The sequence below is a fragment of the Magnolia sinica genome, chromosome 8, assembly GCF_029962835.1.
Source record: "Magnolia sinica isolate HGM2019 chromosome 8, MsV1, whole genome shotgun sequence".
Lineage (NCBI taxonomy): Eukaryota > Viridiplantae > Streptophyta > Magnoliopsida > Magnoliales > Magnoliaceae > Magnolia > Magnolia sinica.
In genome coordinates, this window is record NC_080580.1 from 74923058 (window position 1) to 74995146 (window position 72089).

At 38.5% G+C, this 72089-nt stretch overlaps 1 protein-coding gene across 3 annotated transcripts; it reads left to right on the forward strand.

Annotated features, from left to right (window-relative positions):
* The first annotated feature begins 19899 nt into the window (after positions 1 to 19899).
* Positions 19900 to 50295, forward strand: LOC131253436 (cation/H(+) antiporter 15-like). Of its 3 annotated transcripts, none has more exons than XR_009175169.1 (4): positions 19900 to 20081; positions 21030 to 22685; positions 23339 to 25002; positions 25127 to 25678. XR_009175169.1 is itself a non-coding variant. In XM_058254424.1 (4 exons), exons 3-4 carry the CDS (start codon positions 46051 to 46053, stop codon positions 50177 to 50179), a joined length of 2151 nt encoding a protein of 716 aa, XP_058110407.1. In that variant the 5' UTR covers positions 30611 to 30717; positions 31438 to 31531; positions 46042 to 46050; the 3' UTR covers positions 50180 to 50295. The 3 variants fall into 3 exon arrangements, 2 of the variants coding, with proteins under 2 accessions (XP_058110407.1, XP_058110406.1); XM_058254424.1 differs by lacking the exons at positions 19900 to 20081; positions 21030 to 22685; positions 23339 to 25002; positions 25127 to 25678 and adding exons at positions 30611 to 30717; positions 31438 to 31531; positions 46042 to 47043; positions 49022 to 50295; XM_058254423.1 differs by lacking the exons at positions 19900 to 20081; positions 21030 to 22685; positions 23339 to 25002; positions 25127 to 25678 and adding exons at positions 44620 to 44967; positions 46042 to 47043; positions 49022 to 50295.
* Positions 50296 to 72089: the final 21794 nt, after the last annotated feature.

The window sequence follows — 72089 nt, forward strand, 5'->3', positions numbered from 1 at the left end:
CCGTATGAGAGGCCCATTGTAATGTGTTTTAGGCCCATGGGTTGTGGCCCATTGTGATGTATTCGGGGCCCATGGGACGTGGCCCATTTGATGTATATGAAGCCCATGTATTGTGACCCATTTGATGTATGTGAGGCCCATATGATGAGGCCTGGTGTGATGTATTGTAACACCCCGAGTTTACAAGGGCCGTGTAAGAACTCAGCTCCCGAATTCCCAGGTGCCATAGGTGCCCTAATGAGCTTCATATTTTGATTACATTTGGATGATCTCATAAACAATGGAGGATTTAGCAAGGCATGAAGCATAAGTACGTCATAAAGCAGTATCAATTGCTACTAAATATAAAAATATCCAAACCACGAATCCAAAATCATCTAAATAGGGAACTAGTCTAACCCATACATGACCCAAAGCGACTAGGGCCTTGGTCCATACCCCGCAGTAGCCCGAACTCAAACTAAAAGGATCCACCGAAAGTCTTGAAGCAAGGAAACTCCTCTTCCCTATCCTTGCTCACCTTTCTCGGCTTGTCGAGCTCCGCCTCACCTGCATCTAGTAAAGGATCTGGTTGGTGTTTTAAAACACCGTCCCAGAGTGAGAGTAAGTAGCTAACTCAGTGGTTACTATTAGCCTTAAGTTACAACAAGCATCAATTATATGACAAATTTAATGAAAAACATATCTTCACAGATCCCTAACCAGTCTTGTTAATGCATATGCATGTATTATGATATGATGCATGACTTCGCAACAACACTCCCTCGAGCGACTTCGTCTAACGATCACGCATGACCAACACTCCCTCATTCTGACCTCAACTGCTAAGTCGCCAACCTAATTAGTGCGATGCGATCGTGATCGTATTAGCCGAGTTTTTAATTAATTTCGTTCATCCAGCATATTGGGAAAACTGGTACACCCCACGTATCATTGCCCTCAACTGGTTGTAAGGCCAAGGCCCCTCAACATGCGAGGCCAATACCCTGTGATCCTTGATCCCATCAGGTTCTCCATCCCTGATTTCAAGCACATAGGGAGTGTTGAGAAGAGGGATCGCTCGCGGTCACTACGGGGAGGCTCGTCACCCCAGCATAGGCCGACAACTTAGACATAGTGCCTCATTCCACCATGCCCAGCTCTCGAGTCAGTGGATCGATTTCAAATGGTTATCAATAAGCTTTAGTGGTTGAAGGGTATTCCAGGTTCCATACAGACTTGAGTAGACATGGTTAATAAACATGGTTGGTCAGTAAGTGAACTAGACCGTGCAAGTCCAGGCGAGTACGTGACGGACGACATAGATTACAAACGACTCATGTAGTCCAACTACTGTTGCCTATTCGCATCCGCCCAAACCCACTAGTTTAGCTGCAGGATGGTCCTACCAACGGGACCACCTCCTCCCACCTCAGCTCCTTAACCAACTTAGGGGTTTGATGACATTCAATAATATTTCAACAATTTAGGATTCATCTTCTACACAAGTGAAGTCATGTTCTCATACATTAAACATAAAATCTAGATTTTTCTACAATGCATCTACTAATAAAAATACAAAATTAATGTGCATGTGTGTTGTGATGGGTTACTGAAAAGATCAAGAGTTATACATCATTCATAGCACAAACATACAACAAGGATTAATGCTAGCACAAACATACAACAAGGATTTATGCAAGCACCAATATACACAACTAGGATTCTATGCAATCATACATGCTACAAGGAATGTTATACTAAAATCATATATGGGATGAACATGCCATACGAAAATTAAACCTAATATGTTGAAGAACAAATAAACAACATTTAATCATTTCATGGAATTTAGGGGGATCTATCATGTAGGGTCTTGGCTATGTTCTCTATATAGGTTACTCAAGCACATCATCCTAACACTCATAATCATTAAACTCATAGTAAAATTGGTGCTAGGCCACCTGAGGATAATAGTCCGTACCTTGTGACAAACCGCTCGATCCACGGTGCCCGTAGGGTTAAGGTATTAGGAAATCATTGTTGAAATGCCTAAATAAGTATATAAACTTGTAAGAATTGGAAGGAACTTAACCCAAGATCTAAACCTACAAACATAACTCCATACTTACCTTCAATCGTCGTCGAATCGACACCAATGAAGGACGATGTTGCTATAGGGGAGATGAGAGGGTGAAGGTACACAAACGCTTATGCTTCCAAGCTCTCCCTCTCTCTTTCTCCTCTTTTCTCCTTTTGTTCTCTTTCTCTCTTTCTCCCTTCCTTTCTTCTAGGGCAAATTCGTATGGGAAGAGGGGGTGCCCAAATGAGGCCCTTTTATAATGCCAGATTTGGTGTAAATGACCCCAATGGTTGGGTTTTTACTATACTAGCCCTATGGGAGGATTTTTCTAGCTTCTAGGGTCCACTATGAGGCGTACATACTGATATATTCCGTAGGATAGTTAGTCCTAACGATGATCTACGTATGGATATGATCGGTCCGCCATTTGGATTCACCGATTGATAGATATGATTAGAAGTCTATTCAATGGTCACCGATAGTCGATCGGGGCCGCGGCTATACGGATATGAGCAGAGAAATATCCTTACTCCACATGTGAAGTTTGGTCGTAAACCGACGGTCCGAAATCCTCAACTTTGCATAAGAGTGGACGACCCAATTCACTCAAGTTTTAGCTTATTCCTTTAAGGTATTTGCACTTCTCATGCACTCATACTCTGGCTCAAGTTGAGCGGTTCTGAATAGTACCCAGGTCCGACTCTTGTGATGGACGTCGAGCCCAGTAAGACGGACATTATTCTATAGTTTTGGAATTAGTGGCCCACTAACGAGCAGTCTAAAGCTTGTTCAGAAAATCGGGCCATTTCTGGAATGAATTAAGTATTGAGATTTCTTGTTGGCAATGATTAGGGTTTGGATTTACTATATTCATAGTTTGGCCTATTTATAACTAGTGAAAGTGAAGATTTGGTCATGATTACTCTAAACCGTTGGTTTTAAGCTAAATGAGTAACGGGGTTGATTTGGTCTATTAGTCAAGATCTGGTCCTTATCTGACTCGGCTTCGGTTAGGTCTTTAATTTAGTTATGATTGTCTTGATTAGATAGCGACGGGTCGGTTAGATTTGGGCCCTACATGAGTAAATCATGGGGCTAAACTTGATGTTCAAGTGATCGGACGGATTCGTTGGCTTCCTACGGTTGATTAATCGGACTTGTGTGGTTCTTTACTGGTATCACCCGTATATCAACTAACATTGAGTGCTAATGGTCAGTAAGTGATAATATAAGTTAATTACATTAAAAAAGTTTAAGAATTTTTCGAAATCTAAAACAATGAAAAATTCAGGATGTTACATGTATATGAGGCCCAATGTGATGCATATGTGGCCCATGAGTGAGGCCCATGGTGATATATATTAGGCCCATGAGTGAGGCCCATGGCAATATATATTAGGCCCTTGTGTGAGGCCATGGGCCCACTATACGTTTGGCTCTATGTGGGCCACTCCTTGGGAGCAATGTTGGTTAAATGTTCACATTGATGGGCAATGATAGTTAAATGTTCACATTGTAACCTTCCCTTAGACCTCGTTAGGCCATTCTCATCATTCTCTAAGTGGGTTAATCCAAATCATTGGGCCCCATTGATGTCGCATGGTCCATCATCGCCGTAGATGGATGGTTCCGTGCTATCGGATTTGATATATCCACGGCCAAGGGCTGATCTTTATACTATGGTTTAGATCGGCTGTTCATTTATGGACCCCGCCTTGCATATAGGTCAATTATCGATGCCGATTATCGATACCGATTATGAGTATGTGACAGCATAGCATCACGATACATGCCCATACGCATCATCTGCATGCTTGTAATGAGATGAGGTTGACCATTGCATATGCCTTCTGGCAAGTTGTTTATGGGACTCCCTGATAGGCAGTGTTATCCCTCATGAGCGCACAGTATGCATAGGATTGATACATGAATGGATTATATGACTCATGCATCTTACATTGTGTGATATTGTTATTATACACCCTAGCGACATCAGGGTCATAGCTTCCATGGGCATATCATAGATAGTCGGATTGGATACCGAAAATACTGTTATTAGCATCTGGGCGCCATAGATGTCCCTAGATGAAAATTGCTAAACCCGATGGTACCAGAAGATGACTCCAACATCCAGACTTAGTGGATACATGAGTGCACGAGGGTCGTATACTAGTAGGCCGCGTCTCTCACTGTGTCGTGGTCAGTTGTAAAGGGGGTGTGACCTTACCTGCCTGAGTGAGGGGGCAATATCTAGGCTGAGTTTGACCAGCTTAAGGAATGAGTCCGCTATCGACAAGTCGGGCCCGATATTGGCAGGTGGATAGTGATGTCTCTTCTACTTACCTAGTTGTGTGCTCTGATAAGAGCGGCAAGCTGACGTAAAGTATACTAGACACCGATGATTATCCAGAGTGAGATCTATACTGATATTTGATGATCTAGTGATGAGTTACATTGATATGTGGATTCGGATAAGGATTGGTATACTTGAGTTGTATCTCGTATTGCATGGCCTTGGTGTGGCCGATAGCATTCACGCCCTGCATCGCATGGCGTTGATATGGCTAATAACATTCATGCCTTGCATCGCATTGTCTTGGTACAGCTGATAGTATTCATGGATTCGTTATCATATTCCGCATTACTCTGATATTGGATTCTGAGCACGTTGATATTGCGCACTCTCACCACCCTTTAAGCTTTCTATAAGCTTATGCACGACCGTTGCATACAGGTGACACTGGGACGCCGCAGCAGCATTGAGATTGAAGCATGCAGCGAACTTCTAGAGCTTCCAATTCTGTTATTATATTTCCCTTTATACACATTGTACCTTAAAGTTTTTTATCATAGTGGATTTTGTGATGGTGTATTGGTTATTGTTCGTGGGTAATGCTTATGATTATGCTTATTACGAATCAAATTGATGTAAAAAACTCTCCTTGTAGGATCTCAGGATCGAAACTTGTTATATATGTGCCGAGAGCTGAGAATGGGGTACTATGGAGGCTGTCGGCGCTGGATTTGGTGATCGGGAATTTTGTGAACCCGATTTCCGAGTTTTGGGCGTGACAGACGGTGTGGATAAGACTCATATATCACGGTGGCCCCTCAAAGGCCCTCAAAGCCTTCGCCTGTCCCGAGCTCCGAATAGCGGGGGTAGTACCTAATCCGCGCTCAAGTCTGGTTCCATACGAATGTACACGGATTGGATACTACCCCACCTAGACGGAAGTGGATTGGGTCCTGCCCATAAGGATAATCGGTCCACACAGAGCTCTGTTGGGCCCACCATGATGTATAGTGTTTATCCAAGTTGTTCATACATTTTTCCAAATCATTTTGAGCTATAGACATAAAAATGAGGTAGATCGAAGACTTAAGTGGACAACACGGTGGGGATTGAACAGCCACCATTAAAAACTTCTTGGGAGCCCCAAAAGTTTTGGATGAAGCTGATATTTGTGTTTTCCATTCATCTCTGTCGACCTAACTTTATGAATAGGTTGGATTGCAAAGAAACGTTATAGGGGCCGTTAGGAAGGTTACAGCGGTTGGTGTGGTTATCACCAATGCATCCCCTAACGTGTTCCACTTAAGCTTTAGATCTGCCTATTTTTTTAGCTCACGCCCTAAAATCATCTGGAAGGCAATCCACTTCTCGTTGGGGCCTAGCTAGAGACGACGGTCCTATCAGTGATATGTGAGGCCCACCCTGATATATATGTTTTATCCATGCCGTCCATTTATTTTGATAGCTCCATTTGATGGCATGAACTATAAATGAACCAGATTGGATGCTCAAGGGGACAACACCACAGGAAGTAATCAGGATTGAAAGCTTACCGTTGAAAACTTCTGAGAGGTCACATGAGTTTTGTATCAAGCTAATATTTATGTTTTCCCTTTGAACTTGTCTATGTGACCTTATAAACAGGTTAGATGGCAAATAAACATTACAGCGGGCCTTGGGAAGTTTTCAACCATAGCAATTCAATTCCCATTGCTTCTGGTGGTTTGGTCTACTTGAGCCTTCAATCTGGCTCTTTTTTTGAGATCATGCTATAAAATAATCTTTTGAATTACACTACGTCAAAATCGGGAAATTGCGACGGATTTGGTCCGTCACAAAAATGGCTTGGTTTAACGATGGATTTGATCCGTTGCTAACGGAAAATGTTCGTCGCCCACAACGTGAAAATCCGTAGGCCGTTGCGAAATTTAGCGACGGGTCCGTCGCAAGTTTTGACAGATTTAATCCGTCGTAGATTTTATTTTGTGACGGAGTTTCATCTGTCGCAAATTACCGCCCAATATAATACTTGGCAATGAATTTTTTTTTTTGCTTTTACGACGGTTCATGGACCGTCGTAAAATGACTTTTGCCTTGAACATTTGTTTTTTTTTCTTGTTTTATATATATATATCATAGAATATGGTGGAAAATTATTTTTTATTGTAGTCTAAGAATTATTTTTTAATAGAATTTCAGTGGTTTAATTGTATCAAATCAGTGCAAATAAGTTTTTTTTAATAAAACTTCAATGTTAATTATTATTAATTTTTTTTTAAAAACTAATATTTAAATGATTTGTAATATCACATGAAATAGAATATTGAGAAGTTTAAAAATTTTAACAATGTTTTAGAAAATTTGAGATTTTGAAAAAGAAAAACCTTGATTTAATAAAAAACTATTTTTTAGGAAAAAAAGAATATTGAATAAAGTTGATAATTTTGAAAAAAAGAAATTGATTTCGAGAAAAAAATGATATCCTGAAAAAGAAGATTAAAAAGATTTTTAAAAAATGTGAAAGTTTTGATAACTTTGAAAAATGAAATTATTTTGAAAAGGAAAATGAGAGTTTGTATTTTGAAAAATAAAATAAATTTGAGAAGTTTGATAAAAATTGATAAGTTCGAAAAAAATACTTTTAAAAAAAATGGAGAAGTTCGAAAGAATTGAAAATTTCAAGATAAAATGATATTAAAAAATCGATACTCAAACAAAAAACTAACATTTTGAAAAGTAAAATAAAGAAGTTGAAAAAAATTGTGATATTGAAAATGTCACGCCCCAAACTCGGAAATCAGATTCACAAGAATCTCGATTGCCGAATCTGGTGTCGACAGCCTCCGTAATACCCCATTCTCGACTCCCAGCGCCCATATGCCAAGTTCCGATCCTGGGATCCTATAAGGAGGATTTTCAACATGATTTTGTCCCATAAGAAGCATAACCACAAGTATATCCAAATCACAAAGACAACATCATCATTACGTATCCACTAATATAAATATTTAAATACAATGCTGAAGAGGAAATACATATGTCAAAATCAAAGCTCCAGAAGTCAGCTACATGCTCCAAGCTCCACACTGCTGCAACCTAGCATCACCTGCACGCATCTATCGTGCATAAGCTTATAGAAAGCTTAGAGCGTAGTGTAAGTGTGTGTACCAGGTTAAGTGTCAAGTATTCAACATAATGCCATAATCATACAATATCGAAATTACTGGTACGATCATGAATCATATGATATCAGAATATATGAAAATATTGACCAGTCCATAAGTCGTACAATATCAGAGTACATACATACAGATCAGCTATGCACATGAGGAGTCGTAAAGAACCAAATATTATATGCCGAAGGTACAATGCAATATGTAAATCCTACTAAGTCCATCTAGGTCATATAAGTGCATCAACATAGCACCCCAAAATGCCATATACTTGCGGATGTAATGTAATATGCGATGCGAATGGAATGACCATGCTCGAGTGTAAAATCGAGATAATAGTACGTAGTATCATAGACTATGAGGTCCATCACAAGAGACTTCTATCCAAACCAGTCTCATACCTAAATTTGGATAGTCAGACACAATGTGGTAAACTCCTGATCTCAGGTTAGTCTCGCCCCTAACCGAAATCCTGGCCATGCGAAGGTATATGTAACAAATAATTGTGCACCACCAGCCCGAGTGGATAGTGAATGAATGAATGAATAAGTATGCAACTCATGCTCAATAAATCCATATATCAGTACAGTTCTTCTCTGGGATCATCACCGGGGTCTATTACACTACGCCAGCTTGCCGCCCCTATCTGAGCTCACAACTGGGTAAGTGGAAGAGACCTCACTATCCACCTGCCAATATCAGGCCCGGCTTGTCAATAGCTGACCCATTTCTCAAGCTAGTCAGACTCAACCTAGATATTGCCCCTTCACCCAGGCGGGTAAGGTCACACCCCCTCTCAACCGACCACGACATAATGGGAGACGTGGCCTACTGGTATACGGCCCTCATGCACTCATATACATCCACTCGGTCTCGACGTTAGGGCGTCTCCTGGCCACGGAGGTTTAGAGATTTTCACCCAGGGACATCTATGATGCCCGTATACTAGAATTAAACATTTCTGGTGTCCCATCTAGCCATCCACGATATGCTTGTGGAGGCTACGGCCCTGATATCGATAGGGTGTACAGTAGTGATATCTCAAAATGTGTGATGCATGAGTCATACAATCCAGTCATATATCAATCCTACATATACCATACGCTCATGTGAGATAACCTCCGCCTATCAGGGAGTCTCATATCAACCTGCCCAATGACATATGCAATGGTCAATCACATCTCATAACAAACATGCAGATGATGCGTATGGGCATGTATCATGATGCTATGCTGTCACATACTCATAATCGGTATCAATAACCGGCATTGACAATCGGCCTCGACAATGTGGACGTTTAACCAACGTCGCCCTCAAGGAATAATTCACATAGAGCCTAACATATAGTGAACCCATGGCCTCACATAAGGGCCAAATATACAACACCATGGGCCTCACTCAAGAGCTTAATACACATCACGATGGGCCTTTCATATGGGCCTAACATACATCACAATGGGCTCCATCGCCTGGCCCTCAAATGCATCAAAACGGGCCTCATCACATAGACCTCATATTCATCACATTAGGCCTTAAACACGGGCTGAATACATATCACAATGGGCCTCAAATACGGGCTACATATACATCACATTGGGCCTCAAACATAGGCCGAATGTACATCACAATGGTCCTCAAATATGGGCCACATATACATCACGTTGGGCCTCGACAATCGGGATCGATCGATAATAAGAATCGGCAATCAGTCACGATAATCGGAATCGATCGATAATCAGAACTGGCAAATCGGTTACGTTAGTCGGAATTGACAATCGGTCATGATAATCGGAATCGGTCGATAATCAGAATCGATAAATCGGTCACGTCAATCGGCCATGACAATCGGAATCGTCAATAATCAGAATCAGTAAATCAGTCACATCAATTAAAATCAGCAATCAGCCATGACAATCGGGATCGATCGATAATTAGAATTGACCAAAGGGAAGGTCACAATGTGGACATCCATCATCGTCCATCAATGTGGTCATTTAACCAACATTGCTCCTAAGGGGTGGCCCTCATAGGGTCAAACATATAGTGGGCCCATGGTCTCAAACAAGGCCCTCATACACAACATAGTGGGCTACATACAATCTCAATGGGCCACATGCATGGGCGTCATATACATCACATCGGGCCTCATCCATAGGCCCAAAATATATCACAATGGGCCTCATCACATGGGCTGGAAAATACATCACATCAAGCCTTGCCCACGGTCCTCGAATACATCACAGTGGACCACATCCAAAAAGGGCCATAAATACACAACAGGTGGGCCCTGCGCATGGGCCTCATACATCTCAGGTCGAGCCACGACCCATGGGCATTAGATACAACAAGTGGACCGCTTTAATGAGCCACACCAATGGGGCTCATACACATCAAGTGAGCCTCTCAAGGTAATGAGGTCTACGTCCTAAAAATAAATGAACAGTGTGTGTAATACACATACATCATGGTGGTCCCCCCGTCCCTAGACGGCGTGGATGAAATCATATACCAAAGCGAACCACACGTTCATCAAAATGGACAGTCAGTGTGAATACAACACATCATCAAGGTAGGTCCACCGTCTTGGACAGATGGACGGAGCTGATAAAGTACATAAATCATGGTGGGCCATGATGGACGGCCTGGATGATCAGATGAACGGTGTGGAGAACACATATACTATACATCAGGGTGGATTTGCACCGGCCAGGGATCCTGGACGATGTGAATAAAATACATACACTGGTGGGTCCCATTGTCCTATCCATTTGGACGGGTGGATAGGACCCATACACCACGGTGGCCCCTGCACAACACCGTCCAACAATGGACGGTGCAGATGCAACACATAAAATCAGGTGGGCTCCACCGTTTGGAAGGCATGAGAGCATGGCGTGGTCCACAGCACACCGTCCAAATGGACGGTGTGGATATACAACGAGGTGGGTCCCACACGAATACAATGAGTATATGTATATATAAAACATTATTTAATATTATAATAATATATGTTCAAACGTCTAGCACTGGACGTCCATTCAACGGACGGCTGGGATCTGAGCTCCATGTGGGATCCACTGTCCGAGCTGTTGGATGGTGGAGTCACACGAGGTGATCAAGGTGGGCGCACACAATCTGGACAGTCCGGATTATCAGATATATTACGGTGGCCCACCAACAAATGATGGTGTGGATAACATCACCAAGGATGGTCCCACCTGCTGCACTCAGCACGAACGGCGTGGATATAAATCACATGCGTCATGGTGGTAGGGTCCACGTGACTTGCTGGAGTCCAAGGCAGCAGCAGCTGCCCACTGCATGAGACCCGCTGTTCAGATGGACAGCCTGGATCGAAACACTTCCAAGGTGAGTCCGCAATGGATGAACGGTGTGGATTTTTGCATACATCTCGGTGGTTCCCACCATCAAGAACACTGGATGGTGTGGATGGAAGGCACATGCATCATGGTGGGGTCCACAGATCCGCTGAATGGCGTGATTTACAATACATACGTCAGGGCCCCATAGCACTTGGGACGTCACTATAGCAGCTTAGCTACTGGGGCACCTCATCTGGATGGATGGTGTGGTTTTAAAACACTTACATCAATGTGGGTCCCACCTGCCCACATGTGTCACACGTGTGGGGCAGGCCCACGTCCAAAACAGCTGGACGGTGCGGCTGTAGCACCGATATACATCATGGTGGTCCCTCTCTACATCGTCCAGAGTATCGTTGGTGTGGATGAAATACACACTTCAAGGTGGGTGGATCTCCACCGTCTAGAGACTCTGGACGGTGTGAATATATTACATACAACTGGTGGGTCCCACTGTCCTAACCATCTAGATAGTGGTGGGTGCAACTCTATAGCAGGGTGGGTCCTATGTGCTGGATACGGCACATCATCAAGGTGGACCCCACATTTTAGATCAAGCTACCATTTGTATTTCCCTGTCCAGGCCCACCATTTGGATGGTCAGGGTGAACTCGTCCAGCAGGTGGGGTCCATACAGGTGTACGGCATGGATAAAATACATACATCTAAGTGGGATTTCCACCGTCCACACTGTAGATCTAATCCGTTCTTCTACGTGGGCCATCAACAATGAGAGAGGGAGAGAGAGAGAGAGACAAAGATCAGAGTAGCGGAGGGACCCCGCTGTCACGCCCCAGACTCGGTAACCAGACTCACAAGGAACCCCCTGGCCCCATTCTCGGCTCCTGAGGTAGGTTCCGATCCTGGGATCCTACAAGGAGGATTTTCATAACAATATAATCACTTCCAATGCGAGCATACCCAAGATCACAGCAAGTACATCTGAGAATAACAAAGGCACACATCACAAAATCCACTAAAAATTTGAACTTTTACAATCATCCAAAAGGTCTAAAAGGACATACATGAGAATAAAAAGGAAAAGAGAGAGAAATCAGCAACACTGGAGTCCTTACTGCTCAACTCTACTCCATGCTCTGTACTACGACGCCTGCCCAGAGTCTCCTGCACGTATCAATCGTGCATAAGCTTATAGAAGCTTAGAGGGTGGTGTAAGTGTGTGACAATGGTGCACAAGAATAGTAGGAGGTATAAGGAGAGAAGCATAATCAATGAACATATCACTAGTCTTACCAAGGCTTACCATGAATGCGATGCAATAAGTAATGAGTGCCATACCAAGGCAATGTATGAAAGGGGGGGGCTTGTACAGCCAATGCTAATGCGATGTAAGTAATGTCAGTGCTCATATCCAAACCATAAGTCAAGTACATTTTCAATCATAAGGAAATCACTGAGGTTCATTACACTGCTGAATGACTGCCGCTCTACAGACCCCGCACAGTCAAACGAGCGTAAGAGACCTCACTACCCGCTTGTGGACAGCCAATCACCAACAAGGCCTGAAGGTAGCGGACCCATTTACGAGCTGGTCAGACTCAGCCTAGCAATGCCTCCTCACACCAGGCAGGTAAGGCCACACCCCTATCCAACCGACTACACGACAGTGGGAGTCGCGGCCTAACGGTATAAGGCCCTCGTGCGCTCATGTATTCCACCCGGTCAATGCGTTGGAGCAGATCCTTGGTACCATGGAAGTTTTGGGAATCTCACCCATGGGCATCCTACGCACCCAGTATGCTCAAGTAATATTTCCGGTGTCCACACATGCAGCCATCCACAAATGTCCCTGTGGAGGCAAGGCCCTGATGAAGCAAGGGCGGTATCCTCATGAAATGCGATGCCAATGCATGAGTCGCACACACAAATCATGATCAAGTTTCTGGAACTCAATGTGCATAAGAGAAGATACTCCTTCCCTGAATGTCCACTATACAATGCAATCAATTCATACAGATGATGCATATGGGTTGCAACGATGTAAGTGTGCTACCCGAGGAATATGAAATCGTCTATCCCAAGGAGGGTCAAGATCTAGGCACATCGACAGTATTCTAAGAAGAAGAGAAGTCCTCTAGTGGGAGCCCAGACTTTGGGATGACCCACAAACTAAGAGAGTCAAAATCCTAAGGAGGAGCAGTCCTAGCCCAGGCCCAAGGTGGGCCTTTAACCACCTATAAGGGCCTCTATGGGCCTACCTTAGGGCCACCAAGGAGGACATCCAACCTCAACTGGGTCCCAAAAGGTAGCCTACTATATATGCAAAGAAAGGTCCAAGGCACAATCAACCCATGGCCTAGTGGGCCATACACTAAGCCCAAAAACAAAGGCAACCTGGTGGGCCCTTAAGCAAGGTTAGGGCCCAACCATAAGGGTCATAGGTTCATTCATTGTGGTAGGCCTAATGGGCAGCCCATTATCCCAACATATGGGAAATTCTTAAATTTTTAACACATGTAAGTTGGGCCTCACATCTCGGCCCAAGTATGGATTTATTATAGTGGGCAAACAAGGGCCCAACTACTTGAGTATTTGGCCCATAAGACCCATCACAATGACATGGTAAATATAGGACCCAAGGGTTCAATGGGCCTATCAAAAGTTCCAGCCCAACCAAGGCTATAAAGCCCTTACTTAACTAAGAGACTAGCCCAAGAAGAATCCTATTTGGCATGGGCCTTTAATCATACACTAATTAAGCCCAAAAAATAAAAATTAAGATGATAAGATACTGACATAAATCCTCCTCAAATCTAGTGGGCCATATTGCCCCAAAGAATATCTATAAGCAACAGTTATTGGGCTCAATGCCAAATTCCAGCCCACCCAAATTTCTGGGTTGGTTGGAGTTCAGCATTAGAAGTATTTCTTAGTATAATTAATTCTGGATGGCTTACACACATCACTGTGGGCTCCACCAGGTGAGAGAGGATATACAATACATATATGAAATGGGCCAGACTGTTAGAATGCAAGCCCAGCAGTAGCCTAAGGCAGGGATGTCCCATGTGTAGGCAGTCCTATGGGCCTGGGGTATATGGCCCAAAAATCCACCTAATGTGTTCTAATTGAATAAAAATGGGGCAAGTATGATCAATCCCCTAAGGACCCTACATGGATGGGTGGTGGGACATTCAACACATCGAGGTGGGCCCACGAAGCAGGCTAGATGCCCCAGCCTGGGCGTCCCTGCCTAGCAGACCACTTCCAGCCATACCACGGGCAACTCAAATGTATTTTGGATCTGAAATTTTACAGAGTGATACTTCCATAGGTGAACTACACCCCTACAAAATTTCAAGATTTTTGGATACTTAGAAATATTTTAATTTATTTAAATAAAATAGACTGTCCAAAAAATTGGACTGACCTGGACGTCCCAACGTGGTGGGCCAGTCCGGCCCTTGCCACGGTGTACACAGAGGTCCATTGGCTCTGAAATTTGGTAAGTGGGTCTTAGAATGGGTGGAACATATCTCCACAAAATTTCAGAATTTTTAGACATATATAAATATTTTAATTTATTTAAAGAAATCAATCTGTCCTAAAAATCGGACTGATCTGGACACCGTATTGTATGGGCCAGTCCAGCCACCACCATGGTGTGTACAGGTGTCCATTGGCCCCAAAATTTTGTAGGTGGGTCCTACCATAAGTGAACCACCTCTCTGTAAAATTTTATAATTTTTGGATACTCATAAATATTTTAATTAAATTAGGAATTTCAATCTGTCCAGGAAGGGATGTTGCTGTCCATGCATTGTTTACCCAATAAGGTGGGCCCAACCTTCATCCAAGAGGGGAAAAATGGAGGTTTAGTATTTTCTTCATAAAATAAAGTAAGGTGGGGTCCATAAAAGTGGCCCATCCTTCAGAGAAACCAAGCTGAAGTGTATATTTTCCCTCCATACATGTGGGTTGGACAGCCTAACAAGGTGGACCGCCCACCCCTATGGGCCTCCTTTTTGGGTACCATATCATGGACCATCTGAGGTATGACCCATCACACCTCATGGTGGGGTCCACACCTTCTCATTACACTCCATACTTATAAAGAAAATAATGACAATCATGATCCAAAAATCCATGCCAAAGATTGAACATGACAATCCATGCAACAGTTCAAGTTTTTGGACAGCAATACATGGCTGGACACATCAGCCTATATCTCAATAATCCCAGCCATAAAAAGGTTGTGTGGCTTTCCTCAGTGGGCCCCACATAAGTCCAGATCACATACTAGAACTAGGGCACTTGCATGCATTTGATTAAGGTGTCCGATGATCATGGAGTTAGGTGATAAGAGCATCCCACCTTGCTGGATTTTTATTTTTATTTATTTTGGGACATCCAAGGCCCACTATAAATGGGCCACACACACACTATCATCCATACATCAGAGAAAGAAAAGAAGGAAAGAGAGTAATCCGGCCATGGGGGTAGGGCCCCGCCACTAGTGGGCCCTCACAAGAGTGAATCATACCCATACAACTACATTGATTTTACATGCAACATAAAATCACTACATGCATGATATATAATTGTTATGGATGGTTGGGATGCCATCCCAACATGATCCTTAGGGTCTAGATGACCTTAAGATGGAGTGGATTATAAAATACATCATGATGGGGTCCATGGAGAATGACCCCATCATGGATCATGACATGCATGTAGGATGGGCCAAAGGGCCACATCCATGGGATCAAATGGGATCCCCACCATGGATTGGTGGGTCCCATATGATCCATCTAGAAAGAAAAAAAAGATCAAAGGGTAAAAAATAAGATCAACAATTATAATCACCCATCTTGAATCTTCAAGCTACCACCAACACTAGGTACTCCAAGCTCCAAGCTTAAAGGTTCAATGGTCAAGATGAATTTGTGGTGGTTAGATGGAGGAAGAAAGGAAGGGGAAGTTGCTGGAAATTGGGAGAGGGAGGGCTGAAAATTCTTCCATGGAAGAGGAAAATGAGAGAATGAAGGAGGAGAGAGAGGAAGGGAAGGTTGTAGGGGAGTCATCATTACTCTCCCTCCTTGGTTAGAGAAAGAAATCATGACCTATGGTGATACAAACAATGCTTGCTAGGGTAGGTTAGGTGTGGGTAGTGTTTAGGATGGGTAGTGTTTATTCCATGGAAATTGTAGTGTGTGTGGGTGGTGTGCATGGGAACTTGTGCCTGAGAGTGGTCCATATGCTTTTGTACAAAAAGTGGGCCACATGATGAAATGCTCACAACTTTTGATCTATAAGTCGGATGAATGCACAAGACGCGTCGTTGGAATCGCAACGACGATGCGGTCACAATGGTATAGGTCTCAACTCAATCCGAGTCGGGTCTTCATGACTGGGCTCACGGATGACCGCAAACACTATCCAAGGGTCACGGGTCGCCGGGATTCGACCGGTAGGACCGCGGGATCAAGATGGACGGAATGCATACTCACACACACACATGCACACATGCGAACTCGGGTCGGGTCTCACACCCGCCACTATGCGTCCCTCTTGATACAACACATACATCAAGATGGGTCCCACATAGGTAGGCCCTTAAATCACAAATCAAGTAATAAAATCACCCACCTCGAGGTCTCTCCTTCCTTCTTCCACCAATGCATGATAGAGTCCCAAAAGGGACAATTTCAATGGTTGGGATGGGCTTAAGATGGTGGGATCCGGTGGTAGAAAGGTAGGCCACACTACTCTCTCCCATAGAAGCCATGGACGTGAGTTGCTCCCATGAAGCTTGGGAGAAATGAGAGAGAAATAAGAGAGAGAGAGAGAGAGAGAGGTGATAGGTGAGAGATGTGAATGATGGGTGAGTGAGTGATGGGAGTACTTGTGTAAGAGAGAGAGAGTTGACTTTAAGGAGGGGGGTGATTGTACTTGGGGATGGATATGAGTGATGTGAGTGATGTGTACTTGATTGATGGGATTGATGTGATGTTTTTTATGGATTGCAACGCGCGGCGTTTATCCTCGAACTGAACATGAGCCCACATCTCCTAGCCTGGGTATCTCCTTGGCGCATAATACGCGACATCGGAACCGTGGCGACGGTGTGGTTGCTAGGGTATAAGTCTTGGGTTGAGCTGACTCTGGAATATGGGACACGAATCAAGGTTGTGCGCAACTACCAATAATAGATCGCGGGTCACTGGAATTCAACCGGGAGGATCGCGGAAGCTTACGAAACAGTACGGGTTAGGATACCGGCCTCAAAATGTTTGAAAATTGAAATTACAAGAAAGTGATTTATAAAAACACTGAGATTTTGAAAAAAAAAATATATCATTTTGAAAAATATAATTGAAAAGTTGAAAACAAAATTGTGCTTTTGAAGAAAAAAAATGCACATCTTGAAATTTTTGAGAGAAAAAAAATGATTTTGGGAAAATTTTTAAGATTTTGAAAATAAAAATTCAGAATTTGTATTTTAATTTTTTAATTTTTTTTGTATAGTTTGATAATAAAAATGAGATTTTGTTAAAGGATTTGAAAGAAAAATTAAGATTAAAAAATATGCATTTTGAAAAAAAAATGTGATTTTTAAAAGGAAATTGAGATTTATTTGTGAAAAAAAATAAGATTTTTTACTAAATTACTAGGCACATCCACTAATTGAACCTTTAACAGTTTATGCACACAAAGATTCACTTGTGAAAAAATAATAGCCCAAGTATAATGAAGTGTAATTGGGACGTGCTAAGGTTGATCTGAACAGTCAAGCATGTTCGAAACGTACACGCTATTCAAGATAAAGAACAAAAATCGGCTCAATATGACTTGAAACAAATCATATCCATCTGAAACACTCTTTAAATGGGCACAATCAGTTTGTCTAGATCTAGATTGATTTTAGACAATCTAAACTGACCTTAAACTCAAATCTAACCATTAGATCGCAAGTGATGGCCCATCATATTGTTGATCAATCTTGTCTGCCCAATATCTTTCTTATCCAAAACTCGATTGTGGCGAGTGACTTGTTAAATCGAAGTTTGAATAATAAATAAAAAAATGTATTTTCAGACAAATTGAGAAGTTTCAATAAAATTAATATGTTTGAAAATTTTTGAGAATTTTATATAGAAATTGAGATTTTGTATTTTGAAATAAATTAAGAAGTTTTATCAAAGAAAATGAGGTTTTGAAAAAAAAAAAATTTGTTCTTTTGAAAATAAAAAATTTGAAAAGTTTCAAAACAACGATAGATTTTGAAAAAAATTAAAAATTTGGAAAATGATATTTAAAAAAAACAGATTTTTTGGCAAAAATTTTACATTTTGAAAATGAAAATTGGAAAGTCTTAAAAATAAAATTGTGATTATTGAAAAAAAGTTCAAAATTTTGATTTTAATTTGACAATGTTTGAGAAAATATGAGATTTTGGAAAAAAAAAAAAATTTAAGTGATTTTGAAAAAAAAAATGATTTGTATTTTCAAGATAATTGAAAAGTTTGGTAAAACAAAAAAGAAAAAAAAAAGAGAGATTTTGCAAGAATAACTTGTAATGAATTGTAATGGCAAGAATAACTTATAATGACAAGATTGATTTAATTCTATGATAAAGCCATTCTAAAGTTGATCTGAACGGAATGATCAAATGTAATCATCACATGCTAATTAAGATATACTACAAAATACAATCTATTGCAGCAAGGTGTCCAAGTCCAGGGTAACACATGGAAAATATGGATGGTATGGATATATAGAAAATATATAAAGGTGGGCCCTACACACAAGGTAACACCCTTGAAGGAGTTAACTAAATAGGAAAATGGTACTACAAGGTGACCTCATGGAACTTCCAGTGACGTCCAGCTGTGTGGGCCCCATCATGATGTGTGTAGAACATCGACACCATGCATTTGATGTGTCCCATTTAAGTAATAAGATATCCCAAAAATCAGCCGTACATGAAACTAAGGTGGGCCATTGCATCTAAAACTATGTGAAAGTATCCTAAAATATATTAAAGTATTTGGTGGGGCCCACATAAGTTTGAATAATGGGCTGGAATTATGAATTACATCTAAGTGGGCCCAATATATGATTACGAATGTTTTATTGGGAGTGTAATCTCTCTCAGCCAGTGTATGGTGTCGCCCACTTTTTTTTTGGTTAGCGTGTAAGTACGCACCCATGTCAGTACACACCCTCCATGTTAGCGACCCCCGCTGGGGATAGATACCAAGACCTCAACTGTTGAAACGAGTTATCTCCCCTGCCAGTTGAGCTATACATCTGGGTGTTTGTTGCCCACCTAATTCTTAAATTGACTTTATTTTTAAGCCTATTGCCCACCATGAAATGGTACATTTGACTGATGGGGCGGATCCAAATTTCAAGTGGACCCCACCATAGAAAAGAGGGGGACAGTGATCGAAAACTTTTATGACCCAAAGAAGCTTTTAATGGACGGGTCCACTCGAACATCCAAATTTCAAGTGGACCCCACCATAGAAAAGAGTGGGACAGTGATCGGAAACTTTTATAGCCTAAAGAAGTTTTTAATGGACGGGTCCACTCGAACATTGGATCTGCCTCATACTCGACCACACCACAAGTAATAGATGAATCCAACGTTTACTGTTGAAAATTTCTTGGGGGCCAAATACGGTTTGGTTCAATCTTATTTTGTGTTTTTCCTTCATCCATTTGTGTATGATCTTATGAACAGGTTGAATGACAAATAAACATCACCGTGGGGCCTAGCAAGGTTTCAACGGTGGAAATCATTACCCCCACTGTTTCATGTGGTATGATCCACTTGATCATTGGATATGCTTCAATTTTGGGCTCAACCCCTTAAATTAGATGGAAAAATGGATGGACGGCATGGATAGACCACATACATTGAAGGTGGACCCAAATGAGTTTACTCAGTACGATAACAGCGTACTAAACAGCATACTGAGTAACTATCGTCTCTCTCTCTCACATGAGCTTGGGCGTGCGCCGGCCCCAACTCTCCTCTCTCTCTCTCTCTCTCCCTCTCTCTCCCTCTCTGTCATACCGTCCCACCTCCTCCCCTCCTTCCATTCTCCTTCCATTCTCGTACAGATAGAGGGAGAGACGTGGAGAGGAGCTCGACGAGAAGAGGCCAGCCCATCCGGCCATCCAACCTTCCACCGGCCGAAGTGAGTCCACGCACCTTGTTCCCTTCTTCCTTCTCCGCCATTTTTTAATTTTAATTTTAATTTTTATTTGATTTGATGTGAGTGAGGCCTGATGTGTGGGGCCCCTGTTTACGTGCATTGCTGACCAACCGGACCAATCTGACTGAGTCTGAGCCTCATGGGATTCCTCCCAAGTCTTAAAAGCATGAGGACCAAAGGTCCAGATGTAAACACCCATTCATTCTCATATTAAAGTTCACACACCTAGAGAAAAAGGCAAAGATCAGATTGCTAGACCTTCCAATATGTAGAACACAATGGAATGTGGGGGAATCGGGGGTTTAGGGTAATATGCAATGTTTTTGAAATAAGAAGATTTAGGATTTGTAAAATTTGGGTGTTTAGGGATTTAAGGAATTGGGGGTTTAGGGATTTAAAGAATTGGGGGTTTAGGGATTTAGGAATTTGAAAGTGTTGGAAGAGGACAACTCAAGCGTGCTTTTTTCAATGGAAGTATAGTTTTTTCCCTTTTGACATATTTGTCTCTGAAGATGGCATTTCGTAAATTCTCATTTGATCATGGACTCTTGGATCCTTTTAAGGACAACTCAATATGGTGATTTTGTACTTATTTAGATATAATATGGTGATTTTCAAAAATAAAATAAAATAATTAACTACCGCATGTCTTCCATGCACAGCTTCACCCTCTCGATCTTTCTAGAATCGGGTTTTCCTTTATCTGCAGTCCACGGGCTGAATTTTTTCTCCAAACTTTTTAAATAAATATGTATTATACCTAAACATACTCATCTATGACTTTTTCGCATTTCCAATTTATGACTGAATTTTAATAGTAATTTTCATATATAATCTATATTGAATGATCATGTTGTACTATATTTTTGCTAATTTTTTGGTATGCTAAATCTCAGAGCTTGGAATGTTTTATTTTAATTTTTGTGAAAGGTGGGAGCACACCACCCGAATTCATTGAAATGTGCCAAAAGGAAGAAAAAAGAAAAAAGAGTAGGGGACAATGGCCAAGACCTCTCCACAAGAACACATATGCTTTTCCTATGCTTTAATTTTATATTGTAGAGTGGTGATTAGAAGGTACGGAAATCATTTTTTGTGTATTGATTTAATTGGTGGATGGCCCACTTCATGTTTTCCTAAGCTTTTTGGTTATGAAAGGTGGGGCCATTCCTTTCACTTTCCCTATTGGTTATTCTTCTCTCCACATGGGATGTGGGGTTGATACGTTCTATTTTCTTTTACATGGGACCCACCAGATTGGAATTTTGTATACTTTTTAGTGACAAATATTAGCATACACCATTGTATGTGAACTTTACCATGCAACACTTCCTTAGGTGACAATGTTTCAATTGTGCAGAACATCTAGACCGTGCAAATGATGGACAGCACCGTAAAGATAACAGAGGGCGAAAAACAGACCAATCCAGTAATTTGGTGGGCCACATCCTTACTTCGAGTAATTCCATTGGCTGTCCAGTAATTAGGTGGACCATCCTGACTGTTGTCCTGATGGATCTCTATAAAGTGGCCCAGTTTTTTAACAGCTCTAATGTTTCAGGTGGGTGATACATTGCTGGGAAAGAAAGGGTTGTACCTGAATATTTCTCCTTTGTATTGGTATGTGTTGGAGGAGAGTATGCAATGCATCCAAACGAGAAATGTTAATTCAGTGTCCCCTTCAGGTGATGTGAGTCTGCACCCTTCCCACTTTATTCACATGATAAAACATTGCGAGTAGTCTTTTCAGGTATTTCAAGCATGCCATTGAGGCACACTTGTGCAAGATCTAGGCCATTTATGGGGTGATCCTCCATTGGGCCAGACATGTATGTTGAATATGGACTGGTGATCATCAATTTCATTCCCCCCTATTTCTTTTATATGCCAAATCCATGGCTTTTGGGCCAGGGCATTTACATGTAAGTGGTGGCAATGGGCCAGAAAGCCTATAGAAAGAGCGCTTGGGCTGCTAAACTTGGCCCTCAGGGTCAGGCCTTGAATTCGAGGCAGGGTGTCCGGGCATGGACTAATGATAGATGGCTGGGCCAGTCCAATCATCAAGTAGGCTGCTGGTGCATAAAAGGAATGGATGGTGTAAAGGTGTTTGTGAGCTGCTGATCTCATTTAGGGCCCGTTTGGATACCATCAAATAAGTTACTTATTTCAATAAGTTTGGTTTTTGATTAGTTATAAGTAACTATTTTAATTAATTTTTCTTATGCTCATTTGTTCATTTCTTTTATTTCATGTGCAGGGTTACATTCCCTTTAGCCCTAAAGAAAGCCTTGAGTTGCTGGATCTTCAGGCCATAATGTCTGCCTTAAGCAGGCCTCATTCTGTATCAGAGTGATGCCAAAAATAAAAAATAAAAATCATTGCTGCAAAAGAGAGGTCCCATTGTTAAAGTGACAAAACCATAAAAGTATCTCATAGTCCTAGCTCATAAACTTGTTTCTATCTCTCACTGTGCTTTTGGAAGGGAAGGAGCCTACACATCTGTACAATATAATGATTATCGAAGCACTTTCGACCATGCCAGATCCAAATGGATCATAAATTGGTGCCATTTCTAGCTTTATTGAGGTCAGTGGATGCCTCCATCATCTTTATTGATATGTTTATCCTATAAGATCTTTCTCCTGTATATTTAGTTTATTTTATATTTTGATTATTCTAGCAGCAAAATGATGTTTCTTGAGCCACACGCATTTAAGAGAGCCCATTAGGCATCACATGTTGGGCTAACCATTTAAATACTCTAATTTATCTCAAACCTAACTTGAAACCTAGATTCAAAGACCCGATAGGTTGTGGCAACCAGACCTAGACCTCGTAAGAACCAAACCTGGTTAGCCTTGGGTACAGTTACTACATGACCCAACCTGTTGACAGATAGGTTGTGAGAACTAGACCTAGACCTCGTAAGAACCAAACCTGGTTAGCCTTGGGTACAGTTGCTACATAACCCAACCTCGTATTAACTTTACTTTGATTTAGGGAAGATTTTATATTTTGGTAGAGTGTGATGGCTGGTGCTTGAGTATTCAAAAGTTACTCAAGTGGCATGGATCAACTAAAATTAAATGGTACAAGTTGTGGGACCCAATGCAATGGGTCTTCATCCAACAAAAAATCTTTCATTCTTTCTTTCTTCTTCTTCTTCTTCTTTTTATTTTTTATTTTTTATTTTTTATTTTTTATTTTTATTATTTTTTAAAAAATTTCTTTGTAACCAGATTGCCAATGCAGAAGGAACCATATGCAGGTATCAAACTGGTGGGTTTTGTCAATTTCTGGTAGGGGATAAATCGATATAATTTTGAATCAGATTTTTGTTAATCCCTGTTCTAGATCTTTGTTGATCCCCTCGTAGTAATAATATCTCAGGGTTTGCAACTATAACTGTTGACGTTTGTCGATCTGTTCTAGGCATGGGAGTTCGACCTTAATGTTGGAGGGTGTCTGCTCAATTGCTCGTTTCTGTTCACACAAGCAGCTAATTCAAGAGGACTTGGGTGGAACCATGGTGCCCTGCGCTGCGGCTTCTTACTCCAAGAAGCTTTCTGCTTTCCTGCATTTTAGTCTGGACCAAAGAGTTGTAACCTCATGCATGCGTATATGCACACATATAGACTTTTGTTTCATCAAAATACTCTAGAAAAAGTAGAACATCTCGCATTCAAGCATGACTCACAAAAATCCAGGAATGTATCAAATTCATTAAATCCTCACATTTCAGGCATGAAAAGTATAGTGCGTGGGTGGGAAAAAAAAACCCTTGATATGGTGATTCTTGATACTTGAATTTTTTCGAAAAAAGATTAATTAAAAAATGTTTAAAAAATCACAATTCCATGATTAGAAGTCAATTAGCCCCAGTTTCAAAATATTTAGGAGTATTTGATGATATCATAAACACATACACTCTAATTTCGAGAGTTTGAAAAAGATTAGTCAATTTTGTCAAAAAATGAGAAAAAAAATCTATTTTTTCCCCAAATGAGTTACATTTGAATGTATTGCTTGTATCTTTATACATGCTATCTTATATTATTTTTAATTGTATGAAATGACTTTTCATATACTTGCATTAGTTCAACCAAACAATGCATAGGGTCGGACATTGTACAAAAGAAACCTGTTATGTGCATTCACTGTGGTGGTATTTTGATTTTTAGGTGTGTAGTAATATTTTTTTAAGAATTCCTAAAATTTTGTTAAAAAATTGATCAATTTCCTAATGTTTCTCAACATTTCCCAACAGCAGCGATACAGTATGCAGTACAACCAAAATATCCTCTGCTATAATTGATATGTATGCATATCTGAAATGTGCAATACATTACATTATGTGATAATGTTATAGAAGACATTAATTTGAACTTGTCTAAATACATAAGTGAACTTTTGATACCTTGAATATGAGGATTTAAGGAATTTGATAAATTCACAAAAGTTTTAAAATCTCCTCCTCCATTGCTTACAATTAGGCATTTGAGCTGGACCAAGCTGTTTTGCAGGGAAACCTTGCAAAGCCTAGAAGTCTCAAATTTCCATGCAAAACTGGAATATTTGGCTAATGTAGTTAACCTTTGGTGCCAAATCTCTTGGAAATCAACTCCAAAATATTCTTAACCAAAGATAGACACAATCTTTCCACCGTTAGAGATGTATCCAAACTAGAAGTTTTTTCTTTTTAATTTCCATTTGAATGAATGGTGAAGGGTAATCTCCCACATATTCGTTGCAAAAATGTATATGGACTCTTCTTTTATTCCCTCATTTCTTATCATGCAGGACTGAGGGAGTGAAAGGATGTCTCATTGGAAGTTTGAGCACCCTAGGCATGGGTCTCTTGGGTTTCTCCTGAGAAAGCGAGCTTCTCGTCATAGAGGGAAAGGTAATTTGGATTTTATTTTAGTTTATTGTAGCGTCATAGTGGTTTTGAGACCATCAAGTTATTTGTTTTGTGATCTGTTGGTGCTTTTGATGTTCTCTGTTAGTATCTTTTGTTTTGGTTGTAGGATGGAACTTACGCAATCCTACATAGCATTTAGTATAGGTTACATGTGACTCAAGCGATACACACACATCATTTCTTTTATTGTTTGACAAGTTGTGTAATATAATAATTAAAGAGAAGTGCCAAGTCCAACTAGTTGGATCATAAGTTACAACTCACCCAACGGATGACTTCCAACCTATTGAGTGCATGTGAGACCCAACTAGTCCGATTGATTGACCCCACCATGAAGAACACCTTGTGTAAAAAAAGAAAAAGAAAATCTGCTCATCAAGTAGACCCCACAAGTATATTGCTATTCATGGATGGCTATACATTGCTTTTTATGGTGTGGCCCAGTTAATGGGTAGATAGGGCTGACTTTTGCATTAGTTGATCCTCATGGTGAGGCCAACCTATTGGAAGGATTGGGTGTCACAAGCACTTAACATGTTGGACATTATCCATTGGATGGACTGTAACATCCCGAATTTTCACGGCTACAGTTTATACTCGTGCCCGAGAAAACCGGGTGTTAATAATGTAAAGTTAGATGCTTTAAAAATCGCACTATATATATATATATTTCATTTGGATCACATCCAGGTACATTCATGTAGGTAATCATTCACGAGAATAAAATCAACTGTATTGATTATTTCATCAGAGTAAAGAAATTCAATATATAATCAAATGCCTTCTCAATGGAAGCTTATTACATTAATTGAGTTCGCAGCGGAAGTATAAAACTAAATCATAAATTGTCTTCTTATTCTTTCAATATAATCTTCCTTAGGGAGATTGTTCACTAGGTCTTTAATCTGTACGTCACCTGTATAATCTATACAGTTGGAAGAGAGTCAACGCCCTACTCATAGCGATGGTTATCCTTTAAGATTAACAATAATTCAAGAGATTTATAAGAACAATATAAAGGTTCTGATACGTCCCGTACTCCACAACTACAAGAGGTATCAATATGCACAAACAATCTATATGAGATGCATGCCTAGTAAAGTATATACGGTTTATCACCCTTAGCGATCACCACAATGTGGAATATGATTATAGTTATCCGACTTGCCCCGCATCCCATACTACGGAGATTTGCCGGCATGTCCCACGTTTAACATGGATTTATGTGGTTATCCCAAGATGAACACAACACATGACCAGGTGAATCATTCAACCTAGATCGGAGCGATTAATTGCGACAACCAACCCCTAAAAGGAAAGAATTGATGTAACACGTACATATAACGATTTACATACACCAACTGGTGTCCCATCACTTGTGAAACATGGAATTACGTGTCGCCCCAGGGCTGCTACCGAAAATGCATTACGTCCACGAGATTTATTCGATCCCTAAAAGAGGGATCCCCAACATAGTACTTGCACTTACAGAGAATACAAACTGAATCATGAAGGTTCTTGAATATCAAGACACATGCCCAAGCCCTTTAAAGATAGATAGCACAAGGCCAATATAGAGAAGAGTAATAATGGTCAACTCAAATAGAAGAGCGGCAACAAATGATTCAATAATAAGAAGAGTGGTAATGACCAACTCAATAAATAGAAGAGCGGCAACGGCTGATTCAATAATAAGGAGAGTGGCAATGGCCAACTCAATAAATAGAAGAGCGGCAACGATCAATTCTTTAATGAGGAGAGTGGCAATGGCCAACTCAATAAGTAGAAGAGCGGCAACGATTGATTCTTTAAGAAGGAGGAGTGGCAAGGGCCAACTCAATAAATTGATAAAGGCAAGGACAAGGCTTGTATACAAGGCCCCACATAAATTCAGAAAGATCACTTGTAAGCAATGTTATACTATAATCTTAAAGGGTAAATAATTGATGGTAAAACATATAATTGCAAGAAGAATTCAAAGTAACACGAAGGCATGTTAAGGCAAGGTAGAAATAGCACGAAAGCATGTAGAGGCAAGATAAAAAAACAGGATGACATGTAAGGGCTAGGTAAATATAATAACTTAAATTAATGTAAGCCTAAAGGATAAAACCCTCATAGCGTTCTTAGCACCGTAGGACCCAAAAATTGGCTTGATCCCAGCCCTGACTCAGTCCAGAACTCAATGGGTCAACTTGACGCACAATCTCTTTCTCTCTCTTTCTTTATTCCCTTTTCTTTTTCTTTCTTCCTTTTTTTCTTTCTTTCCCTTGTTTTTTTGTCTTGCGGGACTCTTCTCTTGCGTGGTATGTTGCCTACCATCAGACGTGATGAATTTATATCAACTTGCACCCTCCAGAATGTTCCAGCGGAACTCTTTCTTGCGCGAACAAGTCGCGCCGGTTTCATGCGCACGATGCGGTTGCACCTCGTATTATTCAGCTCATCTCTTCTTCTCGTAGTTTGATCTCCTCCATTTGGTTCTTCTAATCTTGCATTGCTCCTAATGGTCCATTGAATGATCATTTTGGATCATGGAACGAATGGTTAGTGAGGAGTGGACGGTCGATCTTCCGACGGGGAAGATGACCTCCGTTTTAATGGTAAGTTTTCTTTTGATTTGTTTCCCTTCATGTTCTTTCTTTTTGTTGGTTCGGATTAGTCTAGGGAAACTTGGGTGGCCCTTAGATTGAAGATCCAAATCATTTCTTTGAGGAGTCCAGTGAAAACGTGTAACTGTCCCCTCACGCGGTTTCGCAAATCACGGCCGAATCTCCTGGAATTCTTGGTGTCGCAGGGACTCACTGAATTTTTGGTAGTCTAAGTCGTGGTCGGATTCACCCTTGATGAGGATTTAATGGCTCAGATCGTCGTGGGCCACAGCAATGGTGGCCCACCAGCGTCCTCAACAGGCGTTGTTTGTTAACGCTGCCGTGCTCATGAGTGCGCATGGATGCACACGGATGGCAGGGTTTTGGTCTAATCCATCCTCTGGACGCTATGGACAGTTCAGATCAGTCATTCGAACGATGATGGTGGCCCACCATCATCACAGCGGATGTACGTCCGCAGCTACTGCGTGAACGAACGGGTTTTTATCGGGTCAAATCTAGTTTGACCCGATGCTTGGTTCGGTGCACCGCTGGTGTGCTCCTGATGTGCACATGCGCCTCCTAAGTGTGTGGCCCATTGTGATGTAGTGTAAGATCTGCACCGTCCATTCCTTTTTACCCCTAATTTAAGGCGTTGAGCCCAAAATGGATTATATCCAGAGATCAGGTGGGCCCCAAAATCAATGGTTAATGTTGATCTATCTGTTGGGTTATTTTGATAATGATTTAAGGGCTGGGATTCGACGTGTACGGTTAATTTAGGATATATAGGCATGGTATAAACTTCCACGTTAAACGGATCGTGGGAACCATGAGATCTAGAATTTAGGGGTTTAGATTAATAGCATTTTCGTAATTATTGTTGATCTAAGAGTTTTGTGAAATCTAATCGGTCTACCTGGTTTTATGCACCTTTCCGAACAATTTTTATAAACGAACTTTCATCTAAATCATTACAGATAACTAGTTATTCGCTAATTCACTTAAGACGGGGTGCAAATGTCGAGTCACATGATGGATGATCTTGTTTTTAAAATCAACAGTCAGATGGCCTGATCTATGAATGAAGATCATTCCCAACGGTTAAGTTTGTGTCAGGGCAAGGATGTAAGGATAAGATAATTGAATTGGTATTGTACACATGTATATATTACGTTGAGTCTTATGGTAACACTCGAGAACTTTCGATGCTCAAGTATTGAAAAGTTCGGGTCGTTACATGGACCCTAACCTGTGATCCTCATTTTTTGGTCAGTTATTTTTCTTTTCATTTTTTCCCCCCTTTTCCCTCTAAACTTGTGGTTTTAGTCAGTGAACAATTGTTTTGTTTCATTTGACCACCCATGATACAAAAGCATTCAAAAATGACATTTCTGCATAGTAAGCAAATGAAGAGACATATTACAATATGATCTTTCTTCTATCAATTCTATTAATTGATAATGCTTACATAAACTCCAATACTTCTATCTTCAATGCATGTAGACCATTACAGTCTGAAGCTGCTGAAAGCTAATGTTATCTCAGGCCTCACCATTGCAAGCCTGTCAATCCCACAGGTATTAAAAAATTTTACCAAAAAAAAAATAAAAATCTGTTGGTTTTTCTGTGTTTGATTTTATGTGAAGAAGGAAGAAAAGGAGCTTTTCTGGTAGATTGGAGTTGGGTTTTCTAAGTAAATTTTAGCTGTTGATGAGGTGTGGTTTGGGATGTTTGACTTGAAATTGGGAACAGAGCTGTTTTGGGTTTCTTTCTAAGTTCTGCTTCATAGAGGTTAAGATTGCACTGTTGAGCAGATCTTCTACCGTAGCATGGTAGATTAATGAAGTTCATCAGATCAGCAGCCTGTTTCACCAAAACATGGGCCTTTTATGGATATCCGTGAAGATTATCTCTTCCAGCCCTCCCTAATTCTTGGTAGTAACTTTCAATGGATTTAGACAATGTATTGTGGACTACAAAACGCTGAAAAGAAGACAACAAAAATCCAAAACATCAACTTGAATGACCATCGTAAGAACTCCCATCGAATGGAAGAGTTTTACCAAGCCCCCATGTGCCTTACGGCTCTGCACATACCTCAATATGTGGTCACACATGCCAACTCAGCATGTGGTGGGCATCCAAACTCTAAACTGTGCAAGATGGGACCTACCATGTAAACGACTGAACCCAGAAACAGGCCGGTCTACTCATCAGATGGGCCACACAAGTATGATGAATGGGGACAGTTGGGACCTATTTGACCATTCATTGTTTTCGTACACGAGTGGCTCATCCAATGACTTAGCCAAACAGAGTTTTGGCCCACTTCATGTATGGCTCAGATGTCCCACCCATGAGTAGAGATGCACATGGGCTTGAGAAAAGCTCCTGAATGGAAATATTGAACCAGAAATTGCATGATGATTTGAACTCACAACATCAGGCTTGTCTATGCCCATCCCGAAAGCAATGGTAGCGCATACAACATGCACCTCTCCTGTATGCCATTTCTTTTGAACAGCAACCCTCTGTCGAGCTGCTAAACCAGCATGGTAATAGACTGTTTTTACCTCACTTATTATTCAAATACGCAGAGACCCCCACACACTTGCTTTTTGAAAGACAGTAAACAATTCTGCACATATTATGAAATCGATCTTTCAGCAGTTGCCCGAGCTGCTTTAACGAGTCCTTGATTTTAACAACTACTTCGTACTTGGGGTTTGGTCTATCAAAGCTGGTTTTAAGAACTAGAGCATGGGGAATCCTCAAGGCATTTAGGATGTCCTGTATAAAATTCACTTGATTTAGGAATGCCAACTTGCCGCAGAAACCCATAGAGAATAAACCATCATCATGGAATAACTACCTTCCGAGCAGGCTGAGTTGCAGTGGCGGTTAATGCCATCAAAGGGACTTCTGGAAAGCTCTGCCTAAGGCATCCTAGTCCTCTTAACCCAGAGATCTTGTCTGTCTTAAAAGATACAAGAGCGAAACAATCAACCTGTTGATATTGGAAGTCTGCTCTTTAAACAGAACCTGTTGTCGAGCAGGTGTTCCTACTCCCAGTCCAAGGTCAAATGCTGATTTTGAACAACAGGTAGTGATCCTCTCATACTTGAAGGATTTTCTATTGCATAGTTATGAATTTTGATAATAGCCATTCATACATAGTTCACACAGGATTTACTGTTTTTTGTAGATCTACATATTAAGAAGGGTTTCAATGGTGGCTATTGTTAGCTTCGGTTGATAGAAACCAAGGCTAAAGATGGATTTAGTATCGGTGGGCATCAACTGAGGTGAAAAACTAGATTTAGCCTCGGTTATTGAGAAATGAGGTTAGAAACTGAATTTAGCCTCGGTTGATGCCAAAAGAGACTAAATCCATCTTTAGGATTAGTTTTGCCTCAGTTATCTAAACCGAGACTACAACTCCCGTAGCTAAAGGCTTTAGCATTGTTGTTGAGAATCGAGGTTAAAATTAGTTTTAGCTTCGGTTGGAGGCAATTGATGCTAAAATTTGGATTAAGTCTCGGTTGGAAACAAGGGAACCTAAAATTTTGATCGGTTGGAAACAATGGAACCTAAAATTTTGATTTAGCCTAGTTTTAAGACAACTGAAGCTAAAAATGTTCTTTTAGCTTCACTTGAAGAACTGAGGTTATAAAAGCCTTTTTAGCCTCGGTTGCTAAAACTGAGGCGGGTTCCAACCACGGTTAGGATAATTGTGGCAAAACTTAGGCTAAGGCCTTAGCTTCGGTTCTTATCCTTTTTAGTTACAATTTTGAACCGAGGCTAAAGACCTTTCTTGTTGTAGTGTCAGTGGCGTTAACATTGATTGGAGGTGTGCAACACATTGACGCTTTTGGGAAGGTTCGTGGAGTCTCATCTTCTTCTAGTTGGTGACCCAAGTGTGTTTTTATTTATAATCCCTTGTTATTTGAAGCTGCAGCCTTACCATGGAATTTTCAGACACGCAACATCAATGGAAGCAACTTATATGTTCTATATATCATCTTTACCATTTCTCTTTTGTTTCGATTGTGTTATGTTTTATTTGGATGCTTGTACAAATATTGAGAATAAAAATCTCTTGGATTTGTATTTTAATTGATGGGACATAATTATGATGATCATTTGTTTAGTTTTCAGGGCAAATAATATTCTTTACATTACCTTATTTCATTAGTAGTTGACCTAATTTTGGCTATTACTATATATTTAGTTCAGTATCTTATCGAGGCCTACTGAGCATCCAAACACATTGATATTTAGTTCGGTTTCATATTTAGCCAAATTTTTTGAATTTTGTGAATGAGATTCATATTAAACAATCGTGCGAATTATTTTTTGAATGACTATCTAGTGTAAGATTCGAACAAAAAAAAAACAAAACCAGACCACGTTTTTTTTTTAATCTGCAGATATTTTAGCGACAGATATAGTCTGTCGCTCTCCTCATATTAGCGACGGACATTATTCGTCCTTAATAATTTTAATGACAAATAATTCGTAGGTTTTTTGGAAAATTTCGATAGATTTTTTATTTTGCTTGCAACCCAGTAAACAGCCACAGACCAAGCGACGGATGAAATCTATCGTTAAATCCGTCGCAAATTCACGATTTTGGCGTAGTGATAAATGGACAACATGGATAGAGGTGGGCATGGGATGACCCAATTCGACTAACTCGACTTGTCTGACTCGACCCGAACCAAATGGCTGAGTTCGTCCGAACCGAGTAAGCTTCGCCCAATCCGAACTTGGTTGAGTTTCAGTTACCTAGTAACTCGATCCCATCCTCTCTCTCTCTCTCTCTCTCTCTCTCTCTCTCTCTTTCTCCCTCATCCTCCTCTTCTAAGCCTGACAACCACCCACCACCATCACCCTCCTCTCTCTCCTCTCTCTCCCTCCCTCCCTCCCTCCCTCGCTCCTCTTCCTCTTCCAAGCCTGGTAACCACCCACCACCATCACCCTCTTCCTCCTCTTCCTCTCTCTCCTCTCCACTACCTCCCTCCCTCATCCCTCAATCTGACTCGGTGCCAACTCGACCCGACTTGGTACTTCTGATCAGATCAGACTCGGTCCAGATTGGTCCAGGCCAGATCGAACTCGGATTGAGTTAGGCATGCTGGACTCGGTATCGAGTCGAATCGAGTTTAGGTCAGGCCTATTTTAAAACTGGATCGAGTCGAGTCAGCCCTAACTCGGTCCGACTCGACTTGATGCCCAACTCTAAGCATGAATAAAACATTTACATCACGTGCCCCCACAGTTCTCCTAACAGTACCGCTGGTCTTTAGTTGTGTCATTACAAGGAAGAGAACTTTGGTCCACTGGCAGAGCATGATCAAGTGGCACACAACTACAGATTAGTGTCAAAGTGGGAGCAGGAGGCAATTCGCTTCCAACCCGGAAGTAGCTACCTAGTACTTATCTTTGTAGGGGCTATTTTTGTGGGGACTATTGTGATATATATGGTTGATCTATGCAGTCCATCTATTTTGATAAATCATTTTAAGGCAATATCCCAAAAAGGAAGCATATTGAAGGCTCTAGTGGACCACACCACATTAAGTGATGGGGATTGGATTCTCACCTTTGAAAACATCCTATGGCCCACCATGATGGTTATCTACAATCCAACCTTTTCATAAGGTCACACAAACCCATATGAAGAGAAAATATGAATATCAACTTGATCCAAAACTTCTGTGGCCCTCAAGAAGTTTTCAATGGTGGGGCCATGATGTTTATGAGAAATCTACCCGGTATGTCCGTTTTTCCAAAAATTGTTAGGGTGTGGTCCCAAAAATGAGGTAGGTCCAAAACTCAAGTGGGTCGTATGCTAGTAAAAATTGCGCAAGGAAATGCCCACCATTGATGCCTCCCTGTCCATCGTGATGTTTATATGCTATCCATACCATTAATAAAGTCATTCCTATTGGGATGATCTAAAAAAATTATTAACCTGATACAACTTGTGTGGCCCCACTGGTGTTTCAATAGTATAATTCATTCCTCACTGTTTCTTGTCGTGAAGCACACTTGAGTTTTAGATCTGCCTCATTTTTGGCTTCATGTCCTTACGTGTAGAGCTGATCACGGGACCACTCAACTTGTCCGACTCGTTTAGACCCGACTGGACCCGAACCGAATGGGAGAGTTGGTCCAAACCGATTAGGCTTCACCCAATCCGAACTCAAACCAAATTGAGTCTGAGTTACCTAGTAACTCAACCAGACTGCCATCGATACATACCTCGGATATATAAGGTATGTATATATATATATATATATATATATATATATATATATATATATATATATATATATATATATATATATATATATATATATAAACTAAATGTTCAGCTATGTACCAATTAGCACCTAAGCTCGGCCCTACTCGATCCAAAATTCTCTCCCTCCCTCCCTCATCCTCCTCTTCCAAGCCCGACAACCCTCCTCTCTCTCTCTCTCTCTCTCTCTCTCTCTCTCTCTCTCGCTCATCTCCACTCCCTCCCGCCCTCATCTCTTAAGCCTGGGCCCCGACAACCACTCGATCAATAGTTCGAACCCACTGGCCAGTCGGCCGCAATCGCTCAATCAACAATCCACACCTACTCGACTTTAGCAGCTCGTCAGGTTTAAAGGTAATTTTTTAATTTATTATATTTTTAATTCGGGAGGGGTTGGCCGGGCTGGCTTGGGTGTGACCAGGATGGTGGTGGTGCGTTTGGGCTAGCTCGGGTGCGAACAGGCTGGCGGTGGTGTGGCTGGGATGATGGTGGTGCATCTAGGTTGGCTCGGGCTAAGCCATTTATAAACCCTAAACCTAAACCCTAAGCCCTAAACTTAAACCCTAAACCCTAAACCTAATCCACAAAACTTAAAACATAATCCCTAACCCTAAAGCTTATAAGCTAAACCCAAAAATATAAACCCTAAGACTAAACCCTCATCCCTAAATCTAAACCCTAAACTCTAACCCTAACCCCAAACCATAATTCCTAAATCATAAAACCTAATCCCTAAAATATAAACCTTAACCCCAAACCATAATTCGTAAGCCTAAACCCTAAACCCTGACCCTAATCCTAAACCCTAAAACATAAACCCCAACCCTAACTCCTAAAACCTATGCCCTAAACCTAATCCTTAAACCCTAAATCCTAAACGGCTAATGTGTTTTTTTTTTTTTGAATTAATCAATTAGTAGTTTATTTTTGTGAATTATGAATTACATTGCTTATCGCTTAGCTTATTATTGTGCATTAGATAGTTAACTTAATATGTATGGATTACGCAACTTATTGCGTAATTATTATTATGCATTAAAAAATTAGCCTAATGTAGTTTATTTTTGTGAATTAGACAATTACTTACCCATTTAAGGATATCTATATGGCCAAACATATATATAGTGTGTTTTTGGTGGAATAGAAATTGCTTAAATTGTCCCATTTTGAATAGTTCAAGGTTAGATAGATATATAATATGCTTTCATATAACCTATTTAAATGCTTATGCCTGATTTGCGTTCCATCTCTCCATTTCTCTCTGAATATGTTTCTTCCTATTTATTTCTCGTGTCAAATATTTTCATATTGCTTAGATATTTAACATGGGAGTGAAATGGAAGATCAAATTATCTAGAGAGACATGAAGAGATGTTGTCGGAATTTCGACGTGGGTGTTTAAATGGGAATATGAAAGTATAATAATTTATCCAACCTTTGATAGACGACTAATTTAGAGTTTAGTATAAACTTTTAAGGCATTATAGTGCTAATATGATTTAATATGTTTTAATAAGTATATTACTAATGAGGAAATTTTCAATACCCCCAGTGGTTTGTCAGTCACTTCACCGATGATCTTGGATGAAGGATTAGGTATAGAAGATGAAGATGTGCCCATCGATATTAGTATCTTATAGTCACAGAGTTCAGTGAAAGTGAAAAAAAAATCAGTAGTGTGGAAAGATTTTGAAAAAGTAACCCTAAAAAATGGCACGGTGAAGATACAATGTAAGTACTGTAAAGCTCAATATGCTAAACAAGTAGATGGGTCGACCACAACTCTGAAGAAACACCTTTTCAAGTGTTATAAAAAAAGTGAGAAGCTATACCTCAGGACAACAAATACTTTTATTTATCCAATCTTTGGTAGGTCCGTCGCAAGGTACATTGTCCACCTATAAGTATAAAAAAGACCATGTGAATGAGTTGACGACCAGATTTATTATTGCCAATGAAAAACCATTTCAGATGGTAGAGAATTCTTTTGTTGAATTAGTAAAAGGCCTTAACCCCATATATTAGGTATCTTATACAACAATAAAGAGAGTATCCAAGCAAGAATGTCAAGTTGAAAGTACAGTTGGAATCGATTTCCCTAATCAGCCTAATATTAAATTTGTGAACGACATCTAATTAATAAAATAGGTATATGTCACTAACTGCCCACTATGATAATGGCGAATGGAAGCTCTGCAAAAAAATTATAAACTTTCATTCTCTTGTGCTTCCTTACATTGGTTTTATGATTTTAAACTACATATATAGGTGCCTTATGGAGTGGGGCATTGAGAAGAAAATCTTCTAGATAACTTTAGACAATGCATTTGCAGATGATAGCATGACAACAAATTAATTTACGGCACCAGTTTAGGGCCATCGATGACTTGTATTTTGGTTGAAAAATATTTCTTGTTTAGTGTTGTGCCCACATCCTAGACTTGATTGTATAATATGAGCTTAAAACAATTGAGCCAACGATCGAGAACATTAGAGAGAGTGTGAAGTACATCTGGGGTTCACCTTCACGATTAAATATAAGAAATGAAATCGTGAAATGGTTAAATTTCTCATCTTAGAAAATGATGAAGCTGGATGTCACGACACATTGTTACTCAACTTATGAAATGTTGGATCCAATGATAGCTTTTAGAGATGCATTCTCTTACTATGCAGAACGTGATAGTGCGTATCACTAGTTGCCTTTTGATGATGATTGGACAAGAGCTGAAGCAGTTTGTAAGTTCCTTTCAGTTTTTTACGACACGAAGAAGATCTTTTCAGAAAGCAAGTATCCAACAATAAATATATTTATGCTAAAACTTTGGAGAGTAAAAGATGTTTTGTATAGAAACTGTAGTGGACAAGACTTTTTACAATTAATGACTGTGTATGTAGTTAAAATTTGATAGGTATTGGTTTAAGTGCAATCTGGTAATATTTGTTGTAGTCGTTTTTGATCTTCAATAAAAGATGTTCATGTTTATATTCATTTTTAATAAGTTGTATAGTGATAAGAATTCTATTGAGGCCAATAAGATTCCTTATATAGTTGAAGATTTGTACCATTTTATGTACAAATTTTGAGGGTTGTAAAAGACAATACCGCAGGTCAGAATCTTAAAGTGGGTTCTACTTCTATTGTTAATGCACAACGAAACACGATCGATGATTTTATGTCTTTCATGGCACAAGTTGAAACTCAAATGCAGACAATCCAAACAGAACTTCACAACTATTTTAAGAAGCCACTTATAAAGTACAAATGCAAAGAACTTGATGTTTTAGACGGGCGGAAGTCGAAAGCTCATGAATCATAGTACCATGTCCTCTTGTTAATAGCACGTGACATATTATCAATTCCAAATTCAGCTGTGGTGTCAAAATATGATTTTAATACGGGGAGTAGGGTCGTGAATAAGTATTGAAGCTCACTTACACTAGAATCAATTGAAGCGCTTATTTCTACATAGGATTGGTTGCGTTCGATCTAGCTAGGGAAAATAGAATTCTATTAATGATAATTTTAAGGAAGATGAGAGTGCGAAGCAGGATGAGACAGTACCTGCGACAATTGCATGAAGCATGATGAAACAGTACTGCTTTTTATTTCCCTCGCATTTGTTTATGACAATTTGACAGTTATTATTTATGGACTTGAATTATAACATTTGATAAGTGAATGCATATTTTCTATGCTTATCACTTATCAAGTTATTATTTGTGGACTTGAATTGTAATATTTAATGAGGCTCACCTATATATATGTGTTGTATATATACGTTGTACATCCCATTTTACTAGCTCATTTAAGTAATGGGCCAAAACATGAAGTGGATTTAAATGTCAGATGGACTACGCAAGAGGAAGAATTCGCTTACTATTAAAAACATCCCAGGGTCTACCTTAATGTTTACTTTCCATTTTAGCCATTGATAATGTTAGGAGACTTGGATAAAGAGGAAAACACAAATATTAACTTAATTAGTCCAGAACTTTCGTGGCCCATAAGAGTTTTAAATGGCCAATCACCCTAATTCCTATGGTATGGACCACCTTAGATTTAGTTCTCGGGTGGATTACACTACAAGAGGCAGTGATCATGGGAGGCTCACTATTAAAAACATCCTAGGATCCACTACAATATTCATTTTTTGTTTAACCTGTTAATAATGTCACAAAGACCTGAAATACAAATATCAACTTGTCTAATACTTCCATGGTCCACAAAAAGTTTTTAATGACGAATCACCACGGTTTCTTGTAATGTGGTCCACCTGAGATTTGAATTTACGGATCCCCTTTAGGTCACGTGCTGACTAAATCCGCTCCCACATTTCACCAGTTGACCAGATAACACCTCTCAAAGGAAATTGGTGATAAGAAAAATAACTGAAAGATATAGTACGATAATGATAGAACTGTCTCTATTTTAACAATATGTCAGATCTATCATTCCAAAGTACATGTGGCAGGTTACATAGTGGATCTGAATCGTTAGATATATTAAATGATGGGCCATGGATTAAGATACATGAAAATGATCCTATCCATCAAAATGTTGTCCTTTAAATGTAAGGTTCGTATCAAAAGTAGTTAAAATCAATGAAGAACACTGAAAGAAAGTGATAAATGTGATTGTTCTCCTAATAATATTTATGATTTTAACTAGATGGACAGTCCTGATTGATTATATAATCTAACACATGTACATTTGATGGGTGACGTTTTGATATTATGGTACATATGCATCTATAATACAATTTCTAGAGATAGAAGTCAACGTTCAATGCTTTTTATGCATAAACGAGAAGCGATCGCTATTTCTTCACTTCCACCCATCTCTCTCCCTTTCTTAATTGGTCCAGAACTTTCGTGGCCCACAAGAGTTTTTAATCGCATATCACCCTGTTTCCTATGGTATGGACCACCTTAGATTTAGTTCTCAAGTGGATTGCACTACAAGAGGTAGTGATCATGGGAGGCCCACTATTAAAAACATCCTAGGGTACACTACAATATTTATTTTTCGTTTAGCCTTTTAATAACGTCACAAAGACCTTAAATACAAATATCAACTTGTCTTAGACTTCCATGGTCCACAGAAAGTTTTTAATGACCAATCACCACTGTTTCCTGTAATGTGGTCCACCTGAGATTTGAATCCGCTTTATTTTTTGACCCATCCTCTAAAATAAGTTGGCAAAATGGATAAACGGAGTTGATATTCAATTCGTATATCTATGCCCCTACAGAAAAGACCCCAACAGATCCCCTTTAGGTCACGTGCTGACTGAATCCGCTCCCACATTCTGCCAGTTGACCAGATAACACCTCCCAAAGGAAACTGGTGATGAGAAAAATAACCGAAAGATATGGTAAGATAATGATAGAACTGTATCTATTTTAACAATATGTTAGAGCTATCATTCCAAAGTACATGTGGCAGGTTACATGGTGGATCTGAATCTTAGATATATTAAACAATAGACCATGGATTAAGATTCATGGAAATGATCCTATCCATCAAAATGTTGTCCTTTAAATGTAAGGTTCGTATCAAAAGTAGTTAAAATCAATGAAGAACACTGAAAAAAAGTGATAAATATGATTATTCTCTTAATAATATTTATGATTTTAACTAGATGGACAGTCCTAATTGATTATATTATCTAACACGTGTACATTTGATGGGTGGCGTTTTGATATTATGGTACATATGCATTTATAATATAATTTCTAGAGATAGAAGTCAACGTTCAATGCTTTTTATGCATGAACGAGAAGCGATCGCTGTTTCTTCACGTCCACCCATCTCTCTCCCTCTCTTAATTGGTCCAGAACTTTCGTGGCCCTTGAGAGTTTTTAATGGCCAGTCACCTTGTTTCCTATGGTATGGACCACCTTAGATTTAGTTCTCAGGTGGATTACACTACAAGAGGCAGTGATCATGGGAGGGCCACTATTGAAAACATCATAGTGTCCACTGCAATATTCATTTTTCATTTAACCTATTAATAATGTCACAAAGACCAGAAATACAAATATCAACTTGTCTAAGACTTCCATGGTCCACAAGAAGTTTTTAATGACCCATCACCACTATTTCTTGTAATGTGGTCCACCTGAGATTTGAATCTGCTTTATTTTTTGACCATCTTCTAAAATAAGCTGGCAAAACAGATAAACGGAGTTGATATTCAATTCGTACATCTATGGCCCCCTACAGAAAAGACGCGATTGATCCCCTTTAGGTCATGTGCTGACTGAATCCGCTCCCACATTCCGCCAGTTGACCAGATAACACCTCCCAAAGGAAACTGGTGACGAGAAAAATAATCGAAATATATGGTACGATAATGATAGAACCGTCTCTATTTTAACAATATGTTAGAGCTATCATTTCAAAGTACACGTGGCAGGTTACATGGTGGATCTGAATCGTTAGATATATTAAATGATTGGCCATGGATTAAGATTCATGGAAATGATCCTATCCATCAAAATGTTGTCCTTTAAATGTAAGGTTGACATCAAAAGTAGTTAAAATCAATGAAGAACACTAAAAGAAAGTGATAAATGTGATTGTTCTCTTAATAATATTTATGATTTTAAGTAGATGGACAGTCCTGATTGATTGTATTATCTAACATGTGTACATTCGTTGGGTGGCATTTTGATATTATAGTACATTTGCATCTATAATATAATTTCTAGAGATAGGAGTCAACGTTCAATGCTTTTTGTGCATGAACGAGAAGCGATCGCTGTTTCTTCATGTCCACCCATCTCTCTCCTTCTCTTAATTGGTCCAAAATGTTCATGGCCCACGAGAGTTTTTAATGGCCTATCACCTTGTTTCCTATGGTATGGACCACCTTAGATTTAGTTCTCAAGTAGATTACACTACAAGAGGTAGTGATCATGGGAGGCCCACTATCAAAAGCATCCTAGGGTCCATTACAATATTCATTTTTCCTTTAACCTGTTAATAATGTCACAAAGACCTAAAATACAAATATTAACTTGTCTAAGCCTTCCATGGTCCACAAAAAGTTTTTAATGACCAATCACCACTGTTTCCTATAATGTGGTCCACCTGCGATTTGAATCTGCTTTATTTTTTGACCCATCCTCTAAAATAAGCTGGCAAAATGGATAAATGGAGTTGATATTCAATTCATACATTTATAACACCCTATAGAAAAGACCCAACGGATCTCCTTTAGATCACGTGCTGACTGAATCTGCTCCCACATTCTGCCAGTTGACCAGATAACACATCCCAAAGGAAATTGGTGACGAGAAAAATAACCGAAAAATATGGTACGATAATGATAGAACCGTCTCTATTTTAACAATATGTTAGAGCTATCATTCCAAAGTACACGTGGTAGGTTACATGGTGGATCTGAATCGTTAGATATATTAAACGATTGGCCATAGATTAAGATTCATGGAAACAATCCTATCCATCAAAATGTTGTCCTTTGAAGGTAAGGTTCGTATCAAAAGTAGTTAAAATCAATGAAGAACATTGAAAGAAAGTGATAAATGTAATTGTTCTCTTAATAATATTTATGATTTTAATTAGATGGACAGTCCTGATTGATTATATTATCAAACACGTGTACATTCGTTGAGTGATGTTTTGATATTATGGTATATATGCATCTATAATATAATTTCTAGAGATAGAAGTCAACGTTCAACGCTTTTGTGCATGAACGATAAGCGATTGCTGTTTCTTCACATCCACTCATCTCTCTACCTCTCTTAATTGGTCTAGAACGTCCGTGGCCTACAAGAGTTTTTAATGGCCTATCACCCTATTTCCTATGGTATGGACCACCTTAAATTTAGTTCTCAGGTGGATTACAATACAGGCGGCAGTGATCATGGGAGGCCCACTGTTAAAAACATCCTAGGGTCCACTATAACATTCATTTTTTGTTTAACCTGTTAATAATGTTACAAAGACCTGAAATTCAAATATCAACTTGTCTAAGCCTTCTATGGTCCACAAAAAGTTTTTAATGACCAATCACCATTGTTTCCTGTAATGTGGTCCACCTGAGATTTGAATCTGCTTTATTTTTTGACCCATCCTCTAAAATAAGCTGGCAAAACGGATAAACAGAGTTGATATTCAATTTATACATCTATAGCCCCCTGAAGAAAAGACCCAGCAGATCCCCTTTATGTCCGTGCTGACTGAATATGCTCTCACATTCCGCCGGTTGATCAGATAATACATCCCAAAGGAAACTGGTGATGAGAAAAATAACCGAAAGATATGGTACGATAAAGATAAAACCGTCTCTATTTTAACAATATGTTAGAGCTATCATTCCAAAGTACACGTGGCAGGTTACATGGTGGATCTGAATCGTTAGATATATTAAACGATGGGCCATGGATTAAGATTCATGGAAATGATCTTATCCATCAAAATGTTGTCCTTTAAATGTAACGTTCGTTTCAAAAGTAATTAAAATCAATGAAGAACACTGAAAGAAGGTGATAATGTAATTGTTCTCTTAATAATATTTATGTTTATAAGTAGATGGACAGTCCTGATTGATTATGTTATCTAACATGTGTACATTCGATGGTTGGCATTTTGATATTATGGTACATTTGCATCTATAATAGAATTTGTAGAGATAGAAGTCAACGTTCAACGCTTTTTATGCATGAACGAGAAACGATCGCTGCTACCTCACGTCCACCTATCTCTCTCCCTCTCTTAATTGGTCCAGAACTTTCGTGGCCCATGAGAGCTTTTAATGGCCAATCACCCTGTTTCCTATGGTATGGACCACCTTAGATTTAGTTCTCAGGTGGATTACACTACAAGAGGCAGTGATCATGGGAGGCCCACTATTAAAAACATCCTAGGGTCCACTACAATATTTATTTTTTGTTTAACCTGTTAATAATGTCACAAAGACCTTAAATGCAAATATCAACTTGTTTAAGACTTCCATGGTCCACAAAAAGTTTATAATGACCAATCACCACTGTTTCCTGCAATGTGGTCCACCTGAGATTTGAATCTACTTTATTTTTTGACCCATCCTCTAAAATAAGCTGGCAAAATGGATAAACGGAGTTGATATTCAATTCATACATCTATAACACCCTATAGAAAAGACCCAACGGATCCCCTTTAGGTCACGTGCTGACTGAATTCGCTCCCACATTCCGCCAGTTGACCAGATAACACATCCCAAAGGAAACTAGTGACGAGAAAAATAACCGAAAGATATGGTACGATAATGATAGAACCGTCTCTATTTTAACAATATGTTATAGCTATCATTCCAATGTACACGTGGCAGGTGGATCTGAATCGTTAGATATATTAAACGATTGGTCATGGATTAAGATTCATGGAAATGATCCTATCCATCAAAATGTTGTTCTTTAAATGTAAGATTCGTATCAAAAGTAGTTAAAATTAATGAAGAACACTGAAAGAAAGTGATAAATGTGATTATTCTCTTAATAATATTTATGATTTTAACTAGATGGACAGTCCTGATTGATTATATTATCTAACACATGTACATTCGTTGGGTGGCATTTTGATATTATGGTACATTTGCATCTATAATATAATTTCTAAAGATAGAAGTCAACGTTCAACGCTTTTTGTGCATGAACGAGAAGCGATCGTTGTTTCCTCACGTCCACCCATCTCTCTCCCTCTCTTAATTGGTCCAGAACGTTCGTGACCTACGAGAGTTTTTAATGGCCTATCACCTTGTTTCCTATGGTATGGACCACCTTAGATTTAGTTCTCAGGTGGATTAGACTACAAGAGGCAGTGATCATGGGAGGCCCACTATTAAAAACATCCTAGGGTCCACTACAATATTCATTTTTCATTTAACCTGTTAATAATGTCACAAAGACCTTAAATACAAATATCAACTTGTCTAAGACTTCCATGGTCCACAAAAGTTTTTAATGACCAATCACCATTGTTTCCTGTAATATGGTCCACCTGAGATTTGAATCTGCTTTATTTTTTAACCCATCCTCTAAAATAAGCTGGCAAAACGGATAAACGGAGTTGATATTCAATTCATACATCTATAGCACCCTATAGAGAAGACCCAACGGATCCCCTTTAGGTCACGTGCTGACTGAATCCGCTCCCACATTCCGCCAGTTGACTAGATAACACATCCCAAAGGAAACTGGTGACGAGAAAAATAACCGAAAGATATGGTACGATAATGATAGAACCGTCTCTATTTTAAAAATATGTTAGAGCTATCATTCCAAAGTACACGTGGCAGGTTACATGGTGGATCTGAATCTTGAGATATATTAAACGATTGGCCATGGATTAAGATTCATGGAAATGATCCTATCCATCAAAATGTTGTCCTTTAAATGTAAGGTTCGTATCAAAAGTAGTTAAAATCAATGAAGAACACTGAAAGAAAGTGATAAATGTGATTGTTCTCTTAATAATATTTATGATTTTAAGTAGATGGACAGTCCTGATTGATTATATTATCTGACACATGGACATTCGATGGGTAGCGTTTCGATATTATGGTACATATGCATCTATAATATAATTTCTAGAGATAGAAGTCAACGTTCAACGCTTTTTATGCATGAACGAGAAGAGATCGCTGCTTCCTCACGTCCACCCATCTCTCTCCCTCTCCTTTTCTCTCTCCTTCTCTTTTACATGGATTCCTCTCCATTCCAATTTTTGCAGTTGCTTGTTGCACCAGACCCACCTTAAGCTGTCAAGGGTCTTTGGCCATGGAGGTTGCCAGGGTATTGCGGGCAGCTGCCGGCAATGTAACCTTCCTCCATGACCAGGGCCACATAGACAGTGGCATCATATGCCATCCACAGCGAAATATCCACTCAGTGGGTTTCTTCAATGGTGCAAAGATGATGAATTGCTCTATCCCTCTATTGATGATGCAAGTCTGTCTACTGAATTTTATTACGCGGACTATCCGTTTCATCTTGAAGCCTCTTAGACAGCCCGCTATCGTCTCAGACATTATTGTAAGCTTCTTCTCTTTCTTCTTCCCCTTTCTTATGTCTAAATTTCTTAAATAGCAGTGACTCATTGATGTAGAGTGGGTTGTGTACAATTTCATGACCAAGATGGATCAGAAAAGGCCAGATCGGAGGTGGAAGTGGTCCAGACCATCATAACCTTAGAACGGGCATATCTCACAAACCAGAATAAGTTATCGGACGTGCCATATATTATTTTGGGGTAGGATGATCTACTTTAGCCACCCAACTTGCCTTCCAGGTTGCGTACGCCAAATTTGTGAGATTCCATCACATCGATGGTCGATTTTTTATTTTTACTATTTATAGTAAGTTTTAGTTTGATTATAACTCTTTCATCCACTGGGCTTTAGGAGTTGCATCCAACAAGAAAGTGCTTAGAATAATTTGAAGAATAACATGGTTGAGCCAAATAGGACACTTACTATTTTTGGCCAAAAACCATGAGGTCGACCATTTATAAATATTAAATAGTAAGTTTACTATTTATAATAAGTCATGATTTCTAGGAGTTTTAGTTGTAGTTTAATTCTGAAACTTCTTCATTGTTTTCGTGTCATTATTTAAGAAGTTGTAAGCTCGTTTTAATCATCAATCGATTTATTACCAATTTCTAGAAATTATTCTATTTTCATCATGGTATCTCCATGAGGAGTCCAGAGAAATTCCGTGGATTCGGAATAGTTATCCCCTGAGAACTGCTCCCCTGTGTCACTCGTCCACCATATTATACGAGTACATGCTCAATTGATATATGGCCATCCTTGCGGATGGAGCATACCCAAAACGTCTATTTGCTTGAATTTTAACTATTGACTATTTTTATGTGAATCATCCATTGGATGGGTAGGACTTCCTGGTCAATTTGATTTTTGGGACATGTTCTATCCATAATATCAACCAAGGAATTTGATTGAAAACAGTTGAATGGTTAGGATTGTTGATTTTCCTGATATGCCCCATTTAAAAGCTTGCTTACTAGTCTGACCTTTAATAAATAAAGCATCAAAATGGAAGTGCTTATGCCCTTACTAATCTATGATCCATGCTGTTTATTAGGGCGGTATCATGGTCGGTCCCACGTTTTTAGGACGCAGTGACAAGTTCAGTAATCTATTTTTTCCACGCCAAAGCTTCTATACCACGGCCACCTTGGCGAAACTCGGGACCATGTTCTACTTTCTCTTTGAAGGATTGAAGATGGAGCCCATGTTGATACGCAAATCCGGTAAAAGGGAAGTGGTGATAGCCGTGTGGGGCATATGTATTCCTTTGGTTCTATTCACATGCATTTATTACATCCTCGTAAAATTCCATGGAAGTATTTTCAGTAAGGGGATGTTAATGCCACTACTAAATGTATCATTATCCATCACAGCCTTCCCTGTTATTCAGCCCATCCTCACGGAGCTCAACCTCCTCAATACGGAGCTCGGCCGGATCACCTTGTCCATAACACTGATCAACTTTGCTACATCATGGGCTTTTACTTTGATCCATGATTCGGTGATAAATGGTTCGATCTTTCCTGTGATGTCATTGATGTACTTGATTTGCATATTTTCATTAGCTCTATTTGTTGTATTTGTAATACGGCCAGTTGCGTTGTGGATTATTCGTCGGACACATGTGAAGAGAGTGGTGGACAAGAGCTATATCATCGCTTTCCAATTCATGACATTGGTCATTGGGTTCACTGGCAATATGCTCGGCACGACTGTAAATACTGGGCCTTTGATGATGGGGTTGGCAATGCCAGATGGGCCACCGCTGGCAGCGGCCATTGTGGAGAAAACCGAGTCTATCGTTAATGTGATCTTTTTGCCTCTCTTCTATGCCACCGTCGGTTTGAGGACCAATATGTTGACGATCACGGATTGGAGAGCTTTCACTAGCATGGAAGTCCTATTCATCACTGCATTTATGGGGAAACTGGTGGGGACCATTTTGCCTGCTTTGCATTACCAGATTCCTCTCTCCGATGCGCTCGCCCTGGGGCTCATCATGAACTTTCGCGGCATCGTGGAGATGATCTTGTTTGTTCATTGGCATGATGACAACGTAAATTTTCTTTCTATATTTCTAGTCATTTTCATTCCAATTTTCTCTTTGTCAAAGGAAGCAAAGTCTGGTTACTAGCACGCCATCAGCCCATAACTCTATTTAGTTTGCCTATTTATTGATTTTAGCCAGGGGTGCACTTGGTTGCACCAAATATCTTGTAATTTGTTGCAAGCCAGTTGTCTCCCTTGGAATTGAAAAAGGGAAAAACCCTGAATTTTGAATCACCCTGGAATTGAAATCCAAGATTTTGAGGAATTCTTAAGGACCCCACTTTTACAAATCCTGGATTTCAATTTCCAACCGTCCAAAATCCAGAATTTTGAGGGTTTGCCAAACAACCCCTTTCACCTGAAATTTTCTTGGGTAATTTGGTTTTACAAAAAAGAAAAGAAAAAAGCCTTCCCTTATTTTAAGTACCAGAACTTATTTTTTGGTGAGTGAAATTTTAGTGCCCTCTTCTAATATTTTTAATAGAGAAGGATAGAGTGGTAGGGTACATGGGTGTGTGTATGGCTTCCAAGCAAGTGCCTCCCATCATAATGATCATACTAACCAAAATTAGCCCTATCCAATTACTATGTGGGTGAAAAGCATTAAAAAGTAAAACAATGTACACCACCTAAAAACCTTCAAATGTATAAGTGGCTTGCCTGATTATTAGATTAGCCAAGCTTCTAGTTGGTGTGATCAACATGATGGATTCACCTGTTGGATGGCTTAGATGTCATAAATACACCACTAGAGTCCGACAAAACTCATCTCTACCACTTTTCTTTTTATTTTTTTTATGGGGAAGGGAATTCTAGTCATTTCACTCAAAAAAAAAAAAAAAAAAAAATCACATTTTTGGTACTTTACATATGTCAAGAATCATAGCTAAAATAAACATTTTGGAGGAATTTTGTGGAAAAAAATCCCTATTTTTAATCATTATTAAAATATTGACTCAAGTAGTTAACCCGAATTAAGTTGTGAAAAGGCATAGACCATGATGAAAATATGGACCCAAAGTCAAGCATAAACTGCTCAGGTCTTCGAGTAACCTGACTTAGCTGGCCATGGAGTTGAGTCGAATTTCTAGGTCTTTAAACTATCATTGTACTAAGTCCTCCTAAAAGTTCAGAAGTTAGGACAAATTAAAAGGATCATGGTGGATTATTGGTTTCAAAATAGAGCCTGAATTATTAAAAAACAAAATAATACACAATAGTGGAATTGGGTGGGATGTGTTCAAAACATGGTCCAGATTATAAGTATCTTGGGTTTGGCTGGGACGGGTCCAAAATACCACCTCCCCTTTTCAAATATATTGGCTTTTGAGTTTCCTAGCCATTGGCCCCACCCAATCTAGTACCCAAACTTTACGCATGTTGGATTTGGACCATCGAATAATAGACCCAATTCAAAAGACACAAGTGATACTTAAAAGCCCTTCAACTTAGATAATTCAGGCAACTGATCACTAATATGTAGTCTACATTTTAAAAAGAGAAAGAAAAAGGAGAAAAAGTAGTCAATTGCTTGACACCGAGACGGATGGAATGCAGTAAACTCTACTTTTTCTAATGCTTGTTTTAAAAGACTAGCAAATTTGAGCTTTATCAAATCTCCACAAACCTAAAATATATAAGCAGTGGAAAAGTCACCAGAAGCTAGGATGACATGTGTTGCAGCATAAAAAATACAGTGCACCATATGTAAATAAGAAAATTAGAAAATGTTTCAGCGTATTTAATAAAAAGTCAATATTAAATATGGAATTAGAGATTAGATCCTAACTATAGATAATTAGTTAGGGTCTGGATTCTCCTAGTACAGATGAAACGCGAAATCAACCAAGACCCAACCTAAGATTGTCAATGGGCTGGGTCAATGCTAAGAAATACTAATAATAATAATAATAATAATAATAATAATAATAGTAGTAATAATAATAATAATAATAATCTTACTCTGATGTTCTTGAAATGTGCAGATGCTGAGGCACCAAGACTATGGGATATTGGTGTTGACGATGGTCTTGTTTACGGCTATTTCAACTCCATTGGTTCATATTTTAACAAGAAATTCGAGGCCATACACGCCCTACAACCGGAGAACCATGGAACACTGCAAGCCTAGAACAGAGCTATGCATACTAACATGCATAAATAGCCAAGACAACGTCCCAACCATAATCAATCTCCTTGAAGCAACTCACTCTACCTTGGAAAACCCTATATGTGTCTATATCTTGAACCTGGTTGAGCTTGTTGGTTGCGCCATCCCCATTCTCATTGAACATGACAAGATCAAGAGGTCATCCTCAGTCAATCAATCCAGCCACATTGTTGGCGCCTTCCGCAACTACGAGCAACGCAACAATGGATGCGTCGCGATCCGACCATTCACCACCATGGCCCCTTACAGCACCATGCACCACGACGTATGCAAGCTTGCATTGGATAAAAAGGTGTCACTAGTGATAGTTCCCTACCACAAGCAACAAGCAATTGACGGAATGGATATAGTGGACCGCGGTTTTCGGACTATCAATCCACAAATCCTAGCCCATGCTCCTTGCTCGGTTGGGATCCTAGTCGATCATGCTAAGCAAAGTTGCAATGTGACCAGTTACATGGGCAATAACGCGTACCGGGTTGGTGTAATATTCATGGGTAGCTGTGACTGCCGTGAAGTGTTGTCCCATGCTTTGCGCATGTCAGGCAACCCACTCGTTACGATTACTGTGATGCGGCTCATGATGGCAGAAGGCATGAGGGATTGTATGGTAGAGAAGCAGCTAGATGATCAACTGGTGGCCCACTTCAGAATCGAATGTATGGGCAATGATCGAGTGGTGTATAGGGAGGAAGTGGTCAGCAATGGTGAAGAGACAGTTACTGCAATCCGCTCCATGGGGAGTGATTATGATCTTATGATGGTGGGCCGACGAGTAGGGATGGGGACAGTGCTTGTTGAAGGGCTGATAGATTGGAACCATTGCCCGGAGTTAGGGGTGATTGGCGATATCTTGGCTGCACCTGACTTCTTTAATCACCCGGTCTCCGTGCTAGTGGTGCAACAAGGTCGACGTGGGAGTAGTGCCATCCAAATTCCTGGACGCAGCATCAGAGATGCCTTCATCTCATGAGATTGTTTGCAGTTTTGTCACCCCAGATTTTGATTAAGTGGAAGAGATTGGCTTGTAGGGATCAGCATCATTTTCTTTATTGGTGCGTAGAAAAAATGTTCAGTTGAGTGCGTCAAATTTTATTTATTTATTTTACTCTATTCTCAGCTCAAGAGATAGACACTATTGACTCACCTCATCGTACATCCAGGCCGTTCATATTGGTAGTCCTACCGTAGATGAGGCCATCCAAGGTGGGACTTACCAGATGAACAGTCTGGATCTCTACCTGGTGGGGCAGAAAGGTAAACCTTCTAACAAAACTAGTATTTAACATATATATTTTTGCAAGCCAGTGTACACTTCACCATATGTGCCATTCCCAAAAAAAAAAAAAAAAAAAAGAGCTTTCATTCACAGAGCAGAAAAATTACAACCTAGCCCATTCTACACCTCACCATATGTGCCAGTCTAGCATATAGGTCATTCGATCCATGCCTTCCATAAGGTTCCTAGCACCATGTAGATGTCGTTGCCAAAAAAAAAGCCGGTCATGTGTTTGGCTCAAATTCGGTGGTGTGCCGTGTATATTTTTACGAGCATGCTAGAGCCAAATGCAGCTCGATTCAAACCAAACTCCTTTTTAACCTCTAGCGTTGAGATAGATTGTGAGAGAACCTTGCAGATCAGTTGTCTATTCAGTCACCAATCGTGTGAGATCAAGCAATCTATGGAGGGTTCGTCCTTCTATGGGGTCTTTTTACCCTTCAATCAAAAGGACTTTTAATAACCATGTTAGGGACAATTGTTCAACAATTACACAATAAAAATAGAAAATCCAATAAATAATTAAGGTGGGATTGTATTGATAACATTTAAAACAAATATACTTACTATCAACTCAACAAGTGATACAAAATTATCAATGGTCGGAAAATCTTTGGCCGACCGTTTGGAAATTGGTGAATGCGGGACTCTAAAAGAAACTACGAGCAATGATGCGTTGATGAGCAAGGGAGAATAAAACTAAACTAATTCTCCCTATAATCCTACAGTGTGGCACGAATGGATATAAATGAAACTATGATGCATATTAAGAGAGTGATGTACTAACAAGCGATGGGGAGTTAAATTAAAGTAAAATGACTATAATCAATCTTCCTAGTAATCCAATAGTGTGTTGTGAACAAAGGGCTCTAAAAATGAAAGAACAATGCTATCTATGTTGAGAGCAATATTGCACTAATGAATGATGAAAAGTAAAACTATTATATAAGGGTCCCTGGACACTAAGATAAATAGTATTGCATTGTGTCGGGAGCTCGAGAACTCTATTTTTTGCCTTATTTATATATAACATGGAGTGGTTGCTGGAGAGTTATTCTTATAGCTACTTTTTCACATTTTGAAATGTCAGTAATCATTTAGGCCACTAAACAAGTGTAGCCTATTTATAAGTGCTATTATGTTTAACGCACATGTTACACCTAGTTTGTCAAATTTCGTCTTGTCAAAATAACTTAGAATAGTATTCTTTAAGTTAAAGACAAGTTTATGTTCAAGTTGAAGTCTAACTTACGTTCAAGTTGAAGTCAAGCCAAAATTCAAGTCACATGGATCAACATGGAAAGTTTACCTTCAAGTTCAAGTTCTAGTAAAAATGCTAGTAGAAGATCAAACTCCAAGTGCAAGATCAAGCTTCAGGTGCAAGTTCAAGTTCTACTAAGAATGATAGTAGAAGATCAAGCTTCAAGTGTAACTTCAATTCGTACTGATGAATCTTCTAAGTATAAGATCAAGCTCCTTTGAGAACTTCAAGTTTCTATTCTTGTGAAGTACAGTCCATATAGGTAATTTAAACCCTAGAAAGACCTTAGGCTTTCAAAACATATTTAAATTGGGTTTTTGTACTTATAATTGACTGAATTTCGACTTATCCAAATTCTGCCTCCACCAGTCTAAGAAATTCCTCGACTGGTCCAAGAAATAGCTGAAGTATAACATAATTTTTGTTGCATCTTCAACCAGTCGAGTGGAGTCCTCGACCAGTCAAAGGACCCCTTCGACTAGTCGAAAGTTCCTCGATTCAAAGTCCAGCAACTATAATCTAATCGGATTCAGCTTTCTCAACTAGTCGAACAAATTGTTCGACCAGTAGAAGGTCACCCTCGACCAGTCGAACAGGCTCTTCGACCAGTCGAAGATCTGTTGAATCTTATCCCACTCGAACTTGAAAATTTGTTGGAACTGAATCCAGTGTTATGACCAGTCGAAGACTGCCTTCAACCAATCGAAAGAATAGATTCTGTGACTATAAATTGAGGTCCTTTCTCAATTCTAAAATATAACTTAAACCTGTCAAAGCCCTAATTCAAGAGAAAGAGAAGTCTCATTTATTATCAAGATATTAAGCGGTATTTATAATTTTATTTTATAGTTTTTTCATTAATTCTTTTATCTCAAAATTTTGTTATTCTGATTTATAAAAAAGAGTATTTACTCTTATTGAGATTTGAGAGAATTAATGCAAGTAGCCTTTGGGTTTAAGTCTAGTTAAAATCGATTAGAACCCTGGACCTTTTCTATTGGACTGAACATCAAACATTCGATATTCAAGAAAAGCGATTTACGGCTACAGCATCTTCTTCGGTAAAGATAAGTATCAATTTACTTTCTACATAATTGGTTTTTTATAAGATAGCAAGAAAATCTCATTTATTGGTTTTTCTGAGGTGGCCAGAAAATCTCAGTGTGGATTTTTGTTTGTGATAGCCCTTTAAAATCTCAACTGTATCAAGTTTTAAGGTGACCTTGTTCATAGTGAAAGCTGAGATTACGAGGTTTGTAATCTTAGGAGTGGAGTAGGTGTGGCTATTTGAGAACAGTTGGTGTATACACCGAACCACCATAATTCTTGGTGTTTATGGTGAATGTTTACTCTTTGCATATGTGGAGAATGGTTGTAATTTATTTATGCAAATGTGGTGAATGCTTGTAATAGATAGCTCTTTTGAATCTTGCTAGAGTATTTTTCTTGATTTATTTATTATTTCAGCAAATTAATTTTTATCTGGCATAGTCCTATTCACCCCCCCTCCCCTCTAGGACTGTTAAGCTCACCTTTTCAAGTGGTATCAGAGCTAAGTTACTCTTTTTTAGATTAATTTCCTGAGTTAAAGATCTAGAGTTTTAATTATGTCAAATTTCGATAGCTTACCTATTACTAGGCTACCACCTTTTGATGGTTCTAACTATGCATATTGGAAAGGCAGAATAAGGATTTTTCTAAAATTCTTAGAGGAAAGCGTGTGGCAAGCCACTGTAACCAAATGGAAACCTCCTATGTCTGAAGTATTAGGCAGTGATAGAACTAAATCTATGAAAGAAACTGCATTCTATTTATGGACTACACCTAAAAAAAGTGAAAGCAATGCTAATGCTAAGGCCTTAAATGTCATAACTTGTACTCTATCACCTGATGAATTTAAGAGGATTATCTCATGTGATACAACAAAACAAGCCTGAGATATTCTTGAAATGACACATGAAGCAACTTCTATAGTAAAAATAAAATAAAATCAAAAGTTTAAATTCTCACTACAAGATTTAAGGAAATTCATATGGAAGAAAATGAAACTTTCATGGACTTTTATATGAAACTAAATGATATAGTAAATTCAATGTGGGGTCTAGGAGATGGAATCCCAGAAAGCATGGTCTGTGCAAAAATACTGCGATCTCTTCCTGAGAGATTCAATTTTAAAATAACTGTCATTCAGGAATTAAGAGATACTTATCAAATGAAGGTTAAGGAGTTAGTTGGTTCTCTCCAAACGTATGAGTTAAATTTTAAAGCTCCTAAAGGTAAGTCCATTGCTCTTAAATCGTCTAAATTTATTTCAAAAGAAAATTGTGTTAATTCTAATGTTGAAAATACAAAAGATGATATGCCTTTACTTGCTAAGAAATTTTACTAAATTTTCAAAAACAAGAAAAGATCAGATTTTCAAACTATCTGACAAAAGAAAAAGAAAAACTAAATCTTAGAAATCTGTAAAGGATAGTCAATGTTTCAACTAGCATGAATATGGGCACTTAGCGAACAAATGTCCAAAAAGGGATAAGTAAAAAAGAAAGGGTATGTTAGCTACTTGGAATGAATCATCCGGCTCTGAAAGTTATTCTGAGTCTGATGAATCATAACAAGAAAATACAAATGATGTAAAAGCCCTAATGACTATATCCAGAGTCACCTCCTCAAATAACTGTAACTTATCTGATTATGAAAATCTCGGGAGTGACCCTAAAAATGAGAATGAAGATGATATTCAAGATGCCTACAATGCCTTATACAGGGAAAGTTACAAAATTGCTGTCAAATTAAAAATTCAAAAAGAAAAATATCTTAAATTAAAAGAACTTTGAAACAATGTTTTAGAAAAATCTCATCTTTTAGATTATTTTGAAAAAACAAAACTAGACTTAAATTTCAAAACCTCAGAGTTAGAAAAACTCATAATTGAAAATGAGAATCTAAAACTTGAAATTTCTTCTCTTTTGAGTTCTAAGGATACTTGGAGATATTCTCATGGAGACCCAAAATTGAAAAAACTGTTAACCTCATCCAGAAAATGTGGTGACAAATCAGGTCTGAGGTATGTCAAAGATATTTCTCAGAATAAGAAGAACTCATCTCTTATATTTGTAAAAGAAGAACCCTCAAATTCAAAAGGTAAGAATTTGAGAAATTATGGTCAAAATGATTTCAAAAATTGAAAACCTTTTCAAGTTTATAAGATTAATTCTAATATCATCAGCTATAGAAATCAAAGATATAACAAACCTCTTTTAGCTGAAAAAATAGTGGACTTACTCTAAGAGCTTCAAAAATCCAACTCAGATGAGATCGGAGTTAATAGAAAGTGAAAAAATTCCAACTCCCAAATGCAGAGAAAAGCAAATGGAACTCTTAAACCCAGAACCATAATGAAATGGGTTCTAAAGGTTACATATTTTATTATCCATATAGCCTTTAAAGCCACTAGCTATTCAAAATGATACTTGGATAGTGGATGTTCGAGACATATGACAGGTAACAAAGAACTATTTACTAACTTCAAGGAAGTAAACGGCGGATCAGTTACTTTCAGCGATAGAAGCAACTGCAAAATCATAGGCCAAGGTACTGTTCAACTCTCTAATCTTCATTCATTTGAGAATGTTTTGTATGTTGAAGGTTTAAGCATAACCTCCTAAGTATTTCTCAAATTTGTGATGACAAACACAGTGTAAAATTTACTAATCACAGATGTGAGATTTCAAATAAGGAGGGAAGTATGATATTAAATGGTCATAGGACTTCTGAGAATTGCTATATTATTAATGACTATGCTATTCTAATTTTTCATGTTACATGGTGCAAACAGACGAAATAGAACGATGGCATAAACGTCGTGGACATGTTAACTTTAGAGATCTTTATAGATTAAGCAAAAGAGATTATATTCATGGCTTACCCAAATTGAAAAAGATAGAAAAGATTTGTGGCGCATGTCAAATTGGCAAGAAAATCAGGAGTAGTCAAAAGAAATTAAACTCCTTAGCTACAACCAAACCTCTTGAACTGCTCCATATGGATTTGGTTGGACCAACAAGAATGGACAATAGAGGTGAAAAGAAGTATTTTCTAATTATTGTTGATGATTTTACCAGATATACATGGGTATCTTTCTTAAGAGAAAAATCAGAGACTCTCAATGAAGTCAGAAGAATTCTAAAACAAATTCAGACCAAAAAGAGTACTTGTGATCAGAATCAGAAGTGATCATGATACTGAGTTTGAAAATAATAATTTTGAGAAGTATTGTTCAGACCATGGTATATCACATGAGTTCTCTGCTCCTAAAATACCTCAATAGAATGAGGTTGTTGAAAGAAAAAATATGGTGTTATAAGAAATAACCAATGTTATGCTAAATAACATGAACTTACCAAAAGACTTATGGGCTGAAGTTGTTAATACTGCGTGCTACATTTTAAATCATGTGTATGTTATAAAAGCAAAAGATAAAACAGCTTATGAGTTATGGTTCAATAAGAAGACAACAGTCAAATACTTTCAAACTTTTGGAAGTAAATGTTTCATTTTACATGACTGAAAAATTTTGGAAAAGTTTGAAGCCAAGAGTGATGAGGGAATATTCTTGGGTTATGCTCTGAATAGTTGAGTATATCATGCTCTTAACAAAAGAATATGAGTGCTTCAGGAATCTATTAATGTTGTAATTGACGATCACTTGATCACACTTACACTAAGTCAAGATGATGATGAAGTCAACATTATCGATAAACCTGACTCTTCATCAAAATCAGTTGATACTGAACTAAGATTAGTTAAAGACCATCCGACTGATCTAATACTTCGTAACCCTAGCACTGGTACACAAATTAGAAAACAATTAGAAAATATTTGTAATTATGTTTATTTCACTTCCCAAATTGAACCAGTTAATATAAATGAAGCACTTACTGATAAAAGTTAGATATTGGATATGTAAGAAGATTTAAATCAATTCATCAGAAATGATGTTTGATACTTAGTTCCTAGACCTTCTGATAAACATATAATTAGAACCAAATAAATTTTAAAAAATAAAACTGATGAATTAGGTAATATTATGATAAATAAGGCTCGACTGGTTGTACAACGGTACACGCAAATAGAAGGTATTGATTACGATGAAATCTTTGCACCAGTTGCTTACCTTGAATCCATAAGATTATTTATTTCGATTGCATGTTATATAAAATTTAAAATTTATCAAATGGATGTTAAAAGTGCATTTTTTAAATAGTGATTTACATGAGGAGGTTTATGTTGAACAACCTAAGGGTTTTGAGGACCCCAAATCTCCAAATCATGTATATCATCTTGAGAAGGCACTTTATGGTTTGAAACAAGCTCCCAGAGCATGTTATGAAAAATTGACTAAATTTTTACTTAGTTATAACTTCAATATGGGTAGCGTTGATAAAACCTTATTCATAAAAAAATATAACGATCATATACTGATAGTACAGATCTATGTTGATGATATAATTTATGGATCTACATGCTCTAACTTATCTATTGAGTTTGCAGATCTGATGAAATCCAAATTTGAAATGAGTATGGTTGGTGAACTTAACTATTTTCTTGTATTATAAGTTAAGCAACATGAAGATGGTATATTCATCTCACAAACCAAATACGCTTTAAATATTGTAAAAAGGTTTGGATTTGAGAATGGAAAGAAGTTTAATACTCCAATGAGTTCAACTCTTAAACTCTCAAAAGATGAATCAGGTAAAAATATAAACTTCCGCTTATATCGAAGTATGATTGGTAGTCTCTTATATTTAACTGCTAGTAGACTTGATATTGCATTTAGTGTTGGAATATGTTCCCATTATCAATCCAATCCTAAAGAATCCCATCTAATTGTTGCTAAGCAGATAATCAGATATGTCACAAATTCAGCTAATTTAGGACTTTGGTATCCACATGATACATCCGTATAAATTGTTGGATATACTGATGTAGACTGGGTTGAAAATATTGACAATTAAAAATCTACCAGCGGTAGATGTTTCTATATAGGGAACTGTTTAGTTTCATGGCTCAGTAAGAAACAAAACTCTATATCACTCTCAACTATTAAAGTTGAATATATAGCGGTCGGTAATGTGCCTGCAGTCAACTCATTTGGATGAAAAAGAATGTTAGCCGATTATGCGCAAGATACAATGATATTGTATTGCGATAATTCAAGCGCAATTAACATTTCAAAAAAATCCAATCCAGCATTCTCTTATAAAACATATTGATATTAGATATCATTATATTCGAGAACTTATTAAAGATAAGAGTGTTGTGCTGGAATATATTCAAACTGAAATGCAACTTGCTGACATTTTGACCAAACCGCTCGACAGGAATAAATTTTCAAATTTGAAGAATGATATTGGTTTGTGTGTTATTAATTAAGTATTTATGCATTTATTGTTTTTTATTTTTAATTAATTAAATGCATATAATACTAATAATATAATGTTAAAATTAAATTAAAAAATAATAACAATAAAAATCTTTTTTTTTTTTGTTCTTCGACGGGTCGTGGACGTACTCGATCAGTTAAACCCTCGATGGGTCGAGTACGCGGCTCAACCGGCCGAGGACCGCGGGTTTGCTATTCAAAAAGGTGAAAAATCACTTTTTCTTTCATTTTCATCTTCTTTTTCAACTCGTTGGTGGCCCTTTCGTCGAACACATCTCCAAATCTTGCGTGTAAGTGATTGTTTTCTTATTTCTTTTAAGATTTAAGTACTCATTTGCTAGCTAACTATCATTTGGGGTTTATTGTTAATTCCAAATCCTTTTTGTTGTGAGATTTGTGGAAAATCTGATATATCCACAATCAGACTTCTCTCATTAGTTATTTCTTGAGCAAATATTAAATGGAGCATTGTACTAAACGTGCGACTACATGAAAAACTCATGGTAGTTCGTCATGTAGGCCAACTTCATCTAATGTGAGAACCCTAAGTGGTTTCGAAGAAAATTCAGAGCAATTTGGGGATTTCAACTCAAGAGATATAATTATTGAATGTAGTGTAAATGTTACTCACATTGCTCCATTCAATCTTGTTCTTTTTCTTTCTAATGTTGGTTAGGGAGACATTTTGGCTTGGGGCGGCAAAGCTTACTCTTCCATTGTGCAATGCATATATGCATCAATTTGTGAATTGTCCGAGGAAAATCTAACCTTTATAATTAAATTTGTGGAAGGAAACTTCATTGTAGACCGCTATTTAATCTCAATCTTAACTGGGATTGCTAATACAGAGGATGGAATTCCTCTTGACAATCTAACTAATAAAATGTCCCATATAGAACGGCTAGTGGTTACACATAATCTGTGTTGATTTAATGCAGAATGGCATTCAGGTAATGCATTGCGTGCCAATCAAATGCTGCCTCGATTTCGAGCTCTTCACCATATTTTCACGTCCAATGTGTATCCTCGATCAGGGAATAAGTTAGAACATACTCCTTTCATGACTAATATTCTACACTGTTGTTTCTAGGGTACAAGTGTGTCTTCCTTCTCTTACTTGCTATATCATAATTCAGTTTCATCATCATCCTGGTCATGGTTTTATTCCCTTTGCGTATCTTATAATTTATTGCCTTACATTAATGTAATGTTCCCATTCCTACATTTGAGGCACCCGAGTTAATATTACCATTTGATAACGCTAATATTGACAAGATGAATCTAAAATATCTTTAGGGCCAGTGAGATGAGGAAGAAGAGGAAGCACCTGCACCACTAGAGAACACATCTATGGATGATATCTTTGCCGAACTTGATAAGTAAGATGATCCATATTTTCAGCCTTTGTAGGTTGATGTTTGTCTTCAATCTCTGGAAGAGAAGGTCAGGGCATTATAGGTTTCATAGGATAACCTGGCGCAAAATAAAAAATCCTCTATGAAGTGCATGAAGAAGTACTTCCACAGTATTGTGAAGAGTTTGCATAAGATGGATCCTTCCATGCCTGCTCCTTCCTCAGGATCTGACTAAGTTGATTTCATTTCTTGTTTATTTCTATGGGGCTATATAACTTTATACTTATTTTGCTTAATGACTTGATACTTTCACTTTGTTGGGATGATCATTTCCTTTATACTATCTTGACTTAATGCTTTATTTCTTCTACATATTTTACATGTTAACATCCTTCTTTCTTTGTCAACTTGTGACAAAAAGGGGGAAAGATTTGAATGAATGCTGAATATGGTAGAGATTATAAATGCTAGAAATGTTTTGCTTAGAATATTGTATGTTTTAAAACATGAAATAAGGAAAGAACAACTTGAGGGGGAGTAGTATTTTTTTTTTTTTTTTTAACTCTCTTCAATTACATCATGAGTTGAAGAATACAAGGCTACACTCTTATTCATGTATCTCTAAGTGTTTTGTCACGAAATTGACAAAGGGGGAGATTGTAAGTGCTATTTGTTGAGGATCAAATATTGCATATTAGATCCCAGCTACTGCTTGGATTTACGAACATGGTACTGTTTAACGGCTCGATTTAATCGTGTTTATGATACAGGGTGTATTTACAAGCTTGGACTGAAACAAGGTGCTAAAAGCTAAGATTTAACCCTCAGAATTCACCAAAGCATGGAAAGGACCCTAGGAGACCAAGATCGATGAATTTACATGCCAGAGACCTGAGAAAATCGAGAAACTGAAGCTCAAGTGGCCCGAAATTGGTCTAGAATGCTAGATCACAGGGTTCCCACCATCCGTTGGGCTCAAAACTTCATAAATGGCCTAAGAACCACAAATTAACCGTACACGTCAAATTTTAGCCATTGGATCCTAGTAGAAGTGGCCCAACGGATATATCAGCCCATAAACCGTCAATTTTGGGCCCACATGACATTTGGATCTGCCTCAATTCTTGAATCAATGCCTTAAATGATATGGCAGAATGGATGGACGGAGTAGATTTCTCACAAACATCTCTGTGGGACCCATACAGGTAGTGCATGTGCAAGTTATGCAGGTGCACCGGGCATACACCAAATATCCAAAAGTCGGTCAGTAAGCGCTGACCGACTCTTCTTCTCAAAACCGGATTTCACTCACAGCGGTGAACGTGGGTCCGCCGGTTTCGCTCAGTGGGGCCCACCCCTTGCTCCTTTGAGTGATCTGAGTCGTCCATCTTCTCCAGAGGGTATTCTTGACCATCTCCAAGTTTTCTCTTCGGACTCATGCAAATGTAAGCATGTAAGAGCACCGTCAATGGATGGCGGAATAGAAAATGACGTGGGCCACACCGATTCTAATAAAAAGCTAGCCAATTCCAAATGGTTTTTTAAGTAAAGTTCAATGATCGGTGTGGATTTTTTAACTGACAACAATCGTGGGTCCATCAACCATCACAGCGCTAAAACGCGCAGGCTCTGTTTCACAACAGAGCCTGTGGGCGAATCTTGTGGGCCGCCACCATACGTCATCAGTCGGATCTGGACCGTCCATTAAGAGCCCAAGGTCCCTCTCTCCCTCACATAGGTAACACATTTAGGAAACCACAGAAGATCAGTCTTCGATCATCCAAATAGACGACTGACGGTGAATTAAGATTATTCGTGAACCACCACGAATCAGATCCAAAATCGATCAGGTCCAGCTGGTTTTCCGTGCACAATCCAATGAACGGACTGGATTTGTTAAGTTACACCAAGCATGGCCCCACCATACATGTCAGCGTAAGTTCCAAATCAGGATTACGTAACAAGTTCCGCACCGACTGCGTAAAGAGGAGTGCGGAACTGGCTCCTCCAAGGCACTGGACAGCTACAAGAGGAGAGAAGAAACAGAAGAAAAGGGGGAGAAGAGGAGGAGAGCTTGGGAATTGGTGGAAGTTTCCAAGGAGAAGCTGGGAACGTGGAGCAGTTTTCTTACAGAGTAATTTTTTTCTTTTTTCTTTGGCTGTATGTTTTCCTTTTTTTTTTAGGGATTTGCTAATCATGTCTATGGTTGGCTAAACCTCTTAGCTAGGGCTAAGAGGTGAAGCTTGTAGCGTGATGGGGCAATTTTATGCTTTGGATTCATGTTTATGAACTGACGTTTGATTCTAGTTGATTAATAGAAATGCTTTCAGTTTTTAATGTTTTGTTGTGATTGAAATTACAATAGATCTGCGATGGCTTTGAGTATTTCTTCCTCCTTTTGATATTTATGACGTCAGGAAGCCCTGTTGTTCACCATTGTCTCTTGGGCATGGTTGGATGACAGTATCATTCCTAACTTTCATGCATTGTTGATTGGTTGGTAATTAGTTTAATTCTGTTGTTTGCTTTGTCTCTTAGGCATGGTTTGATGATGGAATCCATTCTAATTCATATACATTTCATCTCGTGAAGACTAGATCAAGTAAGTTCAGTTTGATTCCCATGATTTTTGATGCAGGCATAAGATCTCCCTGATATCTACAAATGGATCCTCTGAATCCCTAGTTTCCTTCCTCTGAATTTCTTAAGTTCTACATTAATCTCTCACCATTATTCATCAATTTATATTTGATTTAGATTTCATCTTAGGCTAGTTCTATTTCTACCTAGTTTCAGATTATGTACAGGTTTCAGTCCCTCACCGAGTTTATTCACTACAAGAAAAAGGGTTTTTAGCGACGAAACTTTTAGTGACGAAATTTTTTTTCATCGCTAAAAGTGACTTTCAGTGACGAAATAAATTTTCATCGCTGAAAGAGTACCTTTAGCGACGAAAGTTTTCGTAGCTAAAAATCGTGGACGAGACTTTTAGCGACGAAAATATTCGTCGCTATATGCTCAAAACATTTTTTGGACGATTACTTTTAGCTACGAAACTTTTCGTAGCTAAAAATCGTGTATGGGATTTTTAGCGACGAAACAGTTCGTCGCTAAAAGTAATTTCCCGCTTTTAAAAAAAATTTCCAGCTAAGAGTTTTAGCGACGAATATTTTTGTCGCTAAAACTTCATTCAAGTTTGAAAAATTTTGGCCCTGACTTTTAGCGACGAACGAAAACCGTCGCTAATAATTTTTTTAGCAACGAAAACTTTCGTTGCTAAAAGTAATTTCCAAAAGAGTTTTAGCGACGAATATATTCGTCACTAAAAATGAAAAGTCTGCTTTTAGCGACGAAAATTTTCGTAGCTAAAAGTGTTATGTATTCCACTTTGAAAATTTTGGCCCTGACTTTTAGCGACGAACCAAGACCGTCGCTAATAATTTTCCCGCTTTTTAGGAAATTTTCCTGCTAAGAGTTTTAGCAACGAATATTTTCGTTGCTAAAAAAATTGTGCATTTATCTTGGCCCTAACTTTTAGCGACGGACCATTAAGATTTTTAGCGATGAAAAGTTGTCGCTAAAAGTAATTTCCTGCTTTTAAAAAAATTTTCCCTCTAAGAGTTTTAGCAACGAATATTTTCGTAGCTAAAAAAGAGAAATTTACTTTTGGCAACGAAAAGTTTCGTAGCTAAAAGTATTCTACTTTGAAAATTTTGGCCCTGACTTTTAGCGACGAACCAAAACCGTCGCTAATAATTTTCCCGCCTTTTAGAAAATTTTCCCGCTAAGAGTTTTAGCAACGAATATTTTCGTTGCTAAAAAAGTTGTGCATTTATCTTGGCCCTGACTTTTAGTGATGAACCATTAAGATTTTTAGCGACGAAAAGTTGTTGCTAAAAGTAATTTCCCGCTTCTTAAAAATTTTTCCCTCTAAGAGTTTTAGTAACGAATATTTTCGTAGCTAAAAAACAGAAATTTACTTTTAGCAACGAAAATTTTCGTCGCTAAAAGTGTTTTATATTTCAATTAGTTTACTTTTGGCCCTGACTTTTAACGACAAACCAAAACCGTCGCTAATAATATTTTTAGCGACGAAAATGTTCGTCGCTAAAAATAATGTTGCTTTTGAAGAAAAAATTGGAAAATTGAAATTTTTGAGAAAAAAATTATAATATGAGAAATTTTTTGAGATTTTGAAAATAAAAATTCTAAATTTGTATTTTAATTTTTTTTGAAATATTTTATAATGAAAATGATATTTTATTAAAAGAGTAAAAAAATATACATTTTGGAAAAAATGTTATTTTTAAAAGTAAATTAAAATTTATCTGTGAAAAATAAAATTACTAAATTATTAGGGAGATCCACTAATTGAACCTTTAATCGACTCTTTTTGGACAATTTAATCAGTTCAGATTGAACAGTAAATAACTTCAGTTGTTTAAATCAAATTTACCAATTTCTCCCAAATTGGATCACCTGCCCTCAAATTTTGAAATCAAACGTTCAAATCCTTGATTTTGTTGGAAAAACATGAAGAATCAAGCATTTCTCACCTATTGGCATTAATTTGGTACGATTTGAACAAAAAAATGGAGCCAAATGCAAAAATATGACAATGTTTGAGAAAAACTTTGACAATGTTTGAGAAAAACTTTGAAAACAAAATGATGCTTTTGGAAGAAAAAAAAATCAACATTTTGAAATTTTTGAGGAGAAAAATTAAAATATGAATTTTTTTTTGAGATTTTGAAAATAAAAATTTAGAATTTGTATTCTTATTTTTATTTTTTGAAATATATTATAATAAAACATCATGGTGATCCATGGGTTTGCCATATCCCGGGACAAATTCATCGGGTTTGTTTGGCTTGTTTGGCATATCATGGGATTTTACCATCCCATCCCTCCTAATCCCTCTTAATCTGCTTGGCCAAACAGGCCCTGAATGTATTTGGTCTATCCATGTCATCCATCCGTTTTTCTGTCTAATTTAAGGAGTTGAGCCCAAAAGATCAAGTGGATTATATCACTGGAAACAATGGGGATAATAATTTCCACTGTAAAAACCTTTCTAGGCCCCACAGTGATGTTTATTTGTCATCCAACCTGTTTATAAGATCATACAGACATAGATGAAGTTAAAACACAAATATAAGCTTAATCCAAAACTTCTAGGGCTCCCAAGAATTTTTCAACTGTAGATGTTCAATTCAATTGTATCCTGTTGTGTGGTCCTTATGAACATTGGATATGCCTCATTTTTAGTCTCAATCTGAAAATTTATCTGTTAAAATTAATGGATGGAGAGGATAAAATACATAAATTATGGTGGACCTCACAGAGTTTACTCGTAGTGAGTTACTCACTACGCAATCCGCTTCAATGGTAATAAGCTATATGGGCCCATAAAAGAGTTCAAAAATTAGGCAGATCTAGAATTCAAGTGGGCCACACGTCAGACAAAATAGCCGGGATGGAACATCCACCATTGGAAACTTGGTAGGACATCAGGATGATATTTGTACCCATGGTTTTATTCGTGTGGTGATAACCTTATTAACGGTTGAGATGGTGTATAAATATCATAATGGGTTCTAAGAAGTCTCAACGGTGGACGTTTCCATTCTCAGTATTTCACTCGGAGTGGCTTAGCTTAGTTTTGAATCTGCCCGATTTTTAGATCCTGTCCCATTATGAGCTTGAGAAAATCATGAACAAAGTTGTTTTGTTACTGCATTTCTGTGGGCCCACATAGCTTCTGGTCACAAGAACTTCCCATGATGCATTTCGTCATCTATCCCTTAGCATGCATTTTGCAGTGAGGATTTTGACAACTCACGGTGCCCCTTATCAGCATACATTGCTGGGGTGGGTTTTCAATCCGTTTTGCTTCCTAAACTATGATCTCCCCTGTTTTTGTTTTAATCATGCCATAGATGCTATGGTAGCAATGCTTCATTGTTGATCCTAACCTATCATGCATGGATTCGAATATGAGCCATTTGATCTTTAGTTCTCAATGTTCTAAATTTTCTATCCTAGACAATCATTAGTTCAACGAATGCTTCTTAGTATAGACTAGAATATGAACAGTTTATTTCATCATCTAAGATGTATTTCGAGTTCAAAACCCATCCTCGATGGCTATGGTATGGTGGGCACCATTCTCTATCAAAACCCTTATAGCGACTGACGCAGGTATGGACGTGATGAGGTCGATCACTGTCTTCCTCAAAGTGGATAATTATTCCAATTCCACGGAGCTTTTCTATATTTTTCATAAAGATTCCTCGAATCCATGAGAAAAAATAGAAATAAATTCTGGTAAATTCAAAAATAGCTTAATTGATGATAAAAAAACGGAATTACATGGGTTTTTAATTGTCACTTGCACAAATGTGATTCTTTATAATTATAAGCAAACCATGATAATCCTAACAAATGGATGAATCGAAATGTTGATTGGACCTATTTTTGCGTAAATGATCTTGACCGTCCATTTTTAATTCCATTTACCGAATGGTCAAATTTACTAAATCAGTGTGATATTTTCATGGTAGTTCATGAAATATGGATTAGACCTGATGAACCGTATTGATCAATGGTTTGGACCGTCTAGGTTCTGAATAAAAATGGGAGCACTATAACTAATTGTGTTCGTAGGCACCGGAGCATTTCTAAATAAATAAATAAAAGAGTCTTGGTAGAGCAACAACATTCATGGGAGATGTGTTGGTGTTCCCTCACATAATTTTTTTTTAAAAATAAAAAAATAAAAAAATTAGGGCTTGATACCAAAAATGAGAGGGATATAAATCTCAGGTGGACCACACCACATGATAACAATAGTGATTGGATATCTACCATTAAAACCCTCCTAAGGCCCATTGTACTTTTTATTTGACATCAAATCTATTGATCAGGTCATACATGCCCAGATGAAGGGAAAAAAAAAATATCAGATTGATCCAAAACTGTATATGGCTCCCAAAAGTAACTTAATGGTCGACGCTCATTCAACACTGTTTCCTATAATGTGGTCCAGTTGAGATTGGGATATACCTCATTTTTTGTCTCATACCATAAAATGATATGGAAAAATAGATGGACGGCAGGGATGAAACACATACAACATCGTGGGGCCCACACAAAACCGACCACCAGCCACGGGCGTTGGTGTCAGCGCGAGTAGAGAGAGGGAGATATACTCTCCTCTCTCGGTCTCTCACTCTCTGTCTCCTCTCTCTCGCGCACCCTCTCTCTCTCTCTCTCTCTCTCTCTCTCTCTCTCTCTCTCTCTCTCTCTCTCTCTCTCTCTCTCTCTCTCTCTCTCTCTCTCGGTCCCTCTCTCAACCGCGCCCTCTCTCTCTCTCTGTCGCTTTCTCTGTCTCTCTCGGTGCTCTCTCTCTCGCGCATCCTCTCTCTCTCTGTCTCTCTCGGTGGATCGGTGGACCGTGATCGGGTATCTCTCTCTCTCTCTCTCTCTCTCTCTCTGACCGTTCTCACCGTTGACGGAAATCCCTAATTTCTGGATTTGGGATTCGAAATCCCTAATTTGCCTGTATGGGATTCGGATTTGAGGATTCAGAATCGAAAATCCCTGATTTTTTGAATTTTTGGGGATTCATATCCGAAAATCCCTAATTAACAGATTTGGGGATTTTTGGGGTATTCATATCTGATTTTTTTTAATGCAATGGGGAATGTTCTGTTATCATTTGATTCATATATGATTTTTTGTTGAACTGTGGTTAGTTTACCCATATTTATTGTTTGGAATATCATTTGGTAAAAAGATGGTCCATTTAAAGAAGTGGATAGCCTGTAGTACAATACAGGCAAATTTACTTGTGTAGACAGCTAGATCAGAATAATGCAGTCTATTTTTATTTATTTATTTATTTTTATTTTGTGTGTGTGTGTGTGTGTATTTTCCTGCAGTAAGCATTATATTATATTTTTGTTTCTTTCTAGGTGCTTGTGTATAGTTTGCAAACCATGGCATGTCTTTGTGGAATTTTCAGTGAGTGGGAATGAGCTAAGTGAGACATCATCCAAAAAAAGAAAGCTCTGCATGGATGAGCACATCTCTCATGGGAAGGCAGAGCTCTCGCCTTGATCAATGGAAGGGATTGGAAGCTCTAAGGCATTTGAGAGGAGAAACAAGAGAGCAAAAATATGGCACCATGCCCAAGACTTTTAGACAACGGGATTTTGAAAATGCCAAAGAATATTTGTTGATTCACTTTGTCTCTTTTGCAGTCACAGCACTGCAAGATCTTTTCAGTTTCCTGAACTTTGTTTTTGGATGATCCAATAGCCCCAATCTTTATTGGGTTTTCCAATTGAATGTAGACAAGTGCTCATTTTTTATGCAAACTTTTGTTAATCTTCCATCTATATGTCATGAATGGGTTTCTAGTTGCCTTGACTCGTGGACTATGGCCCATGATATAAACAGTCTTGATAACCATAGACATGAATCACATGTGCAATGGGGATGTCGTAGTTAGCACTTCATGAAACTCCATGAAGCGTGCACATTGCAGTAACATCCCTCCAAATCATAAACATTCATTGGAACAAAGCCACGCATCCTGAATAAATCAATCAACTGTTTTGGTTTTCAATACATTTCTTTGCCCAATTTTGTCAGTATTATAGCTGAATTATCTGAACTGAGAAGACTTGCTTGCTTAATCAGGCTGCGTCTGAAAATATAATTTTCAGGCCTAACTACTGGTGATGGATTTGTCTGTGGCCTGCTGTTGGATTCAAAACAACCCTACTAGGGTTGGGGCAATAGCATATACATCCAAATGGGTGTCCCTCATCCAATGGCTGAAGAAGCTTCCCACTCAGAAATCAGTGCCAGGGACCACCATATCTGCTAATTGAGATTGCTTGCCAAAGGGACGTATGCAAACATCTCCATGGTTGGGCTTAGAGAAGACCAGACATGAGTACAATCAAGAGAGTTTTTGCACCAACTTGGTATGTGGCTAATATTGCACTCAATTGCATGTGTGGCAGCCAATGGGTATCTGATGAATCCAACCCAATGTTAATACATCTGGGTCTCATTTATGGGACCCATTAAGCAATTGGGACTGGTTCAGGTCTCAACTTTAGGACCTGATTAAAAATCAGGTCTAGGTACTGTCCAGTTTGGGTCTAGGTGGTTTTAATAGTAAATTATATATTTTTTGTATGCATTTATTATTCTAATAAAAGAAATTTCACTTCTAGCACTTTATTTTTTTGGTTGAATGTCATATCATCTCTTTCATTAGATTGGTTTTGGTCTAATCTTTCAATCATTCTTTAACTGTTAAAAGGAAATAAATTTCCATCTAGAGTTGGTTACGAGTGTAGTTTTCTATGTAACTGTTAAAAGGAAATCAATTTCCCCCTCTCTTTTGGTGACTCAAACTGACTCCTGCAAAACAGCGAGCTTGCAACTGATGTTGCACCCATGGGCTCAGTTATTTCCTGAAATCAGCCAACATCTTTCCTCTAAAAAAAATATTATTTTTCTTTTAACCATTTCACCGTGTCATAATTGTTATTGTTTTTGTTGTTAACACCATGCAATTTTACTTCTAGCTCATGTAGATTTTGTTCAAATCCGGCCCTATGATAACTCATTTATTTCATGCTGTTATCATCTTGGGTTGTTGCTATTAAGGCAATGCATGATGTTATTTATCTTCCCCATCATCTAGAGAAGGCAAGTTCAGTCCCTTCACCTTTTGGTCCATTGTATGAACTCATTGTAATAGATATTTGGTTCCTAGAGAGTCAAGATTTCAGAAACTGTGGAAGCCCCACTCTATATTAGGTAATTGTGCCCTGTTTCAATGGCAAAAATGCACCCAATTCAGAAACTATGGAAGCCCCACTCTATATTAGGTGGAAAGCAGAAAGTCCATCGAACTGGCTTCAAATGACAAGTGAGCTCATTTATCAAAACAGAAATGAGCATGTTGCAATCAATTAATAATGTCTCCCTTGCAGGTTCCATTCTTGTTTCGACTTTGGCATCACCATTTACATTAGCCATGCATTTGCTAAATTTGCCAAAGCTTTATAATCTTTTTGTAGGTTGGTTCTTTAGATCCTGGCAAACTCATAAAAATACTCAAATCATCAATACCAGTCTGTAACTGCATTCAACTGTGATGGTTCTCCCTCCAGGATTCACCAAATTGTGACATTCACATTTTCTGTAGTGTGCTACTTCAGTTCTTAGAAAGACATTGAAAACTAAGATAACTCTGAAATGGGCATTAGCACTGGTCAAGTGACTCAAACCCAAGACTGGTGAATGCAACTGCAATAGCTTGGCTATTGCATTCAGTGAATTGGTTCTCTCTTTAGGTAGACTTTTGCACTAATAACTTCATATATGTTTTTCTGTATCCTTATCAGATTTTACAAGTTTTAAAGAACTGTCTAACTTTTAAGTGGGAGCAGAAAATCAGTTGACTTTGTTGTCCTGGTGTACTTTAAAAAGAAAAAAAAGGTTGGACTGTCAAAAAGAAATGGGTTATCTGCTGTGTATCGTAAACTCAAGAAGCTAGTACTTACAAAGTATTAATAGATCAAACACTGTAGTTTGGCTTCAGAAAACAAGCTCAAAACAAGAGAAATCTGCCTTATTTATGAAAGTGGGGATCGTTGCTCTTCTATTCCAAATCCTTAACACATATTCCTTCTTTCTCATTTTCCTTGTTTTCATTGTTTGTTGCTTATATCAAGCCTTTGAGCCCCTCCTTGGAAATGGAACTATGTGTCCCTTGACAAGGAGCAGTCTGGCCATGGAGGTCTTAATCTTTCAATATGATGCAGCCCTTATGCAAATCCACTTATGGAAATGCCATACCTGTAATTTTGAAACAGAAAATATCTCATGAGTTCCTTTCCAGTAACTCCTGCAATTATCATTATCATCATCTAAGCCTTACCCCAAGTAATTGGGATCAGCTACATGAATCTTGTTCCACCATTCCATTCAAGGGCTAGTCCTTCAGTTAGACTGTAGATCATCAAGACTTTTCTTGCTACCTCCATCCACCTCCTTTTGAGCCTTCAACTTGTACCAACTCACCCATCCTAACCTGCATGGTTCTTGGTCTCTGTTGTAATAAAGCTCATGTGTCGGCATGGCATGATAGATCCGAGATCCAAACATATGTACAGCTCTGAAAATCTTGGCTGAAGTTCTCTAACACATCCACCTATTTCCAATCTTGGCATAGGCCCCAATATATCTTGCGGCCTATGTATCGAGTGGACCAGATTTGTTTTTTGGGAAAACATGTACAGGGTTGGACCAACCTAATGGATGGATTGGATTTTGCATCCATGTGCCATGTTGGCACATTTGTGGCATGTACATGAGCTTTATTGCACGGGTGTTTGCTTAGCAAAGCTCTGCAATTGTTAGTCTAAAAATTTGGAAATAACCAAATCTTAATTCCCTCATCATTCATGACCTGAGCTCCAAATGACAGCAATATTCCTTTCAAGTTCAACTGGAAAGCAACGTTGCTGCCATGTGACTGATGGCTACTTTCCAACTGTGAATGCTAGGAAACATCACAATTTTAGAAATTTACTTTACACATAAAAAGTACTATTAATTGATATGCGAGACTGCATTGGTTTTCAGGGAAGAGAGAAGAGCATGCTATCTGATCTTGAAAAGCATGTGCAGATAAGATAGCTGCTGCAGAGGAGTCGCTGAAAAAGAAGAAGCAGGTCATTAGCTACCCTTATTTAATAGTTATTTTGATTTCATGAGATGAAATACCAAGTCCGTAGCCCATCAAATGGTTGTGGGATTGTGAAGCGAAAAGGCTGATATATCACTATCTTTTGACAAATAGTAAAAATACATGCTTTGAATATCTGTGAAATCAAACACTTTAGCAACATATCTTTTAATTATGACCAAGACAGACGCTCAGACCCTTTCAGAAATTAATCTTGATGTTGTGCTTGAGGTAAGAATTCAACTAGGAATCTATTTATGTGGAAATTATTCGTTTAAGGTCCTTGACTTGATTGTTTCAGATCTTTGCATATTGCTTGATGGTCATGTATTGTTTATGTAGTCACAGGTCCCATGATCATGCTAGGATGTGTGCTTATGCTATTAATTGTGTTCCTATATAATGCGCATGCATGGTTAGTTTCATGTGGATGCAGTGTCGCAATGCTGAAGAATGTAGTGTAGTACCCATGGAAGGATCTTGGGAAGCAATTTTTAAGTGCTTACATTTAATAAAATGCACATTTAAGTTATTGATTATTGTGCTTACTGAAACACTAAAGATTTAAACTGAAGATACAATGGTAGTTCAACACCATTTAGCTATCAAATTGGCATTTAGCAAATAAAATGGCTAGAGGCCCGAATTCAATGAGCAATATCAGATTGTTAAGATCGCAGAATCAAGTGTGGATTTGGGCTACATTCAACAATGGGGCCTCAATTTGTTATTTTGTATGCTCTTTGTTTTTTTTAAAGGGT

What these genes read in the sequence shown, in the direction of transcription:
- LOC131253436 (XM_058254423.1), top strand. Translation starts at nt 44,713, where the DNA reads ATGGAGGTTGCCAGGGTATTGCGGGCAGCTGCCGGCAATGTAACCTTC. An exon ending in CTATCGTCTCAGACATTATT is followed by an intron (nt 44,968 to 46,041) that starts GTAAGCTTCTTC and finishes GCTGTTTATTAG; the next exon opens with GGCGGTATCATGGTCGGTCC. An exon ending in TTCATTGGCATGATGACAAC is followed by an intron (nt 47,044 to 49,021) that starts GTAAATTTTCTT and finishes TGAAATGTGCAG; the next exon opens with ATGCTGAGGCACCAAGACTA.